This window comes from Triticum dicoccoides, chromosome 2A, assembly GCF_002162155.2.
Source record: "Triticum dicoccoides isolate Atlit2015 ecotype Zavitan chromosome 2A, WEW_v2.0, whole genome shotgun sequence".
In the NCBI taxonomy this organism is placed as follows: Eukaryota; Viridiplantae; Streptophyta; class Magnoliopsida; order Poales; family Poaceae; genus Triticum; species Triticum dicoccoides.
In genome coordinates, this window is record NC_041382.1 from 538,407,764 (window position 1) to 538,469,877 (window position 62,114).

At 43.7% G+C, this 62,114-nt stretch overlaps 5 protein-coding genes across 5 annotated transcripts; 2 read left to right on the forward strand and 3 right to left on the reverse strand.

The window, feature by feature from the left end:
• Positions 1 to 32,304: 32,304 nt before the first annotated feature.
• LOC119355243 lies at positions 32,305 to 36,729 on the forward strand. The gene is made up of 10 exons (XM_037622029.1): positions 32,305 to 32,619; positions 32,743 to 32,781; positions 34,889 to 35,009; positions 35,106 to 35,167; positions 35,399 to 35,466; positions 35,639 to 35,688; positions 35,861 to 35,930; positions 36,013 to 36,133; positions 36,212 to 36,328; positions 36,449 to 36,729. Exons 1-10 carry the CDS (start codon positions 32,368 to 32,370, stop codon positions 36,542 to 36,544), a joined length of 996 nt encoding a protein of 331 aa, XP_037477926.1. The 5' UTR covers positions 32,305 to 32,367; the 3' UTR covers positions 36,545 to 36,729.
• Positions 36,730 to 36,835: 106 nt separating this feature from the next.
• Positions 36,836 to 39,163, forward strand: LOC119355244 (GTP-binding protein YPTM1). Its single transcript, XM_037622030.1, has 8 exons — positions 36,836 to 37,351; positions 37,455 to 37,527; positions 37,649 to 37,696; positions 37,812 to 37,859; positions 38,112 to 38,183; positions 38,275 to 38,430; positions 38,619 to 38,722; positions 38,819 to 39,163. The coding sequence occupies exons 1-8, from the start codon at positions 37,338 to 37,340 to the stop codon at positions 38,922 to 38,924; spliced, it is 621 nt and encodes a 206-aa protein (XP_037477927.1). The 5' UTR covers positions 36,836 to 37,337; the 3' UTR covers positions 38,925 to 39,163.
• A 52-nt stretch (positions 39,164 to 39,215) lies between these two features.
• Positions 39,216 to 43,718, reverse strand: LOC119355245 (MADS-box transcription factor 26-like). The gene is made up of 8 exons (XM_037622031.1): positions 42,291 to 43,718; positions 41,504 to 41,811; positions 41,327 to 41,408; positions 41,004 to 41,065; positions 40,513 to 40,615; positions 40,387 to 40,428; positions 40,233 to 40,274; positions 39,216 to 39,765 (listed from the first exon to the last, which is right to left on the reverse strand). Exons 2-8 carry the CDS (start codon positions 41,683 to 41,685, stop codon positions 39,670 to 39,672), a joined length of 609 nt encoding a protein of 202 aa, XP_037477928.1. The 5' UTR covers positions 41,686 to 41,811; positions 42,291 to 43,718; the 3' UTR covers positions 39,216 to 39,669.
• A 6,453-nt stretch (positions 43,719 to 50,171) lies between these two features.
• Positions 50,172 to 52,978, reverse strand: LOC119355242 (putative 12-oxophytodienoate reductase 11). Its single transcript, XM_037622028.1, has 5 exons — positions 52,818 to 52,978; positions 51,904 to 52,044; positions 51,649 to 51,779; positions 51,206 to 51,382; positions 50,172 to 50,942 (listed from the first exon to the last, which is right to left on the reverse strand). Exons 1-5 carry the CDS (start codon positions 52,874 to 52,876, stop codon positions 50,350 to 50,352), a joined length of 1,101 nt encoding a protein of 366 aa, XP_037477925.1. The 5' UTR covers positions 52,877 to 52,978; the 3' UTR covers positions 50,172 to 50,349.
• Positions 52,979 to 53,639: 661 nt separating this feature from the next.
• Positions 53,640 to 55,461, reverse strand: LOC119359539 (putative 12-oxophytodienoate reductase 12). The gene is made up of 4 exons (XM_037625688.1): positions 55,355 to 55,461; positions 54,809 to 55,089; positions 54,508 to 54,660; positions 53,640 to 54,415 (listed from the first exon to the last, which is right to left on the reverse strand). Exons 1-4 carry the CDS (start codon positions 55,411 to 55,413, stop codon positions 53,796 to 53,798), a joined length of 1,113 nt encoding a protein of 370 aa, XP_037481585.1. The 5' UTR covers positions 55,414 to 55,461; the 3' UTR covers positions 53,640 to 53,795.
• Positions 55,462 to 62,114: the final 6,653 nt, after the last annotated feature.

Consider the following 62,114-nt stretch of genomic DNA (forward strand, 5'->3'; position numbering starts at 1 on the left):
TTTGAAAAGATAATATGTAGCCCCAAAGGGCCGACTCATTTTTATTAACTGAGTTGGGTATTCTTGTGTCACTAAGGAAGAAAAACTAACATGCATTAGCCCCCAAAGTGTGGGTTATGTGTGGTGGGACTGGTCTTTTTTGAAGTGCGGCCACATCGCTATCTGCTTTGACAGGTAACACCGTATTTTCTGAATACCTTGTTTTTACACCTTCAGATTTTGTGACATCACTCCCTCTAATTTAAATGTCTCATACACAAGAACAGTAATTGAATGCCCAAATATTGTTTGATAGACAAATTGATAAGGACATCTTGGTCAATGAAACAACACCAATCATCCCTGGACAAACTCTAAGTTGTCAACACAATTCAAAGGTGAAAGCTACAAATGAGGATCTACTTTTCCTAACGCTTTTCCTCTTGTTTTGGACTCTAATTTGCATGATTTGAATGAAACTAACCCCGGCCTGACGTTGTTTAAGGCAGAACTAACACGGTGTTCTTTCTGTACAGAAATAAAAGTTCTCGGAATGGAACGAAACTTTGCAAGGAATTTTTATATAATATATAATAATTTCTGGAGCCAAGACCTATCGGAGAGGGGCCCCTGGGTGGGCACAACCCACCAGGGCGCGCCCCCCTCTCCTAGTGTGCCCAGGTGGGTTGTCCCCACCTGGTGGCCCCGCAGACCCTGAAATCGATGCTATAAAATCCTATTGTCAGAGAAAAAACAGGGAGAAAGAATTATCATGGTCCACGAGACGGAGCCGCCGCCAAGCCCTGTTCTTCTTCGGGGGGCAAGATCTGGAGTTCATTTGGGGCTCCGAAGAGGGGGATCTTCGTTCTTCGTCATCACCAACCCTTCTCCATCGCCAATTCCATGATGCTCCCCACCAGGAGTGAGCAATTCCTTCGTAGGCTCGCTGGTCAGTGAGGAGTTGGATGAGATTCATCATGTAATCGAGTTAGTTTTGTTAGGGCTTGATCCCTAGTATCCACTATGTTCTTAGATTGATGTTGCTATGACTTTGCCATGCTTAATGCTTGTCACTTTGGGCCCGGGTGCCATGATTTCATATCTGAACCATTTATGTTATCACCATTATATCCATGTTCTAGATCTGATCTTACAAGTTATAGTGACCTACTATGTGTTATGATTCGGCGACCCCTGAGTGACAATAACCGAGACTTCTCCCAGTGATGACCGTAGTTTGAGGAGTTCATGTATTCACTATGTGTTAATGCTTTGTTCCGGTTCTCTATTAAAAGGAGGCCTTAATATCCCTTAGTTTCCAATATGGACCCCGCTGCGACGGGAGGGTAGGACAAAAGATGCCATGCAAGTTCTTTTAATAAAGCACGTATGACTATTTACGGAATACATGCCTACATTATATCGATGAACTAGAGCTAGTGCCGTGTCGCCCTAGGTTATAACTGTCACATGATGAATATCATCCAACAAGTCTCCGATACAATGCCTATAAATTTATCTTATATTGTTTCTGCTAAGTTACTACTACTATCATCAGTGTTACACTTGCTACAAAATTACTGCCATCACCGTTACTGTTACTATTGCTGCTACTACTATCAAAACTATCAAACTACTTTGCTACTGATCACTTTGCTGAAGATAATTAATCTCCAGGTGTGGTTGAATTGACAACTCAGCTGCTAATACCTTCAAATATTCTTTGGCTCCCCTTGTGTCGAATCTATAAATTTGGGTTGAATACTCTACCCTCAAAAACTGTTGCGATCCCCTATACTTGTGGGTTATCAAGACCTTTTTCTGGCGCCGTTGTCGGGGAGCATAGCTATATTTGTTGAGTCACTTGGGATTATTATCATATTATCACTATGAAGAATCTGAAGGATGCTAGGACTAAGATATTTCCCTCGAAGACGAGGGGAGGTAAGGAACTGCCATCCAGTCTGCTTTAGATTCACCTTCTGTTATAAGTAAACTGAAGGAAATATGCCCTAGAGGCAATAATAAAGTTATTATTTATTTCCTTATATCATGATAAATGTTTATTATTCATGCTAGAATTGTATTAACCGGAAACATAATACATGTGTGAATACATAGACAAACAGAGTGTCACTAGTATGCCGATACTTGACTAGCTCGTTAATCAAAGATGGTTATGTTTCCTAACCATGGACAAAGAGTTGTTATTTGATTAACGGGATCACATCATTAGGTGAATGATCTGATTGACATGGCCCATTCCATTAGCTTAGCACCCGATCGTTTAGTATGTTGCTATTGCTTTCTTCATGACTTATACATGTTCCTATGACTATGAGATTATGCAACTCCCGTTTGCCGGAGAAACACTTTGTGTGCTACCAAACGTCACAACGTAACTGGGTGATTATAAAGGTGCTCTATAGGTGTCTCCAAAGGTACATGTTGGGTTGGCGTATTTCGAGATTAGGATTTGTCACTCCGATTGTCGGAGAGGTATCTCTGGGCCCTCTCGGTAATGCACATCACATAAGCCTTGAAAGCATTACAACTAATGAGTTAGTTGGAAGATGATGTATTACGAAACGAGTAAAGAGACTTGCCGGTAACGAGATTGAACTAGGTATTGAGATACCGACGATCGAATCTCGGGCAAGTAACATACCGATGACAAAGGGAACAACGTATGTTGTTATGCGGTCTGACCGATAAAGATCTTCGTAGAATATGTAGGAGCCAATATGAGCATCCAGGTTCCGCTATTGGTTATTGACCGGAGACATGTCTCGGTCATGTCTACATTGTTCTCGAACCCGTAGGGTCCGCACGCTTAAGGTTTCGATGACAGTTATATTATGAGTTTATGAGTTTTGATGTACTGAAGTTAGTTCGGAGTCCCGGATGTGATCACGGACATAACGAGGAGTCTCGAAATGGTCGAGACATAAAGATTGATATATTGGACGGCTATATTCGGACACCGGAAGTGTTCCGGGTGATTTCGGAGAAAACCGGAGAGCCGGAGGGTTACCGGAACCCCCCAGGGAGAAGTAATGGGCCATATGGGCCTTAGTGGAGAGAGAGAGGGGCAGCCAAAGGTGGGCCGCGCACCTCCTCCCCTGGTCCAAATTGGACTAGGAGAGGGGGGCGGCGCCCCCCTTTCTGTTGGAAATATGCCCTAGAGGCAATAATAAATTGATTATTATTATATTTCCTTGTTCATGATAATCGTTTATTATCCATGCTAGAATTGTATTGATAGGAAACTCAGATACATGTGTGGATACATAGACAACACCATGTCCCTAGTAAGCCTCTAGTTGACTAGCTCGTTGATCAATAGATGGTTACGGTTTCCTGACCATGGACATTGGATGTCATTGATAACGGGATCACATCATTAGGAGAATGATGTGATGGACAAAGACCCAATCCTAAGCCTAGCACAAGATCATGTAGTTCGTATGCTAAAGCTTTTCTTATGTCAAGTATCATTTCCTTAGACCATGAGATTGTGCAACTCCCGGATACCGTAGGAGTGCTTTGGGTGTGCCAAACGTCACAACGTAACTGGGTGGCTATAAAGGTACACTACAGGCATCTCCGAAAGTGTCTGTTGGGTTGGCACGAATCGAGACTGGGATTTGTCACTCCGTGTAAACGGAGAGGTATCTCTGGGCCCACTCGGTAGGACATCATCATAATGTGCACAATGTGATCAAGGAGTTGATCACGGGATGATGTGTTACGGAACGAGTAAAGAGACTTGCCGGTAACGAGATTGAACAAGGTATCGGGATACCGACGATCGAATCTCGGGCAAGTATCATACCGCTAGACAAAGGGAATTGTATACGGGATTGATTAAGTCCTTGACATCGTGGTTCATCCGATGAGATCATCGTGGAACATGTGGGAGCCAACATGGGTATCCATATCCCGCTGTTGGTTATTGACCGGAGAGTCATCTCAGTCATGTCTGCATGTCTCCCGAACCCGTGGGGTCACCGGTATTGTACCGGGACCACCAGAAGGGTCCCGGGGGTCCACCGGGTGGGGCCACCTGCCCCGGGGGCCACATGGGATGTAGGGGGTGCGCCTTGGCCTACATGGGCCAAGGGCACCAGCCCCTAGAGGCCCATGCACCAAAGGGACAAGAGGAGGGGAGAGTCCTAAAGGGGGAAGGCACCTCCGAGGTGCCTTGGGGAGGATGGACTCCTCCCCCCCTTGGCCGCACCCTTCCTTGGAGGAAGGGGAAAGACTACGCCCTCCCCCTCTCCCTTGGCCCTATATATAGTGGGGGGAAGGGAGGGCAACCATACCTAAGCCCTGGCGCCTCCCTCTCCCTCCCATGACACATCTCCCTCCTCCCGCAGCGCTTGGCGAAGCCCTGTTGGAATCCCGCTACTTCCACCACCACACCGTCGTGCTGCTGGATCTCCATCAACCTCTCCTCCCCCCTTGCTGGATCAAGAAGTAGGAGACGTCGCTACTCCGTACGTGTGTTGAACGCGGAGGTGCCGTCCGTTCGACGCTAGGATCATCGGTGATTAGGATCACGACGAGTATGACTCCATCAACCCTGTTCTCTTGAACGCTTCCGCGCGCGATCTACAAGGGTATGTAGATCCACTCCTCCCTCGTTGCTAGATGACTCCATAGATAGATCTTGGTGACACGTAGGAAAATTTTGAATTTATGCTACGTTACCCAACACCTCTCCCTCCCCACTTCCTTCCCCCTCCTAGTAGGAGTCCTACTCCTACTAGGAGGAGGACTCCTCCTTGGCGCGCCTATAGGGACGGCCGGCCTCCTCCCCTTGCTCCTTTATATACGGGGGCAGGGGGCACCCCTAGACACACAAGTTGATCCACGTGATCATATTCTTAGCCGTGTGTGGTGCCCCCTTCCACCATAGTCCTCGATAATATTGTAGCGGTGCTTAGGCGAAGCCCTGCAATGGTAGTACATCAAGATCATCACCACGCCGTCGTGCTGACGGAGCTCTTCCCCGACACTTTGCTGGATCGGAGTCCGGGGATCGTCATCGAGCTGAACGTGTGCTAGAACTCGGAGGTGCCGTAGTTTCGGTGCTTGATCGGTCGGGCCGTGGAGACGTACGACTACATCAACCAAGTTAACGCTTCCGTTGTTGATCTACAAGGGTACGTAGATCACACTCTCCCCCTCTCGTTGCTATGCATCACCATGATCTTGCGTGTGCGTAGGAATTTTTTTGAAATTACTACGTTCCCCAACAGTGGTATCAGAGCCTAGGTTTTATATGTTGATATTATATGCACGAGTAGAACACAAGTGAGTTGTGGGCGATATAAGTCATACTGCTTACCAGCATGTCATACTTTGGTTCGGCGGTATTGTTGGACGAAGCGGCCCGGACCGACATTACGCGTACGCTTACGCGAGACCAGTTCTCCCGACGTGCTTTGCACATAGGTGGCTTGCGGGTGACAGTTTCTCCAACTTTAGTTGAACCGAGTGTGGCTACGCCCGGTCCTTGTGAAGGTTAAAACAGCACCAACTTGACAAACTATCGTTGTGGTTTTGATGCGTAGGTAAGATTGGTTCTTGCTTAAGCCCGTAGCAGCCACGTAAAACTTGCAACAACAAAGTAGAGGACGTCTAACTTGTTTTTGCAGGGCATGTTGTGATGTGATATGGTCAAAACATGATGCTAAATTTTATTGTATGAGATGATCATGTTTTGTAACCGAGTTATCGGCAACTGGCAGGAGCCATATGGTTGTCGCTTTATTGTATGCAATGCAATTGCGCTGTAATGCTTTACTTTATCACTAAGCGGTAGCGATAGTCGTGGAAGCATAAGATTGGCGAGACGACAACGATGCTACGATGGAGATCAAGGTTTCGTGCCGATGACGATGGTGATCACGACGGTGCTTCAAAGATGGAGATCACAAGCACAAGATGATGATGGCCATATCATATCAGTTATATTGATTGCATGTGATGTTTATCTTTTATGCATCTTATCTTGCTTAGATTGACGGTAGCATTATAAGATGATCTCTCACTAATTATCAAGAAGTGTTCTCCCTGAGTATGCACCGTTGCGAAAGTTCCTCGTGCTGAGACACCACATGATGATCGGGTGTGATAGGCTCTACGTTCAAATACAACGGGTGCAAAACAGTTGCACACGCGGAATACTCAGGTTATACTTGACGAGCCAAGCATATACAGATATGGCCTCGGAACACGGAGACCGAAAGGTCGAGCGTGAATCATATAGTAGATATGATCAACATAGTGATGTTCACCAATGAAACTACTCCATCTCACGTGATGATCGGACATGGTTTAGTTGATTTGGATCACGTAATCACTTAGAGGATTAGAGGGATGTCTATCTAAGTGGGAGTTCTTAAGTAATATGATTAATTGAACTTAAATTTATCATGAACTTAGTCCTGGTAGTATTTTGCAAATTATGTTGTAGATCAATAGCTCGCGTTGTTGCTTCCCTGTGTTTATTTTGATATGTTCCTAGAGAAAATTGTGTTGAAAGATGTTAGTAGCAATGATGCGGATTGGATCCGTGATCTGAGGTTTATCCTCATTGCTGCACAGAAGAATTATGTCCTTGATGCACCGCTAGGTGATGGACCTATTGCAGGAGCAGATGCACACGTCATGAACGTTTGGCTAGCTCAATATGATGACTACTTGATAGTTTAGTGCACCATGCTTAATGGCTTAGAATCGGGACTTCAAAGACGTTTTGAATGTCATGGAGCATATGAGATGTTCCAGGAGTTGAAGTTAATATTTCAAGCAAATACCCGAGTTGAGAGATATGAAGTCTCCAACAAGTTCTATAGCTAAAAGATGGAGGAGAGTCGCTCAACTAGTGAGCATGTGCCCAGATTGTCTGAGTACTACAAATCGCTTGAATCAAGTGGGAGTTAATCTTCCAGATAAGATAGTGATTGACAGAATTCTCTAGTCACCATCACCAAGTTAGTAGAACTTCATGATGAACTATGATATGCAAGGGATAACGGAAACGATTCCCAAGCTCTTCGTAATGCGGAAATTGACGAAGGTAGAAATCGAGAAAAACATCAAGTGTTGATGGTAGACAAGACCACTAGTTTCAAGAAAAGGACAGAGGGAAGAAGGGGAACTTCAAGAAGAACAGCAAGCAAGTTGCTGCTCAAGTGAAGAAGCCCAAGTCTGGTCCTAAGCCTGAGACTAAGTGTTTCTACTGTAAAGGGACTGGTCACTGGAAGCGGAACTACCCCAAGTGATTGGCAGATAAGAAGGATGGCAAAGTGAACATAAGTATATTTGATATACATGTTATTGATGTGTACTTTACTAGTGTTTATAGCAACCCCTTAGTATTTGATACTAGTTCAGTTGCTAAGATTGGTAACTCGAAACGGGAGTTGCAGAATAAACAGAGACTAGTTAAGGGTGAAGTGACGATGTGTGTTGGAAGTGGTTCCAAGATTGATATGATCATCATCGCACACTCCCTATACTTTCGGGATTAGTGTTGAACCTGAATAAGTGTTATTTGGTGTTTGCGTTAAGCATGAATATGATTTGATCATGTTTATTGTAATACGGTTATTCATTTAAGTAAGAGAATAAATTGTTGTTCTGTTTACATGAATAAAACCTTATATGGTTACACACCCAATGAAAATAGTTCGTTGGATCTCGATCATAGTGATACACATAATCATAATATTGAAACCAAAAGATGCAAAGTTAATAATGATAGTGCAACTTATTTGTAGCACTGCCGTTTAGGTCATATTGGTGTAAAGCGCATGAAGAAACTCCATGCTGATGGGATTTTGGAATCACTTGATTATGAATCACTTGATGCTTGCGAACCATGCCTCATGGGCAAGATGACTAAGACTCCATTCTTCGGAGCGAGCAACTAACTTATTGGAAATAATACATACTGATGTATGCGGTCCGATGAGTGTTAAGGCTCACGGCAAGTATCGTTATTTTCTGAACTTCACAGATGATTTGAGCAGATATGGGTATATCTACTTGATGAAACATAAGTCTGAAACATTTGAAAAGTTCAAAGAATTTTAGAGTGAAGTGGAAAATCATCGTGACAAGAAAATAAATTTTCTACGATCTGATCGCGGAGACAAATATTTGAGTTACGAGTTTGGTCTTCAATTAAAACAATGTGGAATAGTTTCACAAACTCATGCCACATGGAACACCACAGCATAATGGTGTGTCCGAACGTCATAACCGTACTTTATTGGATATAGTGCAATCTATGATGTCTCTTACCGATCTACCACTATCATTTTGGGGTTATGCATTAGAGACAACTGCATTCACGTTAAAAGGGCACCATCTAAATCTATTGAGACGACACCGTATGAACTGTGGTTTGGCAAGAAACCAAAGTTGTCATTTCTTAAAGTTTGGGGTTGCAATGCTTATGTGAAAAAGTTTCATCCTGATAAGCTCAAACCCAAATCGGAAAAGTGTGTCTTCATAGGATACCCAAAAAGTTACTGTTGGGTACACCTTCTATCACAGATCCAAAGGCAAGACATTCGTTGCTAAGAATGGATCCTTTCTAGAGAAGGAGGTTCTCTCGAAAGAAGTGAGTGGGAGGAAAGTAGAACTTGATAAGGTAATTGTACCTTCTCCCTTATTGGAAAGTAGTTCATCACAGAAATCTGTTCCTGTGACTACTGCACCAATTAGTGAGGAAGCTAATGATGATGATCATGTAACTTCAGATCAAGTTACTACCGAATCTCGTAGGTAAACCAGAGTGAGATCCGCACCAGAGTGGTACGGTAATCCTGTTCTGGAGGTCATGCTACTTGACCATGATGAACCTACAAACTATGAAGAAGCGATGGTGAGCCCAGATTCCGCAAAATGGCTTGAGGCCATGAAATCTGAGATGGGATCCATGTATGAGAACAAAGTATGGACTTTGGTTGACTTGCCCGATGATCGGCAAGCAATTGAGAATAAATGGATCTTCAAGAGGAAGACGGACGCTGATAGTAGTGTTACTATCTACAAAGCTAGAATTGTCGCAAAAGGTTTTCGACAAGTTCAAGGTGTTGACTACGATGAGAGTTTCTCACTCGTATCTATGCTTAAGTCTGTCCGAATCATGTTAGCAATTGCCGCATTTTATGAAATCTGGCAAATGGATAAACAAAACTGCATTCCTTAATAGATTTATTAAAGAAGAGTTGTATATGATACAACCAGAAGGTTTTGTCAATCCTAAAGGTGCTAACAAAATATGCAAGCTCCAGCGATCCATCTATGGACTGGTGCAAGCATCTCGGAGTTGGAATATACGCTTTGATAAGTTGATCAAAGCATATAGTTTTATACAGACTTGCGATGAAGCCTGTATTTACAAGAAAGTGAGTGGGAGCACTACAACATTTCTGATAAGTATATGTGAATGACATATTGTTGATCGGAAATAATGTAGAATTATTCTGCAAAGCATAAAGGAGTGTTTGAAAGGAATTTTCCAAAGAAAGACCTCAGTGAAGCTGCTGACATATTGAACATCAAGATCTATAGAGATAGATCAAGACGCTTGATAAGTTTTTTTCAATGAGTACATATCTTGACAAGATTTTGAAGTAGTTCAAAATAGAACAGTCAAAGAAAGAGTTCTTGTCTGTGTTACAAGGTGTGAAATTGAGTAAGACTCAAAACCCGACCACGACAGAAGATAGAAAGAGAATGAAAGTCATTCCCTATGCCTCAGCCATAGGTTCTATAAAGTATGCCATGCTATGTACCAGATCTATTGTATACCCTACACTGATTTTGGCAAGGTAGTACAATAGTGATCTAGGAGTAGATCACTAGACAACGGTCAAAATTATCCTTAGTGGAATAAGGATATGTTTCTCGATTATGGAGGTGACAAAAAGGTTCATCGTAAAGGGTTACGTCAATGCAAGTTTTGACACTAATCCAGATGACTCTAAGTCTCAATCTAGATACATATTGAAAGTGGGAGCAATTAGCTAGAGTAGCTCTGTGTAGAGCATTGTTGACATAGAAATTTGCAAAATACATACGGATCTGAATGTGGCAGACCCGTTGACTAAACTTCTCTCACAAGCAAAACATGATCACACCTTAGTACTCTTTGGGTGTTAATCGCATAGCGATGTGAACTAGATTACTGAATCTAGTAAACCCTTTGGGTGTTGGTCACATGAAGATGTGAACTAATCACATAAAGATGTGAACTATTAGTGTTAAATCACATGGTGATGTGAACTAGATTATTGACTCTAGTGCAAGTGGGAGACTGAAGGAAATATGCCCTAGAGGCAATAATAAAGTTATTATTTATTTCCTTATATCATGATAAATGTTTATTATTCATGCTAGAATTGTATTAACCGGAAACATAATACATGTGTGAATACATAGACAAACAGAGTGTCACTAGTATGCCTCTACTTGACTAGCTCGTTAATCGAAGATGGTTATGTTTCCTAACCATGGACAAAGAGTTGTTATTTGATTAACGGGATCACATCATTAGGTGAATGATCTAATTGACATGACCCATTCCATTAGCTTAGCACCCGATCGTTTAGTATGTTGCTATTGCTTTCTTCATGACTTATACATGTTCGTATGACTATGATATTATGCAACTACCGTTTGCCGGAGGAACACTTTGTGTGCTACCAAACATCACAACGTAACTGGGTGATTATAAAGGTGCTCTACAAGTGTCTCCAAAGGTACATGTTGGGTTGGCGTATTTCGAGATTAGGATTTGTCACTCCGATTGTCGGAGAGGTATCTCTGGGCCCTCTCAGTAATGCACATCACATAAAGCCTTGCAAGCATTGCAACTAATGAGTTAGTTGTGAGATGATGTATTACGGAACGAGTAAAGAGACTTGCCAGTAACGAGATTGAACTAGGTATTGAGATACCGACGATTGAATCTCGGGCAAGTAACATACCGATGACAAAGGGAACAACGTATGTTGTTATGCGGTCTGGCCGATAAAGATCTTCGTAGAATATGTAGGAGCCAATATGAGCATCCAGGTTCCGCTGTTGGTTATTGACCGGAGACATGTCTCGGTCATGTCTACATTGTTCTCGAACCCGTAGGGTCCGTACGCTTAAGGTTTCGATGACAGTTATATTATAAGTTTATGAGTTTTGATGTACCGAAGTTAGTTCAGAGTCCCGGATGTGATCACGGACATGACGAGGAGTCTCGAAATGGTCGAGACATAAAGATTGATATATTGGACGGTTATATTCGGACACCGGAAGTGTTCCGGGTGATTTCGGAGAAAACCGAAGAGCCGGAGGGTTACCGGAACCCCCCCGGGAGAAGTAATGGGCCATATGGGCCTTAGTGGAGAGAGAGAGGGGCAGCCAAAGGTGGGCCACGCACCTCCTCCCCCCTGGTCCGAATTGGACTAGGAGAGGGGGGGCGGCGCCCCCCTTTCCCTCTCCCTCCCCACTTCCTTCCCCCTCCTAGTAGGAGTCCTACTCCTACTAGGAGGAGGACTCCTCCTTGGCGCGCCTATAGGGCCGGCCGGCCTCCTCCCCTTGCTCCTTTATATACGGGGGCAGGGGGCACCCCTAGACACACAAGTTGATCCACGTGATCATATTCTTAGCCGTGTGCGGTGCCCCCTTCCACGATAGTCCTCAATAATATTGTAGCGGTGCTTAGGCGAAGCCCTGCGACGGTAGTACATCAAGATCGTCACCACGCCGTCGTGCTGACGGAACTCTTCCCCGACACTTTGCTGGATCGGAGTCCGGGGATCGTCATCGAGCTGAACGTGTGCTAGAACTCGGAGGTGCCGTAGTTTCGGTGCTTGATCGGTTGGGCCGTGGAGACGTATGACTACATCAACCAAGTTAACGCTTCCGTTGTCGATCTACAAGGGTACGTAGATCACACTCTCCCCCTCTCGTTCCTATGCATCACCATGATCTTGCGTGTGCGTAGGAATTTTTTTGAAATTACTACGTTCCCCAACATAAACTTGCAACACCACCACATGCTATTAATTCTAATATGTCGCAAGTCATTGATGATGCTACTTCTGCTATGGATAATGCTTATGATGATTCTAGTACCTTGCTTAATGATGATGTGCCACTTGGTGATTTTCTTGATAAATAAATTGTTAGAGTTATACAACATGTTGTTGTTGAATCTGATGATGAGCTTGAAACTGAATCTCCTGAAACACCTACTAGAACTAGCCCTCCTAGATATGAATTGCCTAAGGTACCAAAAGGTTATGTTATGAGTGAAGAAACAACTAGAGATATTCTTGCTTGCAGGGACAGAGATGATCTAGAGAAATTATTATGCAAGTATAAAGAAAAATCTCTGAATGCTAGAATGAAATGTGATCCTAAGTTTGCTACTTCACCTATCTTTATTGATGATAAGGATTATGAATTCTCTGTCGACCCAGAGTTAATTACTTTGGTTGAATCTGATCCTTTCCATGGTTATGAAACTGAAACTGTTGTGGCACATCTTACTAAGTTGAATGACATAGCCACCCTTTTTATTCATGATGAGAAAACATGTTACAACTTTCTTCTCAAATTATTTCCTTTTTCATTAAAGGGTGATGCTAAAGCTTGGTACCATACTCTTGCTCCTGGTTGTGTGCGTAGTCCCTGGGATATGATTTATTACTTCTCTGAAAAATATTTTCCTGCTCATAAGAAACAAGCTGCCTTATAGGAAATATTTAACTTTGTGCAAATTAAAGAAGAGAGCCTCCCACAAGCTTGGGAGAGGCTTTTCTAGTTACTTAATGCTTTGCCTGATCATCCGCTTAAGAAAAATGAAATACTTGATATCTTCTATAATGGACTAACCGATGCTTCTAGGGACTTCCTAGATAGTTGTGTTGGTTGTGTTTTCAGGGAACGAACTATTGGACAAGCTGAAGAATTATTGAATAATATATTGAAAAATTATGATGATTGGACTCTTCCTGAACCACCGGCTAAACCCACTCCGAGGAAGAGGGGTATATTATATCTCAGTCTTGAAGATATGCAAGAGGCAAAGAAATCTATGAAGGAAAAATGTATTAAAGCCGAGAATGTTAATTTTTTACCTCCTATTGAAGAAATACATGGACTTAATACACCACCACTGCCTAAGGTGGTAGAGGTAAATTCTCTTGTGAAGTTTAATGATAATGAAAATCCTCACAATATGAATCCTAGTCAATGCCTTTTTGAGTTTGAAAATTATATTAGAAAACAAGATCACTTCAATGCAAATGTTATGAAACAATTGAAATATAATTCTGATATGATCGCTCACTTGAGTGACTTGTGATTTAGAATATCAAATGATGTTAGAGGCGTTGGAAAGCATGCTTCTATGGTTCAAACCCAGTTAGAAAAGCTTGCTAAATCTCAAAGAGAATTGCTTGATGAAATGAATAATAATATGCATGACTTTGCTGTTAGAGTTGCAACAAGAGGAGGTAAAATGACTCAGGAACCACTTTATCCTAATGGACACCCAAAAAGAATTGAACAAGATTCACAAAGATCCAATACTAGTGCACCTAGTTCTTCTAAAAAGAAAAAGAAAAGGAAGAATGATAGGACTTCACATGCTCCTAGTGAACCTAAAATAGAGAAACCTCCTGACATAGATAATGAAACTTCTATCTCTGATGCTGAAACTCAATCTGGTAATGAACACTCACCTAGTGATAATGAAAAAGATAATGCTAATGTTCATGAAGACTCTCAACCAAATAATAAAGAACCAGATAATGATATTTAGATAGAACCACCTGTTGATCTTGATAACCCACAAGCTAAAAATAAAAGATATGATAAAAGAGACTTTGTTTCTAGGAAACATGATAAAGAAAGAGAACCGTGGGTTCAAAAACCTATGCCTTTTCCACCTATGTCAACTGAAAAGAATGATGATGAAGAATTTCAACGCTTTGCTGAAATGCTGAGGCCAGTCTTTTTGCGTACTCGCTTGACTGATATCCTGAAAATGCCTCCTTATGCAAAGTATATGAAAGACATCATCACTAATAAGAGAAAAATACCGGAAGCTAAAATCTCCGCTATGCTTGCTAATTATACTTTTAAAGATGGAGTACCTAAAAAACGTGGAGATACGGGAATACCAACTATACCTTGCTCCATCAAAAAGAATTATGTGAAAACTGCTTTGTGTGATTTAGGAGGTGGTGTTAGTGTTATGCCTTTCTCTTTATATAAAAGGCTTGACTTGAATAAACTCAGACCTACTGAAATATCTTTAGAAATGGCCGATAAATCAACTGCCATACCTATCGGTATCTGTGACGATGTGCCCGTTGTTGTTGCTAATGTGACTATTTTGACTGACTTTGTTATACTTGAGATGCCCGAGGACGACAACATGTCGATTATCCTTGGTAGACGCTTCTTGAACACTGCAGGGTGATGACCCACAAGTGTAGGGGATCTATCATAGCCTTTTCGATAAGTAAAGAGTGTCGAACCCAACGAGGAGCAGAAGGAAATGATAAGCAGTTTTCAGTAAGGTGTTCTCTGCAACCACTAAAATTATCGGTAACAAATAGTTTTGTGATAAGGTAATTTGTAACGAGTAGCAAGTAATAAAAGTAAATAAGGTGCAGCAAGATGGCCCAATCCTTTTTGTAGCAAAGGACAAGCCTGGACAAACTCTTATATGAAGGAAAGCGCTCCCGAGGACACATGGGAATTATCGTCAAGCTAGTTTTCATCACGTTCATATGATTCGCGTTCGATACATTGATAATTTGATATGTGGGTGGACCGGTGCTTGGGTACTGTCCTTACTTGGACAAGCATCCCACTTATGATTAACCCCCATTGCAAGAATCCGCAACTACAATAGAAGTATTAAGGTAAACCTAAACATAGCATGAAACATATGGATCCAAATCAGCCCCTTACGAAGCAACACATAAACTAGGGTTTAAGCTTCTGTCACTCTAGCAACCCATCATCTACTTATTACTTCCCAATGCCTCCCTCTAGGCCTAAATAATGGTGAAGTGTCATGTAGTCTACGTTCACATGACACCACTAGAGGGATGACAACATACATCTCATCAAAATATCGAACGAATACCAAATTCACATGACTACTTATAGCAAGACTTCTCCCATGTCCTCAGGAACAAACATAACTACTCACAAAGAATATTCATGTTCATAATCAAAGGGGTATTAATATGCATAATGGATCTGAACATATGATCTTCCACCAAGTAAACAAACTAGCATCAACTACAAGGAGTAATCAACACTACTAGCAACCCACAGGTACCAATCTGAGGTTTGGATACAAAGATTGGATACAAGAGATGAACTAGGGTTTGAGATGAGATGGTGCTGGTGAAGATGTTGATGGATATTGACCCCCTCCCGATGAGAGGATCATTGGTGATGACGATGGCGATGATTTCCCCCTCCCGGAGGGAAGTTTCCCCGGCAGAACAGCTCTGCCGGAGCCCTAGATTGGTTCCGCCAAGGTTCCGCCTCGTGGCGGCGAAGTTTCATCCCGAGAGCTTGCTTATGATTTTTTCCTCGATGAAAGACTCCATATAGCCAAATATGGGCATTGGAGGGCCACCAGGGGGCCCACGAGGCAGGGGGGCACCCAGGGGGGTAGGGAGCACCCCCACCCTCGTGGACGGTGGGTGGCCCCCCTCTGGTACTTCTTTCGCCCAATATTTTTTATATATTCTGAAAATAATTCCCGTGGAGTTTCAGGACTTTTGGAGATGTGCAGAGTAGGTCTCTAATATTTGCTCCTTTTCTAGCCCAGAATTCCAGCTACCGGCATTCCCCCTCTTCATGTAAACCTTGTAAAATAAGAGAGAAAAGGCATGAGTATTGTGACATAATGTGTAATAACAGCCCATAATGCAATAAATATCAATATAAAAGCATGATGCAAAATGGACGTATCACAGGGGCTGTTATTGATTGCAATAAAAGCAAGGTCACTTTTCATATCAATGGTAATGAGCATACAGTGCACTTTCCGAAGAAACAATTCCAAGTGAATGATATTAATGTTATTGAAAAGTCTCCGACAATCACTATTGGAAGTTTTCAAATACCTCTACCTACAATCAAAAAGAAATATGAAACGCTTATTGTTGGGGACGTTCATATCCCCATTGAGGTAACTTAGTGATTTATGAAAGTTCTTCGGTTTCATGCTAATCGAAAGTGGTTGTTAATAAGACTTGATCAACCTTATTAATGAATCATTTTTGAGCGGTATGAAGTTGATGAATTTATTAAACACTACCTTCTGTCCCTACTTTTTATTCTCTGTTTTTATTAGTTAAATAAAATAAAATGCCATGTTTTGTCTGTTTTCTGAATTTCCCGTGCAATAAAAATGACCCAAAAATAAAAGTTCTCATAATGCACTAAAAATTTAATACGATTTTTTCTGAATATTTGAGAATTTTTGGTGCAATAAACATCAGAGGAAGGTGCACTAGGTGGGCACAACCCACCTGGGCGTGCCAGCACCCCCAGGCGCGCCCTAGTGGGTTGTGGTCCCCATGTGGGCCCTCTCACTTATCTCTTTATACCACATCATCACCTACCTCCAGAAAAAAAATCTCCATTGCTCTCTCTCCCGTGTTCTTGCTCTCAAACCCGCGGATTTCGATCTCTTTGCTCGAAGCTCCGTTTCTGAAACTGTTTCGGGGGGTTGTTGCTTGGTATGTGACTCCATCGTTTCTCCAATTATTTTTTGTTTTAGTGGTTTATATTTTGAATAATTAGCTACTCTTGGTGCTATTGTAGATAAGCTTGCATGTTAAATTCTAAGTGTTCTAAGAGCATCTCCAGCCGTTGGCCCCCCCAGGAGGCGCTAAAAATCGCCCCTTGGGGGCGCACCGGCGCAAACCGTGTGCTGGGGGCGTGATGCCCCCCAATCGCGGTGCCCACGTTTTTTTGAAAAATTTAATTTCGGCACAAACACGATGCAAATTCAACCAAACTTCGGCGAGTTCGTACATATTTAAAATATTTTACAAAAAAGAAAAAAAACGCTACTAGGCTGCTCCTCGCCGTCTCCCTCGCCGCTCCTCGCTGCCCGCCGCCCTTGCGGTTCTACATGCCAAGGAGGTGGTAGAACCGCGTGTAGTCGTCGTCGTCGTCGCCGCCGTCGCCTCCTCTGCGGCCGCCATCCCTGCTGCAACCCTTCCCCGGTTGGCGCAGCGGGTTGGATGGTCCGGGGGTGTCCTCGTCGCCGTCGCTGTCGAGGATCACGATGCCGCGCTCATCCTCGTGACCACATTTGCGAGCAGCTATCTCCTCCAGGGCCCGGCGCTGCCGGACCATCTCGTCGCGGAGGTAGTCGTCCCGCGCCCACCGTAGGGCGTCCTCGTCGGAGAAGCCGCGCCAGGCTATCTCCTCATACTCCACGGGGAGGCCGGGCTCGGGCTTCGGCCTGATGAGGACGAGGCGGACAGAGGCGGGGGCGGAGTCATCGATGCGGATGCCATAGCTGCGGGTGTGCGCGCTGACAGGCGTGTCCTGGGTCTCCGCCTTGACGGGGCGGAGGCAGGGAGAGTCGGACGAGCGGCCGGACAAGGAGGAGGATGCCCCCATGTCCATGCGCCTCGGTGTCCACGAGCTCCCATGCCGGCGAGAGATGGACGGGGGAGCGGGGTACTCCAGCCTCGGCGTGTTGCCGCCCTCGATGTACTTGAGGACGGCCTCCAGCGTGTAGCCGGGCACGCCCCACCATCGGCGCCGGCCTTCGGAGTTGAGCCTTCCGGAGGGCACGACGCCGTTGGTGGCCTCTAGTTGCTCAGCGTGGCGACGGCGGAAGTAGGGCTCCCAGAGCGAGCTGTCGGGGACATACCGCAGACCTTCCCTCGCCGCCCCGGTAGAGAGGCGCGGATACGCGCGATCTTCGCATGCCGCGCCGCCCCGATGGGCGGTGGTGGCACCGGGACCCCGTCGACGCTGATCCTCCACGCCCCCGGCACCCGCATGTCCGGCGGGACCGGGTACTCAGCCTCGAAGAGGAGCCGAGCTTCGTCCTCATGAAGGTGTGGCGGCCGAAGCCGTTCGCCGCTGCACCATCGCCTGGGAAGCGCTCGGCCATGCTTTGAACTAGAGACGGCGAGAGGAGAGGGAGGAAAGGGGGAGAAATGGCGCTATGGCGGTGGAGATTCTGTGTGTGTCATCGGCGCGCTGGGGTTCGGCTTATATAGGCAGAGGCGCTGCTCGTACGTGTGGCCGCCGCGCGTACGCATGGCGGGCGAGGGGACGCGCGTCGTCCAGTCACTGCACCGCCCGTGAGGCATCAATGGAGGAGGCTGACCGGCGCGGCAGCACGCAGCAGCTTTGGCATTGATTCGCCGCGGGAAACGAGGCGATGAGGACGACGAAACGGCGAGAAGAGAGACGAGTCGCTGGCAAGGAGGGCCCGCGGCTATTTCGCGCCAAAAATTATTCGCCCTACGCCCCCGAGCGCCCCCAGCGCGTCGGGTTCGGGTTGGGTCCGTCGGCGCCAATTTCAACCCGAGCTGGCGAAAAATGGGCCCTTGGGGGCGCGACTGGGCCGATTTTTCGGCGCCGGCGGCCGAAAAGTCGTCTGGGGGGCCTTGTTGGGGGCGCGGCTGGAGATGCTCTAAGTAGTTTGAATGCTTGCTTTGGCCTCTATGTATCCCTATGAGTAGTTGCTATCAATCTAACAAAGTTTTGTTGATAAACTTTTGTCACCCCAATTTTTTCTATTTTCAGAAAATTGTACGTGGACATGATGAACCTATTTGGAAGGAGTTCCTCGAGGAGGCGATCCTCGGGAGCATCTTCTAGTGACAGTTCTGCTCGCTGGTCTTATGTTGAACAAAGTGAAACTTCCACACGAGATGCCGCCATCAAAACATGTTTATGGCCTTGCGATGAATATATAATGCGTGTGGGCATTAAGGAGGAATTTGAGCAATATGTGCACAATGCCAATCTCGGTCCCTACATTTTAGATAAGTGCGAGCAACGCCACCTTCTCATTGAGTCATTTGTCAAAGGATTTAAATTCTTTCTTCTTGAGTCTAGGGTGTCTTTTATGCTTTATGATAATCCATTTACCATCTCACTGGAGAATTTTTCTTACCATTGCAAACTTCCATATTGGGGCTCGCTTGACGAACCACCAAAGGCTGAGTTCGAGCCTTTCTTGACCAGCCTTTGTTACGGTGAAAATAGGGGAGTGCCACAAGGAAGAATGAAGAGCATTCATTTTCCCGCAATTCGGTATTTTACATTATTTAACGGGAAATGCATAGTAGGCAAGCAAGACTGTAGCATACTTTGTGCGCGAGACATGAGCCTCATTCTCACCGCTCTCACTAGTGAAAGGAATTATAACCTTGGAGCGATTGTTTGCATGTAGACTTCAGCATAACACTAACAGTGGCTGGTTCTATGGTGGAATTTATGCCACACGTTTAACACGAGGGCTGGGTGTTTCACCTTTGCTATTTGATCCTATCCTACCCACACAGTATTTAGATTTTAACACCTTAAAAGAGCATAAAATTCTCAAGGGAAAGGTTGATAACTTCACTTATAATCTATTGTTCAACCAAAAATTTGCAGTGCATACATATTTTCCCGCGCCTGCTCTTTTTGATTGTCACAGCAAAGGAAGATATTTTGTTCTTGAGAGCGAGGCCCGAGCGCACAACGCAGCAGTGGAGGCAGCACTGCAGGCCGAGACATCCGCACCAAGAGCCTCCATGAGCTACCACGCCGACTACTACCCTCCAGGCTACTGACCGATTACTAACTTAGGCCAAAAGCCTAAACTCAGGGGAGTACGTATTTCTCACCGATATTACATTTATGTCTACATATCATTCTATTTCTCGGTGTTCACACTTTTTCATTGTATCATCCATGCTTAGATTTATTTTCTTGCTTTCTTCTTGTGTGTTTGAAAAACTTTAGAAAAACCAAGAAGTTAGTTGTAGCTAGTTTACTTTCTATGCATGCTTAGCTGTAGTATTAAAAAGGAAATCCAAAAAGATTTCCTTGTTCTTCTTTTGCTTGTTGGGAGCTTTCCTGTGTAAATAGTTTTTCTCGTTTTTGCTTTTTATTTGCTTGTTGAAGAAAACCAAAAATTCCAAAAATATTTCGGTGTGTTTCTCTGAATTTCTTTTCCTTTTATTCGAGTTGTACGGAGGAGAAGACCACGATGAAAATGTTGAGTGGCTCTCACATGAATAACTGTTGAACTAATAAAGAGCACATTTTACCTTGTCTTCTCCTGTTGAATAAAATGTTTTGCAGATTCCAGCTTAGTCCATGGCACTCTTGCACTATTATTATTTTCATATCGTTCGGTCGTGCAAGTGAAAGGCAATAATGACGATATTCGATGAACTGGCCATGGCAGAGAGAAACTGGTATGAACCCAACTTGTTCTTTTTATGTAAATATGTTTAACCGAGTATCCATGATTCACCCCATTACACTACTAGGAAAATGCTTATACATAGAAGTTTACCAGTAGCGTTTGTTTGTGCCCCCACGCTACTGGTAATTATCAGTAGCGTTGGGCACAAAGAACGCTACTGATATAAATTAGCAGCATCACTTGTTTTTTTGGGCACACTACTAGTATATATCTTCGATCGTTGCCCCGCGGACAGGTCATACTACTAGCGCGGGTTTGCTAGGACGCGCTAGGACTAGAAACATAGTCGTAGCGCGGGTCGCCACATGCGCTACAACTAACCTAGCCCAGCGAGACAAGCAACCCAGCCCAACGAACAACCTCTCCATCGTTCTCTCATATTCCTCCTCTTCCTCCCGCGAACCCTCGCCGCCGCCACCAACAACGGGCGATTATGGCTACTTCCCACAGCACTCGCCAGAGCAAAGCACACTCATGAGTTCTCCTGGCGACGGCGCTTCCATCCCTCCGGCCAGATCCTCTCCTCCCGGTCGCAAGCGCTCTCGCGCGACCCCTCCCCGCGGCTAGGGTTTTGGCTGCCTCCAACTCCGTCATGGTGAGCTCTCCTCTTCCCTCGATTCATGACATCCTCTCTTCCCTTATTTCTTCTCTCCCCGCCCCCTCACTAGTTTCTTCAATTCGGTGCCGCAACCACCCTCCTCCATGGGCGAGGACGACCACAACAGCACGCACATGATCGAGCTTGCCGTCGTCTGCTCCGGTGCGGTGCTGGGTCAACGACCTCCGCCTCCACGGCTCCTAGCTTGGGTAAGCACCCCCATCACCATGATCGTTTCACTTTCTTCCTCCTTTTGCATCATGTTCTTGCTGCTCCATTGATTTGTTCATGGATGCCATAACTTTATCCTTTTGCTGCATCTAAAAGCTGGTACTCTGCCAGTCCTGATAATACACATGGACTCACATTTGGATCTCTGTATGATTGGTGTTTTATTAGATGTTCAGGTGCATGGTCTTGGCAGCACTGTTGGACACTATCATCTTGTATTGCTGTCACACATCGCATTGACCAAACTGTGAGCACAAGCCCATGCTCCGTGAACTCTTGGGGTAAGCACAGGTAGCAATCGTCGAAGCAGTTTGATTGGTGCTTATATGTGATAAACATTGCAGTACTTCATAGTAGTACCATGTGTTAGGTACTCGATTCATTCATTTATAACTGAAAACAATCTTGAGGGTCTCAGAAAAACAATACTGAAGAAGAAGAAAATCAATACTGAAGGAATTAACCAGCAAAAGATGAGGATGATTACTGTGGGGGTTTACAGTACTGCACAATAATTTTCTGTCAAAAAGCTAAATTTAGTGACAAAAGAAACTGAAGTAATTGAAAACCAAAGAAATTTAGGAGCCTCAACTAGTTATGTAGAAGTAGTACTACCTAGGAACATCAGCCAGATTTTTCTAAATTTATACACATCAAACAGAAAAAGGACAGACTGAATATGCAACCACAGCAGAGACCATGACATAGTCTATAATGTCCTCTGCTCTTGAGAGGGATCGGAGCTACAAAACTAGTTTTCCTTTATGAAACGTGGATGTAGGCGTCAATAACAAAATGTGCTAAGATTTCATGATTATCCTAGTAGTACTTCTTCCTCACTAATAATCAACTAAGGCCAGGCATGTTATTTCATAGACTAGATTAGTTCAGTAGAATTCATACTGCATAGTACATCACCTATTATTAATGGTCCCAAGTACATTAATGGTTACATAAAGATCGGGTGTAACTAGTAGAGAGGAAGATTAATTACACATCTTCTGTCAACTACTAAGGCTTCCTGTGTTATTTTGCAGACTAGATTAGTTCAGTAGAATTCCAATTAGACCAGGTACAACGTTTGTTGATGGTATCAAGTACATATGGGGATGAGTAGTAGTAGTTGGAACCGGTCAAGGGGAAATTGCTATTAGGACAAGCAGAGTATAGTAGGTGGTGATCAGGATGCCCAAAAGCATTTTGACAAGGCTAGCCTTCTGTGTGACCAGGTAATGATGTTCTCAGGTCATTTCAAAGTTACAATATTAAACATGTCTTCAAGGTGATTTTGAAGCTTGTGTCATGGGTTCAATCTTGTGGCAGCAATAACAAAGTTCAATATGTTGGCTTATTGTGAACAAAACGATAGAGTTGTATATTCTCCTATTTTTGTTTTGGTGTTTGTTTACGCTGTTCCCGTCAACCTGCCAATATGATAGCCAACTTTCACTATAATCACAAGGAGTCTGCTTGCCATAATGTGTACATGTTATTTCTATGTTATTTTTCTGTCTACTAACTCCTTGTTGCTAAAACAGTGACCCATGGTAAAAATTAATCTAGTATAAGCAGAATCTACTTTTTGCTGCATTTTACTACATCGTGGCACCGACATGATAGCTTTATTCCATTTCTGTTGTTGATCAGCATGCTATCATTTGTAGCTATTATTGCATTTTTGACAAAAGTCGAGTTTATTTTTAAAAGGATCTCGCTGACTGATTTGTGTTCTCACCTAGGCTCATGAAAGGTATTTATCCTTGAAGAAACAAACAATGACAGACAAAGCAACTGCAGTTGAGGATGTAAGTTCCTTTATTTATTTCATATTATCGAACTTCTGTTAGAAGTCATGATCACTAACTAGCTCCACAATGCCAGATCATCATTTGAGCAAGCTCGTTTCAACCTGGTAGGTGTACTGCTTCCCTGTATCTCTATTTGAGCAAGCCAGATTTGGACGCTAACACGTACTAACAAGTTTTTACTTTCTCGACTTGGCCGCAGGGGTGATCGACACAAAGTAACGCAGCCCGGTGGGCGCCGTGCTCTTCAACCACTCGAAGGTGGACTTCACTGGGAAGCCCGGCGACCGCGTCACACAGATGATCGCGACGCCGGAGGTCGCCGAGGTGGAGGACCTTGATGCCATCGTTCGGGAGGGAGGGAGGATTCGGGTCCATCGGCATCTGCACTCGAGTCTTGGTAGATACATCTAGATAAGTGGTCTGGTTGTTTGTGTCTGATGTTAAATGGGATCTCGTGATCTCTTTGAGTTGAGATGTTCAATGTTTCATCCATGAATGTTGCAATTCCTAAGATGATTCTGTGAGCTTAGTTTATTTTGCACTGGACATGTCTTGGTTTCCATCCATGAATACCGCATATGACTTTTATTTTTTATTTTTTCTAATTAGATAGCTATAGTGTGAGGGGGGGGGTGGCACACTACTAGTGCTTAGGATAGCAGTAGCGTAGGTGTAGAATAGTGGTAGCATGGGTGGCACCATGTTACTACTAACTTTTTAGCTGTAGTGCAGGGTAAAAAATGCGTTACTGCTAAAATTTAGCTGTAGTGCCTTAATAGCAGCGTGGGAACCCACGCTACTGGTATGAAAAAACCAACGCTACCGGTAGTGTTTTTTCTAGTAGTGTTATGACTAAACATGTTTGCAATGACAATTAGAGATTATAGTTTCTCATGCCATGCATAAGTAGCTGGGACTGAATAATGATTTATCTTGGATATCAACATAGCGTTAAAATAATTATGATATAGTATGATGATATGGTATCCTCCTTCGAATGTTCAAGTGGCTTGACTTGGTACATGTTCATGCATGTAGTTGAATCAAAACCAACATAGCCTCTATGATATTTATGTTCATGGTGTTCATATCCTACTCATGCTAGTGTCTAATGTTACTTATGCATAATGCATGGTTATGATTATTGTTGCTCTCTAGCTGGCCGCTTCTCAATCTAAATTGCTAGTCTTCGCCTGTACTAAGTGGGAACTCTGCTTGTACATCAAAAACCTTGAACCCAAAGTTATTCCAGATGAGTTCGCCATACCTACCTATATGTGGTATTACCCTGCTGTCCTAAGTAAATTTGCATGTGCCACCTCTAAAAAACTTCTAGAAAAATTATCCGTTTTGTGTGCCTGGATCGTACATGGAACGACACACTACTAGGAAAAACCTTACCATTAGCGGGGTTTTTGGACCACCAGTAGCATAGGTTCCCACGCTACTGCTATGACGCTACATATATTTTTTAGCAGTAGTGTGTGTTTTACCCCAACTGCTGGTAAACAGACATACCAGTAGCGCACCCACACTACTAGTAAAGGAATAGGAGTAGCCCTTCTATGACACACCCACGCTACTAGTAACAAATTAGGATTTAAAAAAAAGTCTACCTATTTCAGTTTAGACATGCATTTCACAATACGTACATGTTATGCATACAGTCAATCATCAATCATACATATCTGATGTAGATAATTAACACACGCACATGCACACACGCACGCGCGCGCACACACACACACAATATATGCCACGCATCTATGCCGTCGGCGGCCGGCACCTCCACAAGGCCGTGTTGATGGCGTTGATGTCGTCGTCGTCGCCACCGCAGCACCATGACGATGTCGTTGTCGCCGCCGTAGCCCTGTGTCGATGTTGATGTCGTCCATCATCATCGCCGCAGCCCCATGTCGATATCGTCTTCGTCGCCACCGTAGCTTCATGTCCATGTGTTCCCTACTAGGAACTCACAAATCCTGGAATTAAACAATGAACCAAGACCACTACTAGGAACTCAAAAGAACCTGGAGCATTAGTACAGTATAACAGTAACATATAGAGCACTAAGTAACAATAGCAGAAACAAAAGCATATAGCAGCAGCATAGTATATATGAATTATAAGCAGTACCTAACAGACCAATCCTAGAAATTGGGGAAAACCCAACTTAAGAAGGATACAGTGCTAGGCACGACCAAATCTTATCATAGATTCTGAATCCAAGCTTCTGAGGCAAATTACAACAAGCAAAGTTTGTGCACCAAGTAGGAGTAATTCCCAGGTCATTCGCAAGCAAGAAGGCATCAGCAACAACAGATTATTACCAACATTGTACCCTTTACTGTTAGGTCATTTCAATTTAACTCTTGGTTGCAGATGTATTATTGTTGTATTACTAGTAATCATCAGCAGTAATAGCACTTGGTCATTATAAATATCACTGGTCATTATAGTCGACATGACAACTTCCCATTTATTACTATATTTATAAGGAAATTTTGTAATAACATTCATTCATGTGACATAAGAGACTTAGAGCAACATTTCATATATTAGTGACAATTAAGCTGCTGCACTTGCAAATTTGTAACACCAATCAAATAGATGTGTTATGTATATTCTCTAGTGCGGTCTTAAATTGGAAGGAAATGGGGAGTCTCTTCTTTCAAACCAATGTAGTGATTTTATTGAAAAGTATGAGCAGGTGCACTTATATTATATCAAAAATATAAATATCAGTACGTTTTTTTATCTCACATGGATGTATTAAGTAATAATGTGTGTGTGTGTGTGTGTGTGTAAAATAGACTATTCCAGTAAATCTAATCCTTGATTCCTCGTAAGAAAGAACAATATCTTGAGGAACTACATAGAGTATCATACTGTTGCAAAAATTAAGAGTGAAAAAGTAAAATTATAGGGATAGAATCTTACATATTCGATAAAGTCATTTTGAAAGCTAAATATTCAGAAGCATCAAATATAGTTATTTTGAGAATGGAAATATATACCATAACTCGTTGGTTGTTTCTTGTAAGAGTATGTAGATAGAGTACCATCTAGAAAGACTCTCATGGCTCAGTGGTTGTTGCTTGTAATGCTATACAGGTAGAGGACCATCCAAAAAGACTAAGCTATCAACAACCAATGTTCCAATGCTCGCCTTAACTTCACTACCAGTTGTTGAAATAATAAAAATATCATAGAAACAAAGTTTGATGGATAAAAATGTAGGACTGCAGCATTGTAGTTGGTATTATTTCTTTGCAGTAAGGCCTTACTGGGAAGCTGAATCGCATAACATCCTTTCTGTGGATTGATATATTGTAGACCAAAATACACTTGCCGTTAGAAATAATGCTATATGAGAAGATACAGTTTTATACCTGAACTATCAGCAACATGATCCTTCCTTCCCAGTCACGAGTAGTAAACGGACCGGAACCGACTGCTCCAAACTATCAGCGACACGAGAATCACAATCGTGCGGACTGCTGCAACATAGGCATGAATAGAAAATTGTATACCTGAACTAAACTTGAGCAGCACTACAATGAACGAAAACTGAACTTGACATTCCTGAACTAATCGTGCATCTATCTGCAAACACCTAATTTGTTTGTCATACACTAGTACTACACCGAATTATAACCGATATTCCAAAGCCTACACTAGTACTACACTTAACTAAAACTGAACTTGGCTGTTGCACTTATGAAAATCCAGAAAACGCACTTGGCATAGCTAGCTGCATTACTTAAAATTCAGAAACGAGCTGCTGCAGCGGCGCCCAAGAGCAATTGCCCGTCAGCTAGCCACCGGAATCCACGGATGACAACGCCTCACCCCGACTCCGGCCGGCCACGAACGACAAGCCGACCCTGCAGTCACCAGATCCGCCGCCGCCACAGCTTGTCCTGCTGCGGCGCCTGCACTCGTCTCCATCCGCGGCCAATCCCTGTACTGCTCGTCGGCCTGGGCACGCGCAGGTGCGGGGTGCTGCTCATTGGCTAGCGGGCCGACCTGTCCACTCAGCGGCAAGAACACGGGGGCGCTCGAATCCCTAGCCACGGGCAAGGGTGCGGGCCTTGAGGCATGGATCTGGATGGAGGGGAGGGTGGGGCGGAGCTTGGGGGCATGTTGCATGCGGCCGGAGATCGCCGGAACTGGCTGGCGTGGGTGGTGGCGGCGGCGACGAGATCGTGGGGGAGAGGAGCTCGGCCGAGAGCCAGGGGTACGGTGGGGGTGAGATTTGTGTGAGAGAGTTTTTTTATCTGGTCACTTGGCATGTGAAAGCAGTGGACACGCTGAGTAGTAGCGTGGGTGTATTGCCTGCGCTATAGCTATTCATTTAGTAGTAACGCAGGATTTACAACCCGCACTACTAATATTTTTTGATTTGGTGGTGTGGTGTGGCACACTTATCAGTAGTGTGACCAAAAGAAACCAACGCTGCTGCTAAGCCATACCAGTAGCGCGCTTTGTACCCAGCGCGACTGGTAATTACCAGTAGCATGGGGACACAAATAAACGCTACTGGTAAACTTCTATATATAAGCGTTTTCCTAGTAGTGACAGGAGGTAATCAGTATCTTCCATGCTAAGCGGTTATTCTCAGGTCGAGTGTATATTCACTCGCCATCACACGAGAAAAGAGCGGTAATAGGGATGCCCAGTCCCAAACTGCAAAATACAAAAAGAGTTAATTGCTCGAATAATCAAACAAAAACTCCCAATGAAGTCAAACCTTTACTTTTATCGCTTGGGAACCGTCACTAGCCTGTTTAGCATGGGAGATATTGATAACTGATAGTCGTGAAGTAAATGAGAAGGGTGCATGTCTTAAAATAATCATTTATCTCTGTTTTAAAACTTGAGCTCTGGCACCTCTGCAAATCACTGCTTCCCTCTACAAAGGGACTATCTATTTACTTGTATGGTGTGTCATCACCTTCTTATACAAGCGCTAGAAACTGAGAGAGCACAACTGTCATGATTTATGCATTGTGTGTAGCTAATGTTGGGTGCATCATGACTGGATCTTTTCTACCATGAATTACAATATTTAGTCACTACTTGGACTTTGGAGGTGCTCTGCATTTATGTTTTGCGGTATCAGAAAGGGCTAGCGAGATACCACTATTGTCATATTATATCATGGTTGTTTTGACAATATGTTATCGTTTGAGATGCCTCATTATTGCTCGCTAGCTGATTATGTCATTGGTGTGAGTCATTATAATATTTAAGAGTTATTGTCGACATGGTTAGCTATAATGTTGGCTAAAAACCTGGGTGCTGTTTAAGCTTATTTATGCAAACAAGAGCAAAATAGTTCGTAAAAGTTTTTCTTTTTCACTTTCAATTTATCAACTGAATTGCTTGAGGACAAGTAAAGGTTTAAGCTTGGGGGGTTGATATGTCTCCAATGTATCTACTTTTCCTAATGCCTTTCCTCTTGTTTTGGACCCTAATTTGCATGATTTGAATGAAACTAACTTCGGACAGACGTTGTTTTCAGCAGAACTATTATGGTGTTGTTTTTGTGCAGAAATAAAAGTTCTCGGAATGGAACGAAACTTTGTGAGGAAATTTTTATATAATATATAAGAATTTCTGGAGCCAAGACCTACCGGAGAGGGGCCCCTGGATGGGCATAGCCCACTAGGGCACGCCCCCCTCTCCTGGCGCGCCTAGGTGGGTTGTCCCCACCTAGTGGCCCCCGTAGACCCCGAAACCGACGCTATAAAATCCTATTTTCGGAGAAAAAAATCAAGGAAAAAGAATTATCGCGATCCACTAGATGAAGCCATCGCCAAGCCTTGTTCTTCCTCGGGAGGGCAGATCTGGAGTCCGTTTGGGGCTCCGGAGAGGGGTATCTTCGTTCTTCGTCATCACCAACCCTTCTCCATCGCCAATTCCATGATGCTCCCCACCGGAAGTGAGTAATTCCTTCGTAGGCTCGCTGGTCGGTGAGGAGTTGGATGAGATTCATCATGTAATCAAGTTAGTTTTGTTAGGGCTTGATCCCTAGTATCCACTATGTTCTTAGATTGATGTTGCTATGAATTTGCCATGCTTAATGCTTGTCACTTTGGGTCTGGGTGCCATGATTTCAGATCTGAACCGTTTATGTTATCACCATTATATCCATGTTCTAGATCCGATCTTGCAAGTTATAGTCACCTACTACGTGTTATGATCCGGCAACCCCAGAGTGACAATAATCGGGACTTCTCCCGGTGATGACCGTAGTTTGAGGAGTTCATGTATTCACTATGTGTTAATGCTTTGTTCCGGTTCTCTACTAAAAGGAGGCCTTACTATCCCTTAGTTTCCAATATGGACCCCGCTGCGACGGGAGGGTAGGACAAAAGATGTCATGCAAGTTCTTTTAATAAAGCACGTATGACTATTTACGGAATACATGCCTACATTATATCGATGAACTGGAGCTAGTGCCGTATCGCCCTAGGTTATAACTGTCACATGATGACTATCATCCAACAAGTCACCGATTCAATTCCTACGAATTTATCTTATATTGTTTCTGCTAAGTTAGTACTACTATCATCACTGTTACACTTGCTACAAAATTACTGCCATCACTATTACTATTGCTGTTACTACTATCAAACTACTTTGCTACTGATCACTTTGTTGCAGATAATTAATCTCCAAGTGTGGTTGAATTGATAACTCAGCTGCTAATACCTTCAAATATTCTTTGGCTCCCCTTGTGTCGAATCTATAAATTTGGGTTGAATACTCTACCCTCGAAAACTATTGCTATCCCCTATACTTATGGGTTATCACTAGATGAATGCTAACTTAAGTTTATACCACAATCTTGAACACATGGCTGCACTTTCATCTCCATTGTTGTTGGTTGAATCTAGGTATCACATGGAAGAAATCCAACAACCATTGAGCACTTGAAGCAACTGATTTGGAGAAAGAAGTTTGGAGAAAACAAGTTTCAAGTGAAGCTGATGCTGTCAGTTTTTACCTCTGATGTTTCATTGTGCCACACCCGTGTAGTGGAGAGACGGGCCATAGTGGTACATCACCAGGAGCTATATCAAATTATCTTTTCAATGCAAAAAACCTCACATCATTTGGAGTTGTGAGTCAAAAGTTCTAGCCAATCTCGTGGAAGGTGTCCAAGCTGCCAAGGCTTCGTGAATTTCCGAGGAGCTCTCCAACAACTTCCAAAGTTGACTGCTTATTCAACCAAGAAAGCCATGCAAACTTGCTTACTTTTGAAACCATTTTCACACCTAGCTAAGGGGGGTTGTCCCTGCTATAAAACCCCATCTCCCCATCCTCTAGAAGAACTTTTTGTCAAACCATTCAACTACAAGCTTATGCAGCAAGACTGCTAGAGAGATCCGAGAGATCTTGCTACCTTTCCTCTTGTGAGTTCATTCAGATTCGCTAGGAGGAGCCTCTAGTTCCCCTAGTTCGTGCTCTACGCTTTCAGCCATTTTGTGTGGGTTAGTCCCGGTTTGTGGTTCTGCAATTCTTCGGACAGCGGGTTGGAGTTCTTGTAGCTTCGGTCAGCCTTCCCCAACGTACGAGTTGCATCCAACCTTGGCAGGTATAGAGCTAGTTATCCCAGCTACTTGCAGCTAGTTATCCCAGCTACTTGCAGCTAGTTATCCCTCCCGATTCGATCCTACGACGTGAAGATCAGGCCACCCTCGGGCGTGAACTCGTTCATCGGGTTCCCACCTATCACAAATGTAATAGGTAGTGGGAGAAAAAAGGATGGCATGACATAATTCACATATATGATGTATAACTAATAGGATGTCATGACATAATTCATGTTGGGAAACACCTTAGGGAAGAATATGACTAGCCATTTGTCCCTGAATCCTCCTTTAAGAAGGTATTTGCAACCAACGATGTTGGCTCTACAAGCTCGGGGTGGAAGGGCGGCCGATGCAGCGACATGGTGCTATGACTGACGATCCTAGACGTCGGAATAGGTGACCCCTGGTTCTAGAACCGACGATGTTGGATGCTACAAGCTCGGGGTGGAGACGCGGCCGGTGCGGCGATAGGGTGCTATGACTGACGATCCCAGATGCTGGAACCGGTGACGTTTCCTGCTACAAGCTCAGGGTGGAGGGCTGGATGGTGCGGCGACAATGACATGGTGCTGCGGTCGGCGACCCTAGATACTGGAACTAGTGACCCTTGATGTTGGAACCATCGATGTTGGCTGCTACAAGCTCGGGGTGGAGGGAAAGCCGGTGTGGTCACTATGGCGACATGGTGCTGTGGCCGGTGATCCCGGATGCTGGAACTAATGACCCCTGTTGTTGGAACCGGCGATGTTGATTACTACAAGCTCGGAGTAGAGTGTCGTTTGATATTGTAACTGACAAACCCTAGTGTTGGGACCGACAACGGTGGCTGCTACAGGCACGAGGCGGAGGGGGCGCCAGTGCTACGGCAACGACAACGGGGTGTTGCGACCTACACCACCTGCGTAGCATGGCAGTCGGCTGCAAGGGTGACCGCAACGACCGAGGGGCGGCGAAACGGGGTACAGACCCATGAGCCTGCTATGCTGACGTCTAGCCTACCGCAGGCGAAAAAAGATTTTTTCTCATGCGTTGACTATAGGAGAAGATGAAGCGCAAGGAGGAAACATAATCCAATGGTCGTATACTCATCCAATGGTGTTAGGCAGGTGATTGATCGAGAGTTCAGATTGACCAACCGGCTGCTAGCACTGGCCACCTCGTATGCAGGTCCGTGAATCGCGACACAACCATCCCAACTTTATATCTGGCCATCCCTCGCGCCGGGCCTAGCCAAGTCCAACAAAAAAAACCCAGGCCTGGGCCCGGCCCAGCCCGGACATCGGGCCTACAAAATCAGGCCCAAACTCGGCCTGACCGTGTAAAAGCCCGACGGGCCTTGGGCTGGGCCTCTTCGAGAAAACGCAAATACGGCAGGCCTGGGCCCAGCCCGGCCTTGCCTTCAGGCTTGAAATCTAGGCCCAGGCCTGGCCCGTGAGCAGCGTCGGGCCGGGCTTTTTCGGGCCGGGTCGGGTCGGGCTGTTCGGGCTGGGCTGCCCATGGCCAGGACTAATCCCAACCAGAGCTTCGTTCCCCCGAACCGCGACGACGACCACACGCCGGTGACGCCCGCCAAGCTCCCGAGTCGCCTCTCGCCTCACGCCCCCGCTCGCGCCCGCAGGCCGCAGCATGCTGCCCCTCGCGCACTCCACCCGCCATCCCCACCCCCGCCCTGCATCTCGAGCCCCACCTCCGAAGCGCTCTCCTGCCCGAGCCCGAACTCGACCTCGCCTTCCCCACCGGCGCCCGCAGTCCCATGCGCTCACCCTTACCCGAGCGCAGCCTCCGAGCGCGGAACCGGGCGAGAATACTGAAACCACCTCCGCCCCCGCCACCACCAGCGTCTTGTCGTTCTTGTGCCCGCTTCTCAAGTTCTTCGGGGTAACTAGCTGCTGCCTGCTGCAGTTGGTTTTCTTTATAAATAAAAAACTAACTGCTACAGTTTCTCCACTGAACTTGGATTTGTTTGCTAAAAATGTGTGGTTTTTGTGAACTGAAATGCAGGGCGGGGATCCTTCTCAAGAGCGGAATGACATCGTGGAGGTAAACTTCGTATAACTTTTTGGCACATTCAGACTGAATGGTACTGTATTCGCAAAATCCTACATCGACACTAGTAGAAGGGAAGAAAAACGACCAGCACAGGAACTCATTACATGAGAGCATCACAAGGAAAACAAAACAAAACAAAAGGCACTGAAAAATAGACGACTTGGATTATAACCTAGAGTTTACTGAAATGGTAGCAACAGGTGAAATTGTTACCATATGAATACCCTGTGGGAGCAAACTTCTATTCTAATACTGTAATTGGTGCAAAAGTTGTCCACCTGCCTCTCAGCGACCATCTGCTGTTAATTTATTGTTGAGTCAATTACACTTATGGTGTTAGAACTTGGCGCAAACGATCACTTTAGTGCTAGAACTTGTGGCGTATATCGAAGTGGTGGAAAAACTTGACTCGGGCGTGCAAATACGATGCTAATCGCGTTTATATACGACCGCAACGCTGACGAGGCATACCAGCGTGGCGCGGGCCCGCTGTCATCGACCAAACAGTGAAGAAGAGGTCTGTGCGTGCTCTTTTTTCGAAAACCGCCTCGTTTTTTTCGCAAAAGCACCTGACAAACGGGTCCCAGCCATCAGCAGAACACATTTTAATTGAGCAAAAAAACGATCTGCTCAGGCCTCAAACCTGTGACACCGGGCTAAATGAGTGCATGTAGCCACTGATCCGAATCTCGCCGGATGTCAGTTCAGGATACACACGGTTTATATCCAATAGTTAAACAACATAAATTAATGTTTGAATTCCAGAAAAGAGATGCAGTTGAGGTAAACAAGCAGGCTAAATAAAGGATTATCACTCTTTATATTTTTTTAGGGGTAGTCACTCTTTATGTCTACAATAGAATGTGCTCGTCGGCTAAAACGGACAGAACTTAGTGCGGCCCATTTTGAACATGTTTGGTTTTTTCTCATTTTGTGAAGTTTGTAAACAGATTTAAATTACAACTATACATAATATACATGTAATTGCAAATGTGTATTTATTGGAGGAATTGCAGTCTGATGGCACACTACGCTCACATTTTTTCCATGCATATATTTATTTTAAAGTGTATAATTATTTTTTAGAAAACACAAAAACTTTATTAAAAACACATGAATATTTTTTAAAGACAATAATATTTTTATGGCATGGAAACTTTTATATGCTATACTCATTCCAAGGGATGAATATTTTATTGAAAACATGAAAAAGTTTGAACTTATACGAGAATTTATTTAAATGTAAACATATACAGAAATGGATTTAGAATTCTTAATTTATATGAAAACACTTTTTAAAATTGGTTGTTAAATTTTTTTATAGTTCTTAATATATTTTTGGATTTTTAGGAATTAAATAGGCAAACAATTTATGAAGTTATATGAAATTTTTAATAATAATATTTACTTTATTTATATGCATATTACTTAAAATTGTAATTAAAATATTTTATGAAGTTTCGAAAAACCTAACATGTTGAAAATGGGCTGCACTAACTGAAATCTGTTTTAGCCCGTGAGCGCGTTCTGCTATAGACATAATGCGTGACAATTCTTTGTAAACATGAAATTACAATTGTTGGGGTGGCAGCCTTGCTCGCCTATTGACCTAAGGTTGTATGTTTGAATTTCAGCGTCTGCATACTTTTTTTCGAAAAAATAAAATTCTTAATTTATGTTGATATATAAAGATTCTTTCTTTAGTGTACACAAATGACGACTTGGATGGGCTGCACACGCAGGCTACTAGAGGTTGTCAGGTCGATTGCTGACCTTGCCATTTTTGTTGGGGGCTTTTCTATGGAAGAAATAAAAAAGGCGAGGTGATTTTTTGTCCGGGGCTTTTCTGTGGAAAAAATTAAAAAAATTGAGGTGATTTCGCAAAAAAGCATTGTGCTGTCACTGACAGCAGGCCCCGCGCCACATGGCAAGCCTCGTCATCGTCGCTGCCGTATACAAACGCGATTAGCACCGTATTTGCATGCCCAAGCCAAGTTTTTGCACCATTTTGATGTACACCACAAGTTCTAGCACTAAAGTGACCGTTTACGTCAAGTTCTAGCACCACCGGTGTAATTGACTCTTTATTGTTTGCCAGGTGGCCACATCTTCCCTTTCAAGTTTAGCTAGACTGCCATGGGGATCAAGTGTTGCAGCTAGTAGTACAGAAAGAGTTGGTACACCAACGAGTGCTCCGACTCTTCAACTGTATGAGTTTGGTAATTGTTCTTTCTTTCTGTTGGTTCTGCCTCGTGGCATGTCAAACTAGTAATTTCAGAATGTACTGATCGCATCTTTTGTTACCTTTCCGATAGAAGCATGTCCCTTCTGTAGGAGAGTCAGGGAGGCCATGACTGAGCTTGATCTTTCTGCGGAGGTGTTCAACCATCTCTTTATAGTGCCTCTTCATTCGTTCCTACAACCGTATTGTGTGATTATAAATCAATGTTTAGGAAAATCACAGTTCTCCTTGATGGGAATTGAATTATAGTTGCGTGGCAATATATGTCAAGGATTAAATTGCTTTTCCTTTGGACTATTAACATGATATTGTAATTTGGTATTTTTGCTACTTGATAACTTTACCCCAAATACTAAAAAAGTGCAGGTTTATCCTTGCCCAAAAGGATCACTGAGGCATAGAGATGTGGTCAGGAAAATTGGAGGGAAGGAGCAGTATGTCTTCATCAATTCTGCATTTACTTATAGCTTCAGTTGAACAGAAATGGAGATTGGAAACTTCATAAAATCTGCATTCATGGTTAACATTTTTTACATTAATATGGACCATTTCTTCTCATGTTCCCGTTACGGCCATGGAAGTGAATTTTTGTTCCTACTTATACAGGTTTCCACTTCTTGTTGATGCAAGTACTGGTGTCACAATGTATGAAAGTGGTAAGATCCAATTGCTCGCTAGTCCTTCCTTTGGGTGGTGGTGACAGTGGGTAGTACCATGCAAGGTCTCTTTATTTGTTGGCATACAAAACAATAGTTTCCATTACTATGTTTAACTTGATTTCCTTCGCGTTTGTATAGTTAGATACTGATATGTGCCCTGAATGTGCAGGAGACATTGTGAAGTACCTGTTCAAACAGTATGGACAAGGAAAGAGCCCTTCTTTTGGCCTCCTTGAGAGGTATCCAACTTTGCTTGTTTGAATATCTTTTCCTTCACTTGTCGATTCCAGTCATCCTATGATATCATCAAGCTTTTTGCAGTACAATTTTCACAGGATGGGTGCCTACTCTTCTTCGAGCTGGAAGAGGGATGACAATGTGGAGCAAAGCCGGCGTGATACCTGCAGAGAAGCTGGAACTCTTCTCATTTGAGAACAACACTGTAGGAACCCTTCTCTCCTCGATGTACTTTTTGCAAGGAGTCAGCTATATTTTCTTCTGATATACGTGGGTGATTCAGTACGCAAGGATTGTCCGTGAGGCTCTGTGTGAATTGGAGCTCCCTTACGTTCTCCAGAATGTGGGAGAGGGGTCGTCGAAGATGAGTTCGCTGCTGAGCTTAGCAGGTTCTAAGCAGGTAAATTGAGAGCGATGCTGAAGTGCAATGGTATAAAAGAATTTGCCAGCATCGAAAGAGGCTGATTTGCAAAAGTAATGCTACTATGTGATAACGCGCTTGATACCGTTTGTGTTTCAGGTCCCGTATCTGATGGATCCAAACACCGGGTTCCGGTCGGGCGATCACAAGACGATACTGTCCTACTTGTTTCAGCAGTACTCTTTGGGCGGCTAGCTTGTCCCTCAAATCTCGGCAAATATGCAGACACCTGTCAGATAGGCTGTTTTTTTTTCCGGTAGAAAGAGAGCAAGCGTGTATATTTGCCGTGATACGGAGCTTGGCTCTGAAGTATCAGTGGGTTTTAGAATTCTCAACATACAGTATATGGTAATGGTATGGGAAGATCTCGGTGCGTGGCACTGGCATGGCTCTCACGATATCAGAAAAACAGAAAGAAAAAAAAGGTATGCACGGCGGTTGCGCACGCGCACAGTGAGCTAAAGCGGAGCAGCCTTTGGTTGCGCAACCGAACAAGACTCGCGGCACATGAGAGAGATGGCACTGCACTGCAGCGGTTCAACGGCGATGTATCATGCCATTGCCATTGTCCGCATCTTTCGGTTGTCTTCTTTACATGACGCTACAAGAAAAGGAAAAAAAAAAGAATCAATATTGATTGTACTAGGTCTGAGTACCAACAAAGGCACGCGACGCGCCCGTGATGGATGCTTTGTCATCATGAATCTTAAAGAAATGGGGGAGTCAACTGAATCAGGGTCATGTGCAGGGAGGGAGCAGTTCCACGTCATGATCCTGCCTGCGTGCGTGCGTGGGGATCGATGATGGAAAAACAAATAACAAGTGCGCCGGGAGATCAGTTTGCCCTAGTGCACTCAGAGTCATAACCTTTTTCTACCCTTGAGAAGCCTCTTCTCCACCTCTAGCCCACAGGCCAAATCTCTCCGTCTCCGACTTCCTGCTCCGTTCTTGGTCATCTTCCTTTCGGGAGGAGGAGGGAGGAAGCATCATGGGCAACGAGTTGTGAGTTCCTCCCGTTCTGTTTCCGTGTATGTACATCTCCCGTTAATTGCGTGGCTGTTCTGCTCTGGTGAACTGAGAAATGCCGCTCTTGTCCTGGGTGCAGCGACTACCTGTTCAAGCTCCTCTTGATCGGCGACTCCTCGGTCGGCAAGTCCTGCTTCCTCCTCCGTTTCTCCGTGAGTTTCTTACTACTACTACTACTCCTTGCAATGCGGGTGGATGGACTGACCAATGGCGCCATCTTCCTTCTCAACATCACACATAAAAACATGGTCCTGATTTTTCTTCTTCATCCAGGACGATTCGTATGTGGACAGCTACATTAGCACCATCGGCGTTGACTTTGTGAGTGGCTTCTCCTCGCAGTGCAGCTGTGTTCTTGGAGCATGATTCTCTCGCTGGTTATTTCTCATCCTATGTTTGGTTCTTCTCTGATCCATTGATTGACGCACGTGTGCAGAAAATCCGCACTCTCGAGATGGATGGGAAGACCATCAAATTGCAGATTGTAAGTGATTAATCCCTATTCTTCTTCACAAGTTTGCATCTCCTTCAAAGTTTGCTACTTATCACGTAAGGGATATGTTGTCACTTGCAACCATCAACTTTTTGTGTTTTGGAAATGAACTGATTCCCCATCAAACTCCTGCATCACAAACATACAAACTGCATTCTACTGCCGGCGGAAACAATTGCGCAAAGCAGAAACCGTAATGCTCACAATCTCATCTCATATCAGTATCTCTTGCATTTACAACAGTGGGACACAGCAGGACAGGAGCGGTTCAGAACCATCACAAGCAGCTACTACCGAGGAGCTCACGGGATCATCGTAAGTCTCATCTCCCCAACCGTAAACAACAACAAAAACTGCAACTTTTACCCACCACAGTTCAGCAAACTTTTGGTTTCGTTGTATCCAGATTGTCTATGACATCACGGACATGGAGAGCTTCAACAATGTCAAGCAATGGCTGAGCGAGATCGACAAGTACGCCAACGACAGCGTGCGCAAGCTACTTGTCGGTAACAAGTGTGATCTGGCTGAGAGCAGGGTCGTCGATACTGCGGTGGCACAGGTCACAGTTCCAACTACCCTTTTGCATTCGAGATACTGATTCATCATAAACTAGGCTCTGTCTGTATACTTGTGGCACGGGAATTCGTCGTGTTCCTGTGGAAAATGAATCAATTCCTCGTCTGTCGATGCTGAACTTGTTTTGTTGCATATTTTCTTAAGCTAAATGGGCAATGCAAATCAGTGCAGGCCTATGCTGATGAGATGGGTATTCCTTTCCTAGAAACAAGTGCTAAAGAGTCCATCAATGTGGAAGAGGCCTTTTTGGCAATGTCTGCAGCAATCAAGAAGAGGTAGAAGAGCAAATGAGCTTTCGCATTATTATGTTCAGTTTTTGTTTTTGTTTTTGGAATGCTTATGCTGATTAAACTTGTGTGTCTGATCCACAGCAAAGCTGGAGGCCTTGAGAGGAAGGCATCCAATCTGGTCCAGATGAAAGGCCAGCCAATTCAGCAGCAGCAGCACAAGCAGAAGAGCAGCTGCTGTTCAACATGACTCGAGATCGGACTCGAGGGAGGGTAAAGCATCCCAGCGGCGCAGCTACCTTCCAGGAATCAGGATGAAAATGGCATCTGCCAAATGTGAACCTCTTTCTTCCTTGCCTTTTGGAACACTTTTTTAGCTAGCTGCAAACTGTATCAGTAAGTGAATTCACATGTTCGTATCGATCTTTCAGTGGAGCAACATATGTCGAAATCATGTCAGGAAATTCTGTAATTTCGATGGTTCTCTAATCAGCACAGCAACCAGAGTTATAACATATCAGCCATATTGCAATCTGCTAACTGAACAATCTGAAAGACAGTGAATTTACATATGCAAAAGCTTGTACAGATACAGATACATATACAGATGCAGGTTTTGTTTGTACTTTTTTACATCATGAAGTGGCAGACACATCACACAAGGCTATGAGACGTCCTTGCAAGGTCGCCTTGTCGAACTCAAATCAGAACTAGGAGATAACTTGGATAGGTCGGTCATTCAGGCTACACGAGTACTCCTCTCCATGGTTAGCTGGAGGGGAAACTGCAGTAACATCATGCAATCTGCGAACAGTCCAATCTGAAAGAGGACGAATCTACATATGAAAAAGCATGTACATCGACAGATGCTGATCTTCTTTCTCCTTTTTACAACATGAAGTGGCACACATAAGGTTATGTGAGTTCCATAAAGGGTAGCCTTGTTGAACTCAAACCCGAACTGGCGAGATAGCTTGATAGGTTGGTTGTTTAGGCTAGAAGTAGTATCCACCCTCCATGGTTCGCTGGAAGGGAAATTGTGGCATCATCATGTTGCTGCCGGTGTCCAGAATCCCGCTCTGCTCAATTATCTGCAGAAACAAGATCAAGACATTAAAAATAATGTTGGTCTGTTTAAAAATGTTGTTATGTTAGGTCCCTCTTGCTGCAGCAGGGCTGCACTAATTAGAATACCAGCGTAGAGGGATGCAAAGTGCTGAACCACTTGCATCCCTGAAGCATATGCAAAACTACCTTTTGCCAACAAATATTTAGGTCCATAGTTATAAAATATAAAAGACCCCCTCCATCCCAAAAAGCTTGTCTTAGATTTGTCTAGATACGGATATATCTAGATACATCCGTATCTAGACAAATCTAAGACAAGCTTTTTGGGACGGAGGTAATACTATTCATATAGTCGATTTCCCCGCTTTTTTTTACCGTGCTCTGGTTGATTCTAAACGCTTAAACTGATCTGAACGCTATCCTAAAATCAAAAGGTAACATCTCAAATAGTGCAGTTTCTTTTAAATGAATCTGGGTTAGAGTATAGTACCCTTTCTTGAAGTATGTCGTTTGCAGCCTTCAGTATACCTTCCTGCAAAACAGAGGCACAAAAAGACACCGGTGAAGGGAATTGCTGTGCTCATCTTTCTACAAGCAAGTTTAAAAAATCTCATTCAAGGAATAAAATTTCGTGCGGAGCCAACCTTGGTCTTGAGCATCTCAATCTCCCTAGATATGATCTGCATCTGCTCAGCAGAAAGGGGCAGTATATTAAAAATAATCATTTCTGAAAAGATTTTAGTTTGTGCAGAGAAGGAGATGTAGCTTACTTTTGTATAGCGGATATTGTGTACCCAAATTTCAAGGTTACTCTCCAGGGCTTGCAGCTCATTGAGATTCATGTGGTTTATATCATTCTCTCCATACATGTACCTGCATGGATGTGCTTACTTCTGTCAATCAGTCTTGTGCCCAATACTATACTTCTATCTTGCACCTCCATAGTATTTGAAATCTTTCTAATGGAATCTTGCCAGTTTAATATGGACCATCAGCCTGTATTACTAAACCACGTGCTACTGCTTCTCATTTTATTATATTTTATAACACCTCTTAAAAAACTAAATTTGATGCCAATAGTAAACGGTTGGTGCATCACGAAAGATGATTGTCCTTTTTAATGGACTCTTCCGAATCAGCATAGCACAAAGGGTAGGTATGTCGTCATTCAAGCACAAGTTAACGAAGTTATGCCAGTTGCTCAGACAGAAGACATGAAATTGCTTCACCGTTTACATATAAATATAACACAGCTGATTACCTTAAGCCCTTTTGAAGCAAGTCAATTTCTTGCCTTAAGAGTAGTACCTCTTGCTGTATTACCTGCAATGAGAGAAGAATGCCAGCACCTCAATAGAACTAGATGTAGAAGTAACTTTACATATTAGTAATTATGTCGAAGATAATGTAACTCAAGATTCATGCGCGCTGATGAACAAATCATGGGCAGTGCGCCAAACCAAAGGTCTCTTACTAAATGACCATGCAGTATTTAATACAAATAATGTATTTCGAATGCATAGCTTTGCAGTGCTATTTGTCAATTGTCATTATGAGATAAACCATGTGATTTCTTCTCCTGACCTCGGGTTTGTTCTGCTCGCTACTTTCACCATGTGCTTCTGTGTTGCTACCCTTGTACCTCTCAATTAAGCCTTGCATGTTCCTAATACATCTCAGACATAAAACATATGAACAAATTAAAACATATATATTTTCTGGAGTTGGCTTTAAATCACTTAACAGGAGAGGGATGCATACCCGTTGGTAGCTAGCTCATAAACCTTTCCATGAGGAGAAAACACCATGACACCGATATCAGCATCACATAAAACGGACAACTCCTTTGCCTTCTTCAGAAGGCCCATTCGCCGCTTGCAGAAGGTGACCTGCCTGTGCACTGGGTTTTCTATCCTTCTCATCTGAACCTTACCACGAGCCATTACTATTCTTCAGTCTACCTTCTGGTTTGTGCACACAACCTCCCACTAGTTTGGACTAGCTTCTGAGGTTGTTGCAACTGGACTCTGGATCCTCCTCTCGGACTTGAGGCAAATGGTGATTTAGACCTGTCATGGATGTGAGCATTTTATTGTGGCTCCTGAGGACAAGGAATAATTGGTAGGCCAGTCCTTGCAGGTTGTGGAAGAGTCAAACAACACATCACTGTTGCAATTCACAAAGTAGACTAAATAGCTACCTTGTACAAGGGCATATGTTACAGCTTGTTCAAAGTGTATTGAATTCCTTGTAATATATAAAATCCATGTTGCTTGTACTGCCCCATGCTAGATAATCAAGTGGCCCATGATTACAATGAATATTTAGTGAGGAATATGTCTGATGTAAAGGCATTTACACTTTACACTGTTAAGGCTTTGTTCTAGTTTGAAAGGTCAGAATAACATTTTAAACTCTAGTATTCTACAATTTCCTTTCTTGTACGCTCATATTCAATTTGCCGCCATCTGACTAAAGAATGATAAAAATAGGAATGACACACGATATATTCTACAATCCTCTGAAGAGTTTTAAAAGAAATGCGTACCGTACAATTCGAAGTGTGAAGCCAACACTACATGTTACTGTTAAGTGTCATGCAACCTATTTTGTTTTGTTCACTTGGTTTTCATGACTCTGTCTTTTATAGAATTCCAACACCAACCAAAAGAGTCTGGTATACTCCATCCTATCTGCAAGTTTACTTGGAACAATTGAAAATAATGTCCAATAAAAAGAAGTACCTGCTGATAATCTAATCACAGTTAGCTGGTTCTTGTACCATTATGTTCAGTTGAGAAGAGGTTGCTTAGTGCACTTAGTAGATCCAAACATGACATGTCTGCCACTCCAGAAGTAGCAAAACGAGAAGAATAAAGCAAGAAACTTGCAGTAGGAACAAATAACATATTTATACATGCACAACTGGAGCGAAATCTTAATTGACCAAAGTTATGATGGCTAGCTCATATGAAATCATGATGGCAGTTGTTGGTAGTACTTGTAAGCAAAGGTAGAAGTTTGGCAAGGACCAAAATGTAAAATGTATCGTGTACTTATCTAACTCTGAGAAGGAATGGAGAGGGTTCGATAGCCTTCCAGAAAATTGCCAGTCCATAGCCTTCCATTTCTCTTGTGAGTTTACTGTAGCGCAGGAAATCTCAGGCGATAGTCCGGCGAATCCAACATGGCATCAGAGCTTGGGGATGATTCGGCCGTCGGTGGATGTGCCGGTGGCGCTGGGCCGTGCTGAGGCAGTGGAAGCACTGAAGGGGAGCTGTTGAAGCCGGTCCCTGGAGGTGTGCGGCGGCGAATCGGCGAGCAGCAGGAGGCGGACGTGCGCTGCTTGAATCGGTGGCTCCGGCGGCTACCGGCGCTGGCAACAGAGAGGTTGCGTGGTGAGGGCAGCGCGTGCTGGTGGTAGAGGCAAGCTGCGGGCGTGCGGGGCTGCGCGTACAACAGGGAGGAGGAGGTCTCACTAGCAGCTAGGAGCAGCGGCACAGGTGCGAGTAGGAAGAGCAGTGCCTGGTGCCTCACGCAGGAGGAGAGGAGCGTGCGGCCAGGAGTGGTCGGAGTGCTGCTCTCGGAAGGTACAGGATTTGGGCGCAGCGTGCGCACACGAGCAGAGAAGAAGGTCTCATTCTGTTCGTGACTGCTGCAGCAGAGAAAGCAGACAGAGAAGCAGGGGAGAGACAGAGAGCTCCAAAGCTTGCTGTGCTGCAAGAGGAGAGGAGCAAGAAGAAATTGAACCTATATTCAGACTCAGTGCGTGTTTTGGCTGGTTGGTCTGAAGAGAAGCAGTTGACAGCCGGACTACACAATTTGGAGAAGGTAGCTTGAAGACGAGTCTCGGTTCAACAATGGAAGTGAGAAGGAACACTAACTGTGGTGTTTACTCATTTGGTACTAGAGGTGGATATTGCAGCGTAGTTGATGGAGTCACTGCTACAAGGGACGATGGTTCAGGTAGAGGTAAAGGATGTGGTAGTGGTACTGCAAAATCATGGCAGCGAGAAGGGGATTGGCTGTGTCCAAATACAAGATGTCAGAATGTAAATTTTGCATTCCGAGGTGTCTGTAATCGCTGTCGGGTAGCACGCCCTGCTGATGTTAGTGCAATGGGGACAACTAAAAATGGTGAAAAATCTCAGACTCTTACTGTCCAAATGACTACCGATGAGTTGAAGAAGTGGCTTCAGTTCAAGGAAGGAACCATTGATGAAAGGTCAACAACCAAGATATTTGCTACATCTGCTAACCCCTGTGGTGATACTTCGAAATTTGTGAAAGGAAGTTATTTTGAGGCTGGTACACAGTGGTTAATAGACTCTGGTGCGTCTAAACATATGGCCGGTTCGTATAAGGATTTCTGCAGTTATACTCCTGATTTTACAGGGCAAAATGTTAGACTTGCTGATGGTTCTGGCCAGAGTATTAGGGGGGTAGGAACAGTTAAATGTTGCCCAGATATGACTCTATCATCTGTTTTACATGTTCCCTCATTCCCAATCAATTTGCTATCCATCAGCTGCATTACAAGAGAACTCAATTGTGCTGTAATCTTCTTCCCAACATGGTGTTTATTTCTGGAACTTGGGACAGGAAAAAAGCTTGGATCAGGAATTATGCGAGATGGTCTATACTATCTAGATGATGATATGGCACCTGTGGCTGCTATTGTTCTGTCTCAGTCATCATTGCAAGAATTTCTTCTTCATCATCGCAGGCTGGGACACATGTCCTTTAACACCCTGGGTCAGTTGTATCCTAACCTATATAATAAAATTTGCAAGGAAAGTCTAGTATGTGACGCCTGCCAGTACGGGAAGCTAACCCGTAGTATATATATTTCATCTGATCACAGAAGTACAGTGCCATTTCAAACTATCCACTCAGATGTATGGGGTCCTAGTGGGGTGTGGTCACTTTATGGATACAAATCATTTGTTACATTCATCGACTGTTGCACTAGGACTACTTGGGTTTATGTATTGAGAAATAAAAGTGATGTGTTTGAATGCTTTAGGGATTTCCACAACCTAATCATAAATCAATATGATGCACGGGTGAAAATATTCCGAACTGACAATGGTACAGAATATGTAAATAACCAATTTGATGAGTACCTGTCAAGCTTTGGAATTATCCATCAAACTAGTTGCCCAGGCACCTCCCAGCAAAATGGTCTGGCGGAGAGGAAGAATAGACATCTTTTGGAAATCACACGGTGTATAATGTTGGCTATGAATGTACCTAAATATTTGTGGAGTGAGGCTGTGATGACAGCTGCATATTTAATGAATAGAATGCCATCTCGGGTGCTTAACAACAAGACACCAATCGAGTGTTTAACGGGTAAGACTACATATGTGGTGCCACCAAAGGTGTTTGGATGTGTTTGCTTTGTGAGGGATCATAGACCATCAGTTGGGAAGCTTGACCCTAGAGCAGTGAAATGTATATTTGTGGGATACTCTGGAAAACAGAAGGGTTATAAATGTTGGTGCCCATCTGAAAAGCGGATGTTTGTGAGCATGGATGTAGTGTTCAGGGAGCATGAACCTTTCTATGGGGAACCAGTAGATTTAACTGATGTCTTTCCTGATTTATATGTTAATGATGCTACAGATCTGGACAACGAGACAGGAGAAGATAAAGGTGAAGAATATAATGAAGCAGCATCCAGGAATATGATTGTTGGAGTGATTCCAGCTGCAGATATGTATAACGGTGAAGATGAAGGTACATCAGGAGCTGAACAGGAACAGACGCAGGGGGAGCTACGAGATGAATCAAATGAAGCTGTTAAGTGGCCAAAACCAAATGAAGAACAAGAAGTTCAGGTGTATAAAAGGAGACACCGATCTGAGAAGGAAGTTATCCCATCTAGGTGTGATCATGAAGCTCAAGAAACTCCTGCAGTACAAACACAAGAAACCTTGCCAAGTGTGACACAATCAGATGTGCATGAGTCATCTCCACAAGTCGATGGTACGCTTCCCTTACTATTGGATGAGTTAGATATTCCTATCGCTCGCAGAAAGCAGCCACGTTCCACTGCAGGGAAATTACCACCAAATCTATCTCAATATGATGTTTCTAATTATGTCTCATATGTATCATTGGGCTCCCAATATAAATCATTTATAGCTGCACTCGATTCCACTCTACCTATACCACGTGATTGGCAGGAGGCGAAACAATATCCGGAGTGGAAAGCTGCTATGATAGAGGAGATGACAGCACTTGATAAAAATAATACTTGGGTACTCACTACTCTTCCTCCTAACAAAAGGGCTGTTGGTTGTAAATGGGTATTTACTGTAAAACAAAATTCAGAGGGAAAAGTAGAAAGATATAAAGCCAGGTTAGTGGCAAAGGGGTATAGTCAAACTTATGGAGTGGACTATGATGAGACCTTCGCACCAGTGGCGAAAATGAACACCATTAGGGCCCTCATATCTATAGCTGCAAATAATAAGTGGAAGTTATTTCAAATGGATGTTAAAAATGCTTTTCTTCATGGAGATTTGAAAGAAGAGGTTTATATGGAGATTCCCCCTGGGTTTGGTACACAAGAAACAGAGGGTAAAGTGTGTAGGCTGAAAAGGTCTCTATATGGTTTGAAACAGTCACCTAGAGCATGGTTTGGACGACTTAGAAAGGAGATATGCTCTATGGGTTATCGACAAAGCAATGCAGATCACACCCTTTTCTTTAAGTACCAGAGTGGCAAGATTGTTATCCTTATTGTGTATGTTGATGATATTGTGATCACAGGTAATGATGATGATGGCATAGCATCCCTAAAGAAGATGTTGGCCAGGTCATTTGAAGTTAAGGATCTAGGTTTTCTTCATTATTTCCTGGGAATTGAGGTTGTATATGGATCACAAGGTATTTACTTATCACAAAGAAAATATGTACTTGATTTACTCGCGGAAACTGGCATGCAAAATTGTAGACCAGCGACAACTCCAATTGAGCAGAACCATCGTATTCTAGCAGATTCTGGTGATCCTGTGGACAAACATCAATATCAAAGGTTAGTAGGACGGCTAATTTATTTATCACACACTAGGCCAGACATTGCCTATGCAGTTAGCTTGGTGAGCAGATTTATGCATGACCCGAGATCAAGTCATTTAGATGTTGTGCACAGAATACTAAGATATCTTAAAAGTTGTCCGGGAAGAGGGATTCTATTTTCTAATCATGGACACTTAAAAATAGAGGGTTTTACTGATGCTGATTGGGCTGGGTGCCTAGACGATAGAAGGTCTACATCTGGCTACTGTGTTTTCGTTGGTGGTAATCTTGTTAGTTGGAGGAGCAAAAAACAAAGTGTGGTGGCACGATCTACTGCTGAAGCAGAGTTTAGATCCATGGCTTCAGGATTATGTGAATTGATGTGGTTGGGGATACTATTATCTGAACTTAGGCTGTTTGATGGAGGACCACTGCAACTCTTTTGTGATAACCAGGCTGCAATCAAGTTAATACACAATCCAGTCCAGCATGATAGAACTAAACACATCGAAATTGATAGACATTTCATAAAAGAAAAGTTAGACGAGGGACTTCTCCAAGTTGGCTTTGTTAGATCTGAAAATCAACTTGCAGATGTATTAACAAAGGGTGTTAGTGTTGTATCTTTTGAAAAATTATGTAGCAAGATGGGGCTCATAAATATATTTGCCCCATCTTGAGGGGGAGTGTTGGTAGTACTTGTAAGCAAAGGTAGAAGTTTGGCAAGGACCAAAATGTAAAATGTATCGTGTACTTATCTAACTCTGAGAAGGAATGGAGAGGGTTCGATAGCCTTCCAGAAAATTGCCAGTCCATAGCCTTCCATTTCTCTTGTGAGTTTACTGTAGCGCAGGAAATCTCAGGCGATAGTCCGGCGAATCCAACAGCAGTTCACCAGGACCACCCCTTTCATGAACACTTTAAAATGGCTTTAGATCCAGATTCCAGACCAGTTGTCCTCAAGTATTGTCAAAGTCAAGGTGGTCAGTCACATTACAGAGGCACAGCAGTGCAGTATATTTCTATCTCTATCATTCATCAAATCTCGGGAAGTCCAATGAAATCAAGAACTTTAGTTAAGAACCTAAAACTGCATTTTTGAGCATTTCAAAATATGAGCATCCACGGAGGTGAGAGTCGAATGTGGGTGGGCTCGGTGTGACGCCATTAGCCAACTGAACCCGAATCGGTTCTCCAAAATGAAGTATCTTCCTTTATCATCAACTTCTGTGTTGATTGGATCTATTACTTTTTGTTTTTATTTGATATTGTGAATGTTAAGTATCAGGATTCCCTGGCCAAAATAGGTACATCTTATGAAAACATGTTTTGCTTAGCAAGGAAGGTGCCCCTTTGAGTACTGTTAAGACAAGTTGTAACAGTACGAGACACAGCATTTTCAGAAATAGATAGGTTTCATGCATCACTTACATATGAGGGATGAAGAAACAGCGGTGAACCAAGTACATGAATCCTACACGTTATGATTTTTTTTACGACATGGAATTTCATAGAATACTCAAATCAATAAGCAGATAATATACAAGGTAGAAGGGTGACTCTGCCATTATCCAAACTAATTCATTAGGTAATGCCATAGATATAGACCAGATATAATTAAAATGTAACAACATATAAAAATTAAAAGAAGCATAGAGAATAATTACTCCCCGACAAAGGAACAAATGCAAAGCTGATGATTTTTTGTTTGTCGCTTTTTTCGAGTCTAGCAAATGTTCTTTAGGTTATACCATCCACTGAAGAGGCACAAACCGATGTGGCTATGTTGATAGATATCAGGTAGGAAAGAGTGTCAACTAGCCGCTTCCTTTCAATTGAAGTGTTTGAAAAAGAAAGGTGCCACCAGGCTCATCACATGATGGAACAATAGTTAAATTTCAACATAAGTCTAGTGATGTTCCTTTGTTGTATCTTGCCGGAATACTGTAACTTTGCACAATATCGAGCTTCACAAGTTCATATTCTATTACTTCTCAATGCAAATGTATTTTTTAGGCATGCCTGCTCACTTGTACCATGATTGCTACATATTTAGATTTAAAAAAAGTGAACAGTTGCTAAGTTTTCAGCTCTCTGTCACAGAAAGTTCATTCTGGAACTCCTATCACTAGTTTGATAGGATTTTCAAATATTGCAGTTGCCTCCCTATATCAGTTGAGAAAACAATTTGATTTAGCAAAAACTAGCAGAATCTTCAAGCTAGATATTTTTTTAATCTTTCAAATAATAACATTACTTGCATTCTTTACTTTGTGAGAGAGAAGAGAAGTCTTGGTTGCCTGATCTTAAGAAATTTCTTTACATGAAAGAAAACCGTAAAAGGCATAGCCGAAATTCGTGCTTATCTAGCAATCTCTTTGAAAACTATTCCAGCCGTGAGGCACCTAATATTAGTCTTCACTAACAAAACCATAAATTTGCACTAAATAACAGGCCTCTGAAGAGAATAACTAAGATTTGTTCACGAATAAACAAACAACCAATAAGATTGTGTGCTGTAGTGCATCTGAACCTCACTTTTGATACAGAAGGGTATTGAAAGCTCTTCCTTGAACATGATACATCATCCACAAAATGAATGTGACAGCTATAATTCTATTAAAACTACATTAAAAAATCAACACAGGCGATAAAGTTCCAAAGGAAGATTTCTAACATGTCTGTGATGCCAAAGGAACCGCAAGTATTGGCCATCACATAGCTTTCATTTTTATATACGTACTAATAATGCTGCTTTTCACTATTCTGTAGGTGGCGATATCAACAATTAAAGCTCAGAATAAGATTCCCTAATCTGTGAGCCTGATATTTACTTGAGACAATGTCAGGTAATATCAGGGATAATCATTCCAAAACATTATTGCACAAGTACTTTTATGATAAGCTTGAGAGTGTAGTAGATCCTCTTCTCTTTTTTCACTCAAAAAGTTTGAAGGAGACCAAGGTTCAACTTTGTCAGATTAGAACAGAAACTGAAGATCTACATTTAACTGAACAGTGAAATTTAGATCTAACCACTTAAAGGGTTTAAATCATGAAAATCTTGCTAAGTTCTAAATTAAACAACAACTGAAGTTTTCTGTTGCACCAATTTAGCTATTGAATGTATTGGGCTAGGTGCAAAAAATCATAGTTCTGCTGATTTTTTTTTTTTTGCAAGCAACTGGCAGGATGCTGCCTTTTCATTAAGAGAGAAGAGAAACCAAAGTATTTACAAGAGATGGCGGGTTTATAATGGGAACATGCCAAAACCAAAGTTCTAATGATTATGCTGGATTCACAAGGTAACCTAATAGCATTTTTTTCCAGTTTCCTGCATAATCAGGAATTTCTGTTGCACCAATTTAAGTATTGAGTGTGTGGGATTGGCAAGAAATCAGACTTCTTAATTTGCTTTCCAGCTTGCACTTCTTAAATTGCAATGATGATTACATATTTTATCCATACCGTGCCGATACACATGAGCATTGAAATCAATGACCTTATTCCTTTAACATAGTACTGATACATGAGGTAGATGATCTGATGGGGTGGGGATTCATTCCTGAAAGGCCCATCTAGACATCGGACGGCAGAAATGGGTAATCAGTGTATCCAATAACTGGATCAGAGAGGTAGAAAGTATCTCTTATGTACTTGTTGAGAGGAGCACCTATTTCAAACCTCCGAGGCAAGTCAGGATTGGATAAAAACAAGCGCCCATATGCTACTAAATCAGCATAGTCATCGGCGATTGCTTTATTTCCATCATCCCTGTCGTATCCCCCAGCTACAATAAATGTTCCTTTAAAAGCATCCCTTATGGGGCGAAGACTATGGGGAGTTTCAAACTTCTCACCAATATTCACCATCCGTGGTTCCACCATGTGACAATAGAGAATTCCAAATTTGTTTAGTGCATGTGCCATGTATAGGCCTAGAGCTTCTGGGTTTGAGTCGGATGCCTCTGAATAGTTTGCAAACGGAGAGAGCCTTATCCCAACCTTATCAGCTCCAACTTCATCAACTACAGCTTGAACTACTTCCAATGCAAAGCGGCAGCGATTCTCTAAGCTCCCACCATATTTGTCAGTGCGATCATTGACTTGGTCCTTTAAGAACTGATCAATCAAATAACCATGAGCTCCATGGATTTCAACACCATCAAATCCTACACACCATACAAGGCATTGAGGTTAGTGATCCCTCTTCTTCAACAGTCAGGGCGATGTCGAAGAATTCAGTAGGTATCTGTTAGGCACTAGGCAGAACATTAACGAGAACAAGTGTATGCTAATTTTCTCCTGATACTAATTTGGTTGAATGAGAAGTCTGAACTTTGTATGATATATAATTTCAGCATAACATTTGGAGCACAAATGTGAGAGATAAAGATTACTAAAGGGGGTTCATTACCAACCAAAAGGTACTTACCGGCTTCAATTGCATTTCTAGCAGCAGCCCTAAAATCGTTGATTACCAAAGGAATCTCATTAGTCTGTAGCCGCCTAGGAGTTGAAATTGTAGGCACATCTATGCCATTGGCTCTAACTACAGGTTTGAGTGGCTTATCAGTGCTCGAAATTGGAGCCTGCCCGTTAGGCTGAAAAGCTGCATAGAGATAACGAACATGTGTAAGTGAAATACAAGCAGGGCTACAAGGATGACTATGGGGTTGCTAATGTATTTTTATTAACAAAAAAACATGAGGCAACTCATGGTGTCATAAAATGGTGAATAATCGTACAGAATGTTCATAAAAAAATTGAACCAAAAATCTAAAATCCATTTGAGATATTATTGCTTGCGATATAATTGTGCTTACATTTGGTTTGATGACAATTCAGACAACCTTATATTAGAGTTAGTAAACTTACTGTGATTGGAGACTCTTCCTACATGCCAAATCTGACAGAAAAATATTCCTCCTTTTGTGTGAACCCCATTCACGATCGGTTTCCATGCTTCTACTTGCTCCTTTGTCCAAATGCCAGGAGTGTCTTTGTACCTAGCATTCATACAGTGTAACAAGAAACATATCACCTTTAAAAGTAATACAACTGCAAAGAGGAAACTGAAACTATGACTACTAAGATATCAAAAGCCACAGCCTAACGATATGTTGTACACACCCTTGAGCAGTGTCTGAAACTCCAGTGGCCTCAGCAATCAAAAGGCCTCCTTTGGTTGTTCTCTGTTGATAATACAGTATGGCATGAGGCTGAGGAACATTTCCGAAGGACCGCTCCCTTGTCAGTGGTGCAAGAACTACCCTAAACAGAAAAAAGGAAAGACCTCAGGCAAGTGGATCATCAGGTAAAGCTGAGTGGCAGAATGTGTTGGACTCCTTTTTCAGGGACAAGTCCATATGCACAGTCGAAGAAATTTCAGGGACACACTCCTTCCCATATTCGACAGCAATTCATCAGACGAAAATTGATTGTTGACCACACTTTCTAGATGGTGCGTACTCATTGGTATTAAATAACTCATAAAAGTTAGGGTCTATTGATGGAATAATTGTCCAGTAATGACAGATGATTTGACTTGACAAATATCATCCCACATGTTCATTCAGAAACATCAAAATTTCGGATCGACACTTCCCTTGTAAATAAATACAAAATGCATGCTAAATAAAAGATTTCAGCATAGATGCTTCCTTCCTCAATTATCATGGGGGGTTAAAACACTGGGCTAAATTCGGTTCTTGATGGTAAAATAAAACAAGATATGAACAACAGCAGGACAGCAGTATCCAGACAAGAAGAGCCTCTGATAAAAAGCAGGAGTGCATAACATCCACATGACAATAAAGATCCTTCGCGAGTCATGTCCGGGATTAGAAAAACCCTCCTTACTGAAAAAACTAGTGCGGTTGGGAGCTTTAGCACCCGAATTGGTTTCCCTGTTGCAGGAATCGCCTAAATAGAAGACCTAAAAGAATCGATTCTTGGGCGATTACTAACAAACATCGGCGGCCGGTTGGGGTTTTCCGTACCAAGAAAAGAGAGATCGAGTGGGATCGGAAGAAGAAAAGACGGACCTGTGGGAAAGATCAAACCTTCCCATCTTGTAGGGGGTGAGGAGGGCAGTCTTGCTCATCTTCCTTGGTCTGCTCCTTGCCCCCTTCCGCCCTTCCTCCGCCCGTTCGTGGGGGTGGGCCTTTATGTTGATGAAAGCTGTGGCGGCCGGGCGTACTGCTCTCTACTGTGGACTAGGGAAAGAAGACTTTTCCTACTAGTAGTACTACTCTGGGCGCGGTGACATGTCCTTTTCAAAAAACTTGGTTCAGTGAACCTGCCACGATTGTTGACGCACGTTTTGCTTGCAAGATCACAGGAGGAAGAGCTGGCCACACACTTTTTCGAGTTAAGAGAAAAAAAAACTACTACACACTTCTTCGACGTCACTGCTGCAGTCATCCAGATCCAGCGGAGGACCATTGGGCTTTTTTTGAGAGGGGTGAGTACCATTTAGCTTTTTTAGGAGTATAATAAGCGCGACGGCCAACGGGCTAGGTTATGTTACTAAGCTGTCGTGCGCAAGCCCAAGCGGCGACCAGGCTCATCCGCCACCTTGGCCCAGATGGCTTCGATTATCTATCTCATAGGCGTAAAAGACAGGCTCTTCTAAAAAAAAGCGTTGCTAAAAAAAGGCGTAAAAGACAAGCACCCCTTAAAAAAGGAGTAAAGGACAAAAATATTAATTTGCGCGCTTAATTTCTGCCCATTTTTTTTTGAGAAAAATCTGCTAAAAAAGTCCCCCCAAATGTTTCCCTCTTGTGCAAATCAGGTAAGCAGAGAAGTCAGTCTACAAAAAAAAAATGCTAAGCAAAAAGACGCAACGGCAGTAAAAGAAACGAGTGTAATCATCGAAAACATCCAACTGGTGTTGCCTTTTATTAAGCACGGTAATTGTTCTCTTGATAGTTGATACGACGGTACTAGCAGAAATAATAAAAGAAGAAGCCACACTGATGGAACGGCAACACAGTTCCTTAGGTATCATGCATGCATCTTTGCTACATCATGCCATTCCCCTTGGACGTCTGGCCGAGAAACGGGTAGTCCGTGTACCCGACGACGGGGTCGTCGGTGTAGAACGTCGCCCGGTTGTACTTGTTCAGCGGCGCGTTCCGCCGGAACCTCTCCGGCAGGTCGGGGTTGGCGAGGAAGAGGCGGCCGTAGGCGACCAGGTCGGCGTACTCTTCGGCGATGGCGCAGTTCCCCTCCTCCCTGCCGTACCCTCCGCCGACCATCAGCGTCCCGTCGAAGGTGTCCCTCATCGCCTGCAGCCTGTGATGCCCCGCCCCAAGCGCCCCGGCGTCGCCCTCCCACGACATCTCGGGCTCCACCACGTTGAGGTACAGGATGTCTCGGCGGTTCAGCTCCCGGGCCATGTACACGGCCAGCTCGTCCGGGTCCGAGTCGCGGCAGCCGAGGCAGCTGGAGTAGGGCGAGAGGCGCACGCCGACGCAGTAGGGCCCGATCTGGTTCGACACGGCGTCCACCACCTCGAGGGTGAAGCGGCAGCGGTTCTCAAGGCTGCCCCCGTAGCCGTCGGCGCGGTCGTTGACGCTGTCTTTCATGAACTGGTCCAGCAGGTAGCCGTTCCCGGCGTGCAGCTCCACCCCGTCGAACCCTGCATGCATGCACGCATGCCGCATGCATTAGAACCTCGATCTCAAGCAGGAGCATAAACCATCTGCGAATTGGATTAGCGAACGAACTTACCGGCTTCAAGAGCATTGCGGGCAGCAATTCTGAACTGATTGACGATATCGGGAATCTCTTCCTCGGTTAGGCTCCTGGGGGTGGAGAAGTCCATGGAGTAGTTCTCTGGAGTCCTCTCTATCGGCTTATCGGTGCTGGAGATGGGTTCTTGCTCTGACGGCCAACACAGACAGAAGATCAGAGCTGAGAACATGCTAAACTATTTTTTTTACTGATAGCAGCAGCTCAACCGCAAAAAAAAAGAAAAAGAAACTGACAGCAGCAGCTACAGTGCAATGGATAGCGACAACAGAAATCTTACGCATGTCGGACGCTCGCCCAACGTGCCAGATCTGGCAGAAGAAAATGCCGCCCTTGGCGTGCACGGCGTCCACGATGGGCCTCCATGCCTGGACCTGATCCTTGGTCCAGATCCCAGGGGTGTGCGGGATGGCGCTCATCCCCTGCGCGTCGGCCGACACGCCGGTGGCCTCCGAGATGAGGAGCCCACCCTCCGTGGCCCTCTGCGCGTAGTACTGCATGGCATGCGGCTGCGGGAAGTTGCCGTACGATCTCGACCTCGTCATCGGCGCCAGCACGACCCTGAATGAAGGAAGTGAAATTAGCAAGATCTTCAACGAATTTAGCAGTTTTTTCCGTCCGGTTTCTCTTATAAACTAGACCAACCTTCTATCTATTCAACGAATTTAGCAGTTTTTTCTGCTAACATTCAAAAAAGAAGAAGAAGAAATTACCAAGATCTGGGTCCATGATGTTCACTGCTACTTTCAGATGCGAATTGATTTATTTATTTTTTGAGACAAATCAGATGCGAATTGATGCTTGGGAAGTTTGCCGTGTTACTCACCTGTGGGAAAACTCGAATGGACCCATTTGATAGGGAGTCATGAGAGGAATGGGCTCCATCGACCTTGTTCTTCCTTCTTCTTCTCTTTGAAATGTGAGTACTTTCGAGTGTCTTGCGATTTGCAATACGACGGTACTTACTTATATAGCAAGAAAATAAATTGGAAGATTAACGACGTGATACGTGGGGGGTTTGTTATACGACACTTGTCATGCATGCTAAGGTCTAACGGGTCAAACCTCTTCTTGCAAGTGCCCGTCAGCGCTGACGCTCCCTCTTTTGTCGCGCCTACATTATATCCTAACGTTAGGAATGAGCTTTGTAGACCTGTGGCGCGTTCATCTCTGATGGTGCATTGAAGGAGTACCAACGTTCCATGCATAACTTGTATTTCATCCATTAAACCTAGGCAATTTGTGAGCGGTAACATGTATATAGCGACAAGAATAAATTAGGGCAGTAAACGATATGGTAGGTGAGGGATGCGTTACTTGACGCTTGTGATGATGAACCCCAAATGGTCAAAGCTCTTCTAGCAAGCGTCGGTGGGTCACGACGCTCGCCCCTTGTCCGCACAATACACGGGTGGAGCCAGGCCAGTAGCAGGCCTCGGGCTGCGTTGAAGAACTGTTATTGGATTTGGGCCTCACGTCTTAGTAATGCTGCAGTCACCAAAGGAGTAGGGCCTCACGCCCCGGGCCCAGGCCCTGGGGGCCTGTGGCCTGTCTCCGCCCCTGCGCACATATATCCTAACATTGAGATATGAGCTTTGTAGACATTTTTTTACCCTGATGAGTTTTGTAGACATTTTTTGACCCCGATGAACTTTGTAGACGTTGTGACACATTCCTCGATCTAATGATGCATTAAAAAGTTCCAATGTTCTATACACAACTAGGATATGATCCATTTAAATCTATGCCAATACGCAATGCGATGATACTTATATAGAAAGAAGAAACAAAATGGGAGATAAACGATGTGGTAGGTAGGGGATGTGGTATACGACTTTTGTGATGTTAAAGTCTGAAGGGTCGAAAGCTCTTCTTTGTCAAGTATCGATGGGTGTTGACGCTCCACCTTGTCTACGCATATATCTGAACATTGAGATATGAGCTTTATAGATGTTGTGATACATTCATATACATTGAAGAAGTTCCAATGTTCCACGCATAACTGTTACCTGCTTCATTAATTTGTGATATCGGGATATGTATATACCAAGAAGAAATAAATTGGTACCGATGAACGATATGGTAGGTGAGGGATGCATTATGTGACGCTTGTGACGTGAAGCCTAAAGGGTAAAAGCTCTATTGCAAGTGTCTACAGGTGCTAGCGCTCTCCTGCTTGTTTGTGCATTTACCCTCACATTGAGATATGCGCTTTGTAGACATGTGACACATTACATGTCTGATGGCACATTAAAGAAGTCCCAATGGTCCATGTACAACTACTACCTATTACTTACCATACCCATATCTCCCCCACATCGCTTCACGGATGGCTTGAACGAAAACTCTAGCCGTCGTCGTCGCCACCGTTTGTGCACGCGTCAGGAAAATCTCAATGATCTACCTATGTGGTTTCTGTCAGCTGTCATATAAATATACTTAACACAATATGGTGAAACAATATGCGTGAAAGAGCAACCTAATCCCCTACGTACATGGGTTTTGGTAATTAATGTAAATATATCTTAAGGGACTAATGGTTACCAAGTCCATTGAAGATTAGCTCCCCAAAAGTGCAACAATATAAATGAGTGAAGAACCCTCGTTTTCTTAAACAACAAACTCTGGCCAACCCAAGGACTTAGCCTTTTCATTTTAGTGATGCAAGATCACACTGAGTCCATAGGTATGCATATAGTATCAAAATGGGATCAAAGTTTCTAACATGAACTTCTTTCTCATGTGATTAAAGACTGATCTCTAAGCCTTAAAAAGGTTTTTTTTGTTTTTTTCACTATGTCTATGTTTTCCCACTGCCTGGAGCCTCTGAGCTCTTCCACTTTGATCCTTCGAACTCGATCAAAAGATAGCCATTGTAAAACCCTAGTTAATCGGACCTCCTAGACACCTCCATTTAGAACCTCCGGAGCTCTTGTTACCTCCTTTGTATAGAGTACATGTATCTACCAGGAGATTGTAATGTGTATTCTACGAGGCTGGCCCATCGGTTTATATAGGTACCGGGGGTCCTAGGGCTATAGGATCCTAGTCGGCTATGTACAAGGAGACAGGGTTCCTCACGGATCCAACATCTTGGAGTATGTGTGAAGCCTTTTGGATCTTCCTTGTAATTGTCATGGGCTGCCCGAAGTGGCCCAGGACGGACTGACACAGGGGTCCTCGACCCGGCCCATTAGGTCGGGAATCGTCATGGTGAAAGGCCCCTAGCTGGGACACCATCATCATGTGTGGTCCTACAGCTTGTTGGGAATATGTCCTAGAGATAATAATATAGTATTATTATATTTTTCATGTTCATAATTAAAAGTTTATATTTCATGCTATAACAGTTATGATCCTTGAATATGTGATTCAATGAAAAATTCATATGCATGTGTGGAATGATAAACGGTTAAATAAAAGATTCCTAGTCTTGCCTCTAGGGCTAGCTCAAGTGTTGTTGGTGATCATGTTTTTCGGATCTTAGGATATTGTTTAAGTGTTAAAAGATAGTCCTAAAACAACACTGAGATTATGATGTCGAAAGAATGATCATATTGAATCGACCCAAATTTGTCTATTATGAATTGAGCAATATTGTCTATAATCAATTTTAATAACACAAAGTGTTAATGTGTGATTTTTCTCCTTAGACCATGAGAGTATCGTAGTCACTTCTTACCATACGGTGAGCTTTGGGGTTGCTCAAACGTCACTTGTCACATGGTGATCATAATGACATCTGATACGTCTCCAACGTATCTATAATTTTTGATTGTTCCATGCTATTATATTATCTGTTTTGGATGTTTTATATACATTAATATGCTATTTTATATTATTTTTGGGACTAACCTATTTACCTAGGGCCTAGTGTCAGTTCCTGTTTTTTCCTTGTTTTAGAGTTTCGTAGAAAAGGAATACCAAATGGAGTCCAAACGTAATGAAACCTTCGCGATGATTTTTCTTGGACCAGAAGACTCTCAGAAGACTTGGAGATCAAGTCGGAGGAGCCACGTGGTGGCCACAAGGGTGGAGGGCATGCCCCTTGTCTTGTGGGGCCCCCGTGACCCCCATAACCTAATTCTTCATCCTATTGTAACACCCTCGATGCGGCCATATCTCCCACGTGTCGAAGCAGGACTAAGAGGCATAACCGCATTGAAAGCAATGTCGCAAGTGAGGTAATCTTCACACAACTCATGTAATACATAAGGGAAAGAGTTACATAGTTGGCTTACAATCGCCACTTCACACAAATACATGAATAAAGCATTACATTCATCCAAATACAATCAAGGTCCGACTACGGAACCCAAATAAAAGAAGACTACCCCAAAAGTTACATAGATCCCCGATCGACCCCAACTGGGCTCCACTACTGATCAACTAGAACGAAACAACACAAAGGACAAGATCTTCATCGAACTCCTCCTTGAGCTTGGTTGCATCATCTGCACGGTTCAACAGCACCTGTAAGCTGGTTTTGGAAGTATCTGTGAGCCACGGGGACTCAGCAATTTCACACCCTCGCGATCAAGACTATTTAAGCTTATAGGGAGGGTAAAAGGTATGAGGTGGAGCTGCAGCAAGCGACCGACATATATGGTGGCTAACCTATTCGCAAAAGAGAGCGAGAAGAGAAGGCAAATCACGATCGAGAAACTATGATCAAGAAGTGATCCTAGAACAACCTACGTCAAGCATTACTCCAACACCGTGTTCACTTCCCGGACTCCGCCGGAAAGAGACCATCACGGTTACACACACGGTTGATGTATTTTAATTAAGGTCAACTTCAGGTTTTCTACAACCGGACATTAACAAATTCCCATCTGCCCATAACCGCGGGCACGACTTTTGAAAGTTCAAAACCCTGCAGGGGTGTCCCAACTTAGCCCAGCACAAGCTCTCATGGTCAACGAAGGATATTCCTTCTAGCGGGAAGACCCAATCAGGCTCGGAATCCCGGTTACAAGACATCCTCGACAATGGTAAAACAAGTCCAGCAAAGCCGCCCGATGCGCCGACATCCTGATGGGAGCTGCACATATCTCGTTCTCAGGGCAACACCGGATAGGTCAAGCTACGAGTAAAACCAGCCCACAAGTTTCCCCGAGGTGGCCCCGTAGGCTGCCCATTTCGGACCAACACTTAGACAAGCATTGGCCCGGGGGGGGGGGTTAAAATAAAGATGACCCTTGGGCTAGCCTAACCCAAGGGAAAAAGAGGCTAGGTGGCAAATGGTAAAACCAAGGTTGGGCCTTGCTGGAGGAGTTTTATTCAAAGCGAACTGTCAAGGGGTTCCCATTATAACCCAACCGCGTAAGGAACGCAAAATCCGGGAACATAACACCGATATGACGGAAACTAGGGCGGCAAGAGTGGAACAAAACACCAGGCATAAGGCCGAGCCTTCCACCCTTTACCAAGTATATAGTTGCATTAATTAAATAAGAGATATTGTGATATCCCAACAAGATATCCATGTTCCAAACATGGAACAAGCTCCAATCTTCACCCGCAACTAACAACACCATAAGAGGGGCTGAGCAAAGCGGTAACATAGCCAAACAGCGGTTTGCTAGGACAAGGTGGGTTAGAGGCTTGGTTCGACAATATGGGAGGCATGATAAGCAAGTGGTAGGTATCGCAGCATAGGCATAGCAAAAGAGCGAGCATCTAGCAAGCAAAGATAGAAGTGATTTCGAGGGTATGGTCATCTTGCCTGAAATCCCGCAAGGAAGAAGAACAAGTCCATGAAGAAGATAAACGGACGTAGTCGAACGGGTCCTCACAAACGCGACGTTATCGGAACCAACCCGAAGAAGCAACACCGGAAAAAAGCACACAACATAGTAAACAACCAACACATGAACATGGTATGATATGCGGGATGCGGTATGCGATGCATATGCATGATTTGCAAAGGAATGATTGAACCTGGCTTCAACTTGGAAATCCAAGAGTGCCACTGGAAAGGTGAGGTGATTTCGGTTGAAATCGATATAAAGATCACCGGAATCGGAAGCACGGTTTGGAAATGGCAAGCAAAACAAATATGGCACCGGTCTGCGATAATCAGCAAGTAGCCATCTAAATGCATCAAGATAAATATGCTACAGCACTCACACATAGCAACAAAATACATGGCAGGGATCCACTCATGAATCTTGACAAAAGATGAACACTGAGCTACGACTAATACATCCATAAACAGGTTCAAACAAGCATGGCAAAAGTGCAAATGATAACAGGTTACAGACTTAGTGAAATTAACACAAGTCTGAAATTTATCATCGGGAAGCACACTTTAGAGCATGAAAACTACATGCTACAGGAACTTATCATGCCAAAGCAAGGCATGTCATGAAGCTACTTAAAGCACTTAACAAAAGTCCCTTAGTGACCTTGAGCCAAAAGGGATCAAAAAATACAATTGCAAGCATGTGAACATGGCAAAAACATAAACAGATCTCAGACTTAGAGAAAAACTGGAGCATGCAAAACAGTTAACGGGTAGGCATGTTGACGAGCTCGATGCACTCACTACAGAGCATGGCATGACAAACTAAGCATACACCCAACAAGAAGACATGGCATAGGAGCTAGACATGACAAGAACAACAACATAGCATGCACGGATCAATAGCAACATCCTCGGCAAAATCGCTAACAAGTCAACAATCTGCCAGGATTCATGATATAGCAAAAGTAGAGCTCGATTGACTCAAGATAGGGTGCTCCATAAATGCAAACGAAGACATGGATGGATAGAGCACCACAATATTAACAAAACATCCTTACTGATCATCCTCAAAAGAGGCACAGATCACTAGTAAACAACATGAACATATGGCATACCGACAAAAACAGAACAAGGACTTAGTGAAAAACTAAGTCCCTGAAATCAGCATTACCGATTACGCTACTTTGCAAGCTTGTGCTAGTCACCACACATATCACAAAAATACATGGTAAGCACCACTGTAAAGATGGCATGGCATATAACAAAACACATGTAGAGCTCAGGATCATAGCATGCACACATTACTCATGGCAAAAATGAAATAAAAGCTATTTGATGAAACAGATCTGACAAATTACTCACATAGCCCTCTTCCAACAGCATTTCGGGCATCAAGATGAGCTCAAATGAAAATGATGCAATGAGATGAAATGATGTACTCTTTGAGACGGACATTTTGATATGCTAGACACACGAATCTGAGCAACGATTGATGAGTTATGATGCGTCAAAGTATGCAAAAAATACTGAGATTAGGGTTTCGGGGGAAAGTCAACCCACACGATCCAGATCTGGATCCAGCGCGTGAACCGAGGACATCACCGGAACAGTAGACGACGGCGGCCGGAGTCGGACTTGACGCCGGTGTTGGCCGGAGATGGAGTCGCCGGCCGTAGGAGAGGACGCCGACGAGGTTGCGGCGAGGCGGCGGTGAGGTGGCCACGGTGCCCCGGGCGGCGCGGCAGCCGAGGCAGCGAGCGGCGACGGGGTGGCGCCGGCGAGAGGAGGTGGCGATGACGGCGGGCGGCGGACGCTGGCGAGGTCGCGGCGGCCCGGC

Bases quoted from the DNA above. Each gene is read 5' to 3' on its own strand.
- LOC119355243 (XM_037622029.1), top strand. From the start codon at position 32,368: ATGCTGCCCCTCGCGCACTCCACCCGCCATCCCCACCCCCGCCCTGCA. The intron at 32,620-32,742 runs GTAACTAGCTGC...ACTGAAATGCAG, and splicing joins CGCTTCTCAAGTTCTTCGGG to GGCGGGGATCCTTCTCAAGA. The intron at 35,168-35,398 runs GTGTTCAACCAT...AAAAAAGTGCAG, and splicing joins AGCTTGATCTTTCTGCGGAG to GTTTATCCTTGCCCAAAAGG.
- LOC119355244 (XM_037622030.1), top strand. The intron at 37,528-37,648 runs GTGAGTTTCTTA...TTCTTCATCCAG, and splicing joins GCTTCCTCCTCCGTTTCTCC to GACGATTCGTATGTGGACAG. The intron at 38,431-38,618 runs GTCACAGTTCCA...AAATCAGTGCAG, and splicing joins TCGATACTGCGGTGGCACAG to GCCTATGCTGATGAGATGGG.
- LOC119355245 (XM_037622031.1), bottom strand. From the start codon at position 41,685: ATGGCTCGTGGTAAGGTTCAGATGAGAAGGATAGAAAACCCAGTGCAC. The intron at 41,409-41,503 runs GTATGCATCCCT...GAGATGTATTAG, and splicing joins TATGAGCTAGCTACCAACGG to GAACATGCAAGGCTTAATTG. The intron at 40,616-41,003 runs GTAATCAGCTGT...ACATCCATGCAG, and splicing joins TTGCTTCAAAAGGGCTTAAG to GTACATGTATGGAGAGAATG.
- LOC119355242 (XM_037622028.1), bottom strand. From the start codon at position 52,876: ATGAGCAAGACTGCCCTCCTCACCCCCTACAAGATGGGAAGGTTTGAT. The intron at 51,383-51,648 runs GTAAGTTTACTA...ATCTCTATGCAG, and splicing joins AGGAAGAGTCTCCAATCACA to CTTTTCAGCCTAACGGGCAG. The intron at 50,943-51,205 runs GTAAGTACCTTT...TATGGTGTGTAG, and splicing joins TAGAAATGCAATTGAAGCCG to GATTTGATGGTGTTGAAATC.
- LOC119359539 (XM_037625688.1), bottom strand. From the start codon at position 55,413: ATGGAGCCCATTCCTCTCATGACTCCCTATCAAATGGGTCCATTCGAG. The intron at 55,090-55,354 runs GTGAGTAACACG...TCCTTCATTCAG, and splicing joins CCATTCGAGTTTTCCCACAG to GGTCGTGCTGGCGCCGATGA. The intron at 54,661-54,808 runs GTAAGATTTCTG...GTTGGCCGTCAG, and splicing joins TGGGCGAGCGTCCGACATGC to AGCAAGAACCCATCTCCAGC.